The following is a 72,089-nucleotide window of genomic DNA, read 5'->3' as shown; positions in this document are numbered from 1 at the left end:
TATCATGATTCTTTGCAGTTTCTGTGAGTTTGTAACTTCTTCCTTGACAAATTATGTCCAACACAACACATTACACAGTTGTGCATATGACATTCCATGCGGAGTTGAAGGATGCAAATGGAAGTTCAGAACTTTAGGAAGTTTTACGACTCATATGTATAGATTTCATGATCAAACCAATAACGGAAAACTGCTTAGTAAATTTGAAAACATTGAAATGACAGGAGTGTATTCTGTTTTAACTTGCAAAATTGAACTACTTTTCCACAAATTATTAGCACATTTGAAATCATAAATGATTTCAAATGTGCTAATAAATAATGAAACATGCTAAAAACAGAGTTTTAGTAACTTGTCCATATGAAGGACGTAAGCAACAGTATAAAGTTAGGTCTTCCTTTACAGCACATTTATCAAGGTATCATTGGATTGATAGGCAACTGGGTTATTTTAATCAAATAATTTCAGCTTCGGAAATTATATCCAATCCAAATGATCATCCATTTAAAAATGAAAACATTGATAGAATTGAATTTCATACTAATAATGTGATTCACAACATAGCTTTGTTTTTCTTAAAATTGCAGTGTCAGTATCACATTCCTTCAACAACAGTTCAGTATATTGCAGAAGAAAATTTTAATTTAAATACAATATATGTAAGAAAAGAATACTTTAAAAAAAATTTGGATTTTGTTGAGCCATTAGAGATTTCTTTAGGAAGAAATGAACATGGTTTGGAATGTCACGCATATTATATTCCAATAAAAGAAACTTTACAAAAGTTATGTACCAATTCTGAGTTTATTTCTTTAATCAAGCAACAGCCACGTGCAACCTTAGATATGTATTCAGATTATTTTCATGGTGAAGCATTTTGTAACAATCCATTTTTTCAGAAGTATCCTAATTCTTTACATCTGTTTTTATATCAAGATACTTTTGAATTAGTCAATCCCCTGGGCTCAGCAAGAATTAGGCATCAGATTTCAGCAACTTATATGGTTGTTGGAAGTTTGCCACCTCACTTAAGAACATCCCTTAATAATATTTATCTTGTGCAGTTATGTCGTGATAAGGATTTAAAATCCTTCTCTCAAGCCACTATTTTTAAGGAATTGCTAAGAGACCTGAAAATTATGGAAGTTGATGGAATTCAAAGTGGTAATGATCAGTGGAAAACTGGTGTTGTTGCTATTCTGGGTGATAATTTGGGTAGCCATTTTTTACGTGGATATTCTTTTGGGTTTAGTTCAAAGAAAGGCCATATTTGTAGGTTTTGTCTTATAAAAGGAAATGAGCTTCAAGTTTTACCATATAAAGCTGAAATCGGCTCAGTTGAACATCATAAAAATTGTATTTTAACTTTAAAAGCAAATCCTCAAGATCGTTTTTGTTTTGGTATTGCAAGAGACTCCATATTTAATCAGTTAGAGTCTTATAACACTTGCGCTCCAGGGGTACGACCTTGTCTAGTTCATGATTTGTTTGAAGGTGTTATTCAGTATGATTTAGCTATAGCAATTAGAAAACTAGTTAATGATGGCTTCACCTATTAACATATAAATGGTGCTATCAGAACGTTTTCTTTCAAAGGTGATGACAAGGGAGATCGTCCAGCACTATTATCACCTAAAAATGAGAGATTAAAAGGAAATTGGATTTTTTTACGTTTTCTTCCTCTATTATTAATAGGTTAGATTTTTAATTATGAACACAATGTGTGGCAGCTTATACTTTTGCTACGTGAAATAACAGAACTTATTTGTGCAAGTAATATTTCTTTAGTACAAGTATTACATTTGCAGCATTTAATGAGTACCTGGAACAAAGAAATAAAATATTTCCAGATGTCCCTCTTCGTTCAAAACACTATTACATGTATCATTACCCTTTTTTAATTTTAAAATGTGGCCCTCAAGTAAGACTATGGACTCTAAGATTGGAGAGTAAACACATGTTTTTTAAAAGATCTGCCAGAAGCGCACAAAATTTTATTAATGTCATTAAGCATTTAGCTGAGTCTCATCAACTGTTTTAGTCATATGTTTTAAGAGGAAATTCATTTTCTAATGATATTGACGGAGGATCTAATGCTTTTTATTTTGACGAATTTATGTTCACAGTTGAAATAACAGAAGCAATTGCTAATATTCTACATTCTAAAAAAGTTTGTTTATTTAAGCTTACATATAAAGGGACCACCTATAAAAGAGACCAATTTGTAATAATATGTCGAAATGATTCAGTGTTTATTGTTGGAAAAATTATTGTAGTAGTTTTTTCTGAATTGAAATCTTTCCTTGTGTTAAAAAAGTATCACTCTGAATGGTTATCTGATTTTGGTTTTTTATCATTAGGAAGTGACTTTGCAAGCAGACCTATTTCTATACCAATTGACGATTTAGCAGATTATTGTCCTTTATTTTTATATAATAATAATATTTATATATTAACAATAAATATTAAATAAATCATATTTCATTTACTATCTAAGTTGAAACAAATTTATAAAATGGTAAAAATTTATTATTTAATTTTAATTAGTGATGTTAAGTAGTTGTTTTTTTATGTTTATGATTGTTTTGGTATAGGGTAAAAATATATGAAATCATCCAAAAAAAATAATTTTCAACACCTTTACGTCTCAGAATTTGTTTATTTTTACACCACTTGCAGTCCATATCAAAAAAATAATAACTGCGAAAATTTTAGTTAAAAATACCAATGGGTTCCAGAGATATCGTCACTTAAAATAATGCTGACTCAGCATTTTAGTGATTTTCTGAAGCGACTACAAAGCAACTTTGACATACAGTATCTTCATAATGGCTTGGGGAAGTTTCCTAAAATTTGGTACTCTAATAGATTTTAACTTGAGGAATCCAAAAAAAGCACCCTCAAGACTCGATTATCTCAAGAAATGCCTCATTTGTCTAATTTTGTTCAAAATTATTGACTTGTAAATTAGTGATTTTTGGAGGTAAAATGAAGACTGTGGCCCAAAATCCCGAGTAAAAAGTTTAATTGTATATCATTATTTCATCTTAGGTCTACTGAAAAAAATTAGATTCATCAATTGTCTCTCTAATACGTGATCAAAATTTGCATTTAAAAATGGTGTCTTTTTAGAAAAATTTAAATTTTGTAACATAAGCAATTAAAATATTTTGTAAAACATTTATTTGAATAAAACATCAAATAGTGTTATTTATTGACTAGTTTAGGATATTTATAGTCATGGGCCAAGGAAGACGCCCTCCCTTCCCACGGGAGGCCCCCACGCCGCCCCCTATCTCCCTAGATTTTTTTTAATTTTTTTTTTTACATAAAATGAATAAATAATAGTTGATTGTTAAAATACATTCCATGTGGATGCATGAATCTGACTTTTATATCAAGCTCAATTACATCTTCAGCAATCCCTACCTACCAAAATCCATCATAAAAACATGCAATATAATCCATTTTTTTAATATTTAATGAAATATCTACATAATGTTTGCTTTTTGGAATGATATCAAATATTTCAGTGCATGCATCAGTACTTATTTTTTTATAACTTATAGCGTGGAGCAATATATAGTATATAGTGGAGCAATTGGAATAAAATGATGATACATCCTTGTGCCAGGAACTGTTCTTCCACCTAAATATCTTTTTTCTAATTGTGCTCGTGTTTGATCAATTTCTTCTTTTGAAAATAACTTAAAATAAATTCCATTTATCTTGGCTTTACAAAAGGAGTACATTAAATTAACATCTAAAATCTGCCCAGTAGTTATTTGTTTTAGACTTTCTTGACATACTACTCTTTTAACAGTCCCACCAATACCATCACAGGGGGATTTACCATGACTGGTAGCAAAAAATACCCATTCAGCATTTAAATCAAAGTCTTTACTGTGATGACAAAGATTGATAAAATTTTTAACTTTTTAAATTGTGCTGCACAACCATCGGAAAAGTATTTCACACTTGATACATCAGGTAGATTTTCTTTGATATATCTAGTTATATCTTCCTGAGTCTTGTAAATAAATCCTGTGTCATGATCAACATCTTCTGAAAGGTAACAAAAAGATTTATGTTTGAGAAGTTTGTTCTCTATAAAATAAAGTACAATTGTATAAAGTGAGCATTGACTTTTGCTCCAGTGATAACTTTGAACCTCATCCTGAACAACATATTAATAGTTTTCAGCAAAATCTCCTAAAATTAAGCATTCGTTTTGGTTAAGATTTTCTTTACAGTTTTTTAAGTATCTACTTAGTGTTTTTGCAATATATGAATGAGTGGTAAGGTTGTCAGTGCTGTCACATAATAAATCATTAAATTCAACACTTCAATACCAGGGTATTGGTTACATCGATGCAACATACATTCTGCATTTTCAAGAGAGCAAACAATCAATGCCATGAAATCTTTATAACTTTTATTCCACCTAATGGCATCAATGAGAAATTTTGTATTTTGGTGATGTATGCAAACACATACATTGTGAATACCTGACGCATTAGTTGTAATACACCATTTAGGTTTAAGAGTACAAAATTTTGACAAACTGACTTTGACGTTAGGGTAGTCTTTTTAAAATGCAACATGTAATTCATTAAGATTGAGTAGCAATAATCTTTTTTGAACATGTTGGTTTTTCTTAATACTTGCATAATCTTTTTTTCCTGGCATCATTCTTGAAAATTCATCACTTTGATAAAAGTTAATCACTAAATTAACTGTTTCTGGTGAAAGTGGGTTTCCAGTTTTTTTTCCGGGTAATGATAGAATTCCATTCTCATTTTTAACTTTTCTTGCTGTTCAAACAAGATACTCAGACACTTCAAAGTAGCTTGATATCTTTTTACGTGTCCATGATTTTGGTGCGAGTGTTAACATTTGCACCTTATGGCAATAAGAGTCAGTTTCTGAAATTTTATTTTTTATTTCATACATTAAAATGTCTAGATCATGGTCATTGTTAATGTTGTTGTTTAAAATGGGGCTTTTTATTTCTGTTGTTAAAAAAGTTTCTTTAATATTATATGCTAATGAGACCATTTTTGCAACTCTGTCAATAGTGTTCTCAAACTTTTGTTTTGCTACAGGCAATTTGCTGTGTTTTGAAAGACTTTTTAGTTTGACTGGTGAAATTCCAAGCAATTCTATAGTGGTATCTAGCTTAATTTTTTTCTCACTTTTGGATTCCCATTCCTCCTGTGTATTTAAATTTTCATCAGTTTCTATTGCTTTTTTGTAACATTTACTGCAGAATTTCCAACCTGGGGTTACATAAACATTATTTTTTTGCAAATAGTTTGCCGTGTCTATGGAAATCTTTATATTACCTAAAAAACAAATTTAGTTTTACGTGGTTAAAATAACTGAAATTATCAAACATTTTATAAATAATAAATTGTTTTCTTTTAATTTCCATATCAATTCTGTTGTAAATAAGGTAAGATTACCTTTTATAGCAATTTTTTTACTTTCCTTGTGTGTTCCAAAAGGATTGCAACACTTTGTAATTGTTCTCTCAAAATATTTTCCATAGAATTGCTCATGATAACAACATATAATTCTTATTGAACTATATTTTTCCTTTAAATTTGCTCGCCATATTATTTCTTCTTGTTTTTCACAAGGAAGATCTTTAAATTGAACAAAACCTTGTTTTCTTAAAAATCCAGTTTTGTGGCAATGAATGTTAAGACTTTTTCCAATGTCACATTTCTCCATATTAATTATTTTTATTATTTATTACCTAACAAAATAATATAAAAACTATAAAATTAAAAGTAATTCTTTAAGGAAATACAAACAAGTAAATACCTTTAAAAAGAACAAAATAAAACTTATGTTTTTTATATAAAAGGAGGTTTTAAGTCACCAATTTGAAATAATGAAAATTTTTTTTTTTCAAAATTTAAATTAAATTGTATGTTTTTGCATTATTTATTCATTTTATGCAAAAAAAAAAAAAAAAAAACTAGGGAGATTGGGGGAGGGGCGTAGGAGCCTCCCGTGGGAGGGGAGGGTATCTCCCTTGGCCCATGACTATAAATGTCCTAAACTAGTCAATAAATGACACTATTTGATGTTTTATTCAAATAAATGTTTTACAAAATATTTTAATTGCTTTTGTTACAAAATTTAGATTTTTCTAAAAAGACACCATTTTTAAATGCAAATTTTGATCACGTATTAGAGAGACAATTGATGAATCTAATTTTTTTCAGTAGACCTAAGATGAAATAATGATATACAATTAAACTTTTTACTCGGGATTTTGGGCCAAAGTCTTCATTTTACCTCCAAAAATCACTAATTTACAAGTCAATAATTTTGAACAAAATTGGATAAATGAGGCGTTTCTTGAGATAATCGAGTCTTAAGAGTGCTATTTTTGGATTTCTCAAGTTAAAATCTATTAGAGTACCAAATTTTATGAAATTTCCCCTTGCCATTCTGAAGATACTGTATGTCAAAGTTGCTTTGTAGTCACTTCAGAAAATCACTAAAATGCTAAGTCAGCATTATTTCAAGTGACAATATCTCTGGAACCCATTAGTATTTTTAACTAAAATTTTCACAGTTATTATTTATTTGATATGGACTGCAAGTGGTGTAAAAATAAACAAATTCTGAGACGTAAGGGTGTCATGGTCTGGATGATTTCATATATTTTTACCCTATATTTATTGAGGGTATTCTTTAAATAGAAATTTTTTTTTTTTTTTTTTGTAAATTTAAAAATGTAAAGACTTCATTGTCATAAAAGTTAAAATATCTTCATTATCTTTCAGCTTTTGTTATTCAGCTATAAATAGTATTTTAATTGTATTTGCTGAAATATAAAAAATTTTATAATTTATTTTATAAGCAGAAAATCTCAGAAGTACTAATAGTTTTGACTTTTAAAATGTATTGCTTGTATTTTGTTTTTGCTTGATGTATTAAAAATATTTCAATTGTTTTTATTTTTCATTTTTAGTTGATTGTTTACAATTAAGTTGGCACTTTTCAAGTCATTTGAATGAATTTTTAGAACTTTAAATTCTATAAAAACTTAACAAAATAGATACCATTGCATTGTCTAAATTATACTCAAGTAATTTCTATACAAAATATTTTTCTTATCTGTTATAACTTTAAATATTAAATATAGATAAAAAGTAGGGCCCTGTAAATTGGCATTTTTTGTTTTGAATCTCGAATTGAAGCAGGTTTTGATATGCAAATCAAATCACGAATCGAATCATTAATATAAAGAAACCAAATTTAAGCATTTTTTCCCCAAAAAGAGGAAAAAAAATCTTTGAACAAATTATTTTTGCACGGAATAATTTATCAGCGTTATTTTAAAAGCAGTATTAAAACAATTTTCGATTACTCTTACTCCGTCCGGGATAAAAAAAAGCATTTCAAATAAATTTTAGTGTTGGAAATCTAAAAGTACGACAACACTCAAAAAGTAAAATATGATTCGAAAAACTCGAACCATTTTTTTCGAATTGAATCTCGAATCAAAGCGACACTTGATTCGCGAATTGAAGCAATTCGGAGGACCCTAATAAAAAGTTTGTTATCTTATTGGTATAAATATTTTTAAAAATATTTGTAAGGTTATAAACATTTTTAGAAAATATACAAAAAAGAAGTGTACTTCATCTATACTTTTACGAATAATACTTGTAAAACCTACATCAAGTCGACAGCAATTAACTTGCATATATATATGTGTGTGTATATATATATATATATATATATATATATATATATATATATATATATATATATATATATATATATATATATATATACAAACACATAAATTTACCATCATGAATTAGTTACTTTTTATCTTTTTTTAGAAAAAATGGATATCCCTTTAAGAGAAAAAATAACCAACGTTTTTCCAACAATGCAAGGTCTTGAACCTGGTAAGATTGTGAATGATTTGTTGCTTTTGGGGCTCGAGACAGAAAGCGATTTGAAATATCTTAAAGAAGAAGACCTAACTGCATTAATGCCTCCGATAAAGGCTAGGCGTTTTTTGTCTGCGTGTCAACCTGTCTCTGTTTATGAACTGTCATCAGTTACTCCATCTTTTCAGATTTCATCAGTTACCTCACCATATGCAGAACCTTCGACTTTATCTTCATCAGGATCTTCAAATTGGGCACAAACATATATTGTAAAATGGGATACTTTTCCTGCTGAGTTTTTAAGTGACATCAACAGTAAGCGAAAGCCCTCCGAATCAAATATAAGAAAAATGGTTGGTACATTAATGAGTGATATTTTCCATTATGATCAAAAGCCTAATCGAAATGGTTTACAAGTTATAGCTCAAAAAGTTGTTGCAAGGTTTGCTATTCTTTTTATACTATATTAAAAATATATTGAATAATATAGCATTAACAGTTAGATTGTTGTTAAATTGAAAAAAAGTTTATACACAGCTAATAATATTCAAATATGATATAAAGCTTGCATAAGTTATAAGTTTTTATAGATCTTGGAAACTATAGCATTTTCTGACATAATATGAACTTTCATGTTATAGATATCCTGATGCATTTATAGACGAAATAAACGGCAAAGTAGTCAGTAGTGGAGTTGAAACATTAATGTATAGAATGGAACAAGGAAAGAAATGCTAATCGGAAAGTTACCTTGTTAAAAAAACAATCTAAGAAAATGAAACTAAATATACACAATATACATAATTGGGATCCAAATTTTTCCAGTGAATCTGTGGACTTACCAAATGCCAAGGTAGACCAATTTTAAATTCAACACAATTTCAACACAACAAAAATTTAGTTTCTCTAAAAACTTAATTATTTATTTTCAACTTAAATATTTTTATCTTAAATATCCATTTTAAAATAGATATAAACATCTTTATTATCTATTTTTAAAAATAGATAATAAAATAACTTTTTTTTAAACTTATTTATTTTTATATTTGTATTATTTGTTTCAACATCTTTAATATTTAATTTTATATTTACTTATTAAAAATATGTATATAGTAATTAATTTAATATTCGCATGTATTTCTTTAGGAACAGCTACAACAATTGTTCAGAAATTTGCCTTGACCAAAAGATGATGTTGATAAACTTATGGCAGACACATATTCTTTGCAACGCCATACAATAAATGATGTAATTCCATTTTCTGAAGTTTTGTTCCAATGGCCATTTTTATCACAATTGGAATATCTTATGGATCATTTTTCAAATCTGATGAGTTTTTCATTAATGGACAAGTTAACAAATGCAGTAACCTGCAAATCAAATCTTATATTCTTATACTTTGAAGTCACGACTAAAAAAAATGCAGTAAAGAAAGTTTTACTCGATGCAAAAAGTACAAGTATAGACTATGGAGGCATTCAGCAAGCAATTTGTTGGGCATGGCTGCCTTTACTTATAGCTCATTTTGGGGATAAATCTGAACATATGATTTTATCAGTAAGTTTTTCATTTGAAAATTTGTAAGTTTTGTAAGTTTTTTTTTTGTAAGTTTTTCATTTGAAAAATGTTTGTTTACAATAGTTATGAAATTTGAATACCTAATTCTTTATCAGGTTTTAGCCACAATACCAGAGATGGAAGATCTTTGCCCTACTTCTCATCCAATAATTTTAGTAAAAGGTAAATTTTTTTAGCTTTATTTATATTTTAGCCTGGTAAACTTTTTTTAGTAAAGGTAAACTTCCTGTAATTATTATCCAAACCTACGCTTGTATGGTTTGGATAATAATTACATTTACTTAGAGAGGATTAAAAGAGTTAAAGGAATTATATAAAACCTTATGTCCTTTCTGGCCTGTTTCGATCAGGGCTAAGTATTTTTATTATGGTGCTAGTACTAGGAAAATCAGAGGTTTATAAGCTCCTCCTACTCTTACCACAGTTAAACTGGGTCATATCTTATCAATAGCAGGGCCATTTTTTCTGACTGATATTATTAAACATTTAACATGCAACAAAAATATATTTTATTGTTTTGTTAACAGGCACTTGGTTCGAATCAAAACATTTTTATGTATTAATTGAAAAAAAACTTTTGTATACATTCACTGATCCTTTATCAGCTGTTGGTGTATTATTTGCAATGCATTATGTGATGAACATGCAATATGATCAGAATGTCTTTGCAACATTGGATTTTATACAAAGGTAAAATTATTAATTTTCCAGTTAAGACATCATTCTAGTTTTTATTTTTGATCAAAAAACAAGAAGCAATGTTAGAAATATATAAGAACTCTTATATTTTTGCACATATAGATTTGTGTAACTAATATTAAAGCTTGTATAATATATTTTACTTGTTAGGTATATGGTGGACTATAATCCTAAAAATGTAAAAAAAAACACTAAAGAAAACAAAGCTGGAACAGTTGTTTCCCCACGAGTTCTAACTCTAATTCGAGAATTAAATAGTTATAACTCAAATTCTGTTTAACTAAAAAATATAATTATATATATATATATATATATATATATATATATATATATATATATATATATATATATATATATATATATATATATATATATATATGTCCAAAAAAGGATGCACATCTAACTTATTGGAGAGTGTCGACTACATCACGAAAGCGTTAAGTAAAAGAAATTTTGTCGATATTGCATTTTTGGACTTTGCGAAAGCGTTTGATAAAGTTTCTCACTGTAGACTACTTCATAAAGTGAAAGCATATGGGATTAATGGCAATGTTCTAAAATGGATTGAGTCATTTTTGATTAGTAGAAAACAGCGAACTGTTTTAGGTGAACACTCTAGCGACTGGACCGATGTTCTAAGCGGAGTTCCTCAAGGGGTCTGTACTTGGTCCAACATTATTTATCATTTATGTAAATGACTTAACGGATAAGTTAAAATCAGTTCATAAAATCTATGCTGACGATACTAAACTGTTACAAGAAATAAGACCTGAGTTTCACGATGCTGATTGCCTGATCCTACAAAATGATTTAAACATTGTCACAGAATGGTCAAAGGAATGGCTGATGGAGTTAAATTTTCAAAAATGTAAAGTTATGCACCTTGGTTATGGAAATAGTAATCATGAATATGTAATGAATGATGGAAATGCATCACTTACTCTTGAGGCAACGGATATTGAGAGGGACCTGGGTATCTTCATATCTAATGATCTAAAATGGAATCAACACATACAGGTTGCAACACGTAAAGCGAGTATGATACTTGGCCTATTAAAAAAGACATTTAGATCAAGAGATATGGAAGTTTGGAGTAAGTTATACACTAAGTATGTTAGGCCGCACCTGGAATTCGCCATTCCAGTATGGTGTCCTTACTTAAAAGGCGACATCAAAGAAATCGAAAAAATTCAGCGCAAAGCAACAAAAGTACCTCATGATTTAATAGGATTACCTTACGCTGAAAGGTGTCGTCGGCTCAATTTTATTACTTTGGAAACTCGCAGGAGACGTGGCGACTTAATCCAGCAGTTTAAGCTAGAAAACGGTTTTGAGAGTATCAATTGGCATAATCCACCAATTCGCAGATCATCTTTCAATGTCCTAATGCGTGAATTCACATATAATAATGCTCGTCACAATTTTTTTACAAATCGTATTGTCAATGATTGGAATAACTTGCGGTCAGCATGCAAAAAGGTTCCGTCAGTTAACGCATTTAAGAATAGAATTGACAAGTATTTTTTTTCTCCAGCTGCAAACAGTACATCTTTTACTGAAGATCAGCTACACGTTTATTAATTAATTCGTGCTTTAGCAGCTACAAATATTGGCTTTTTAGATACTAGCAGCTACAAATATTGGCTTTTTAGATACTTTTTAGATACTTTTTAGATACTTTAGATATAGATGTAAACTTGAATTAAATGAAAGCAATCTTTTTTCCCTTTTCCCAATTTTGATATCAACTTACTTGCTATGAACAACAATTGCTTTTTTTTTTACTTAAAGTTTATATTTCACAAACCATAAATTTTTGTATAATTTTGTTTGTTTGGTTTTTAATTATTTGTCATTTTATCTACGAGGACTTATTTAAATATATTACTATTACTATTACTACCTTTCATTTTTTTTTTATGAACTTTATAAACATTACAAAAATTGCCATTTTTCTTTTCAAATCTTTTTTCAAAGTAGTGAAAATGGTGATTACAAATGCTGAATAGTTCTTCACAAGCACGCAACTCAGATCTCCATAAAATGTTTTGACGAGTATCAGTGTCTAGGTCATGTAGTAAAAAAATCTCTTTATTTCTAGAATATGAGGTTTTATGGCATTCTGACTTCAAAACTTAACCAATATCACATGAAATCATTTTGATAATGAATTAAAAAATGTTGTACTTGCAAATTTAAAAATGCACAAGTATTAATTACATTATTTATGTAGAACTAATTGCAACATTTAAATTAGATGAATATGTCTGAATTCAGCAATTAAACTTATTTTCAGCAATTAAACTGATAATTGGAAAAGAAAAGGAACCAAAGAACAAAAAGGAAACAAAAAATACATTAAAAAAACTTTCATAACTTGAGAACCACTTAGATTTAGATTTAGGTAGGAATTATCATTTTTTCCTAAAGTACTTTGGCGAAAATTGAAAAAAAAATCAGAGAATTTAGGGTTGTATGGCCTGGTTGTTTTGAAATGGAATTACTCTTAGGAAAAGAAATAAAAATTGCACGTTTAATTCAGGAGCGGATCCACGATTTTATAGTGTTTGAGTTAAATAACTTCCAGGTAAGTTCTATATTCCAAACCTTTGAATGTTCATACTTATGCCATTTAAAGATGTTTTGCAAAAATTAGCGCTGCAAAGAACTTGGGAACAAAAATACCCTAAAAATTAGAAATCTAAAACGTGGGGGAAATAAATTTTTTGAAATATGAATTCTAATATCCTAAACTAGGTAGAAATTTCTTTAAGGTAATAAAATTTCATTGAAAAATAATGATTTGTTTAGAAATCATACCTAATTAAACAACCCCCCCCCCCCGTTTTGAGGGGGTTGTAAACTTTACATGGTTATACCTTCTAAATGCCAAATGATTTTTTGACAAAATTTTAAAAATATGTACAACTTTTAGTCTTATTTAAGTAAGTAATTTTTCTGTTTGGAAAAATCAATTCCCTTCACGTTTGGGCGGATGATTTCTACTTTTTAGGGTATTTTTGTTCTCAGGCTCTTCGTAGCGCAATTTTTTGCAAACATCCTTAAATGACATAAGTATGAACATTTAAAGTTTGGAGTATAGAACTTAGCTGAAAGTTATTTAACTCAAACACCAAAAAATCGTGGTCCGCCCCTGCAATTATATATACATTTTTAGTACAAAAGTAAAATATTTACAAAACTATGTATTTGGCAGAAATGATTTTTTCACACAATGTTCTTCAAACATACAATGACCTAATTTGAAATTTTAGGCTTAAAAAATGTCAAATTAGGTGTCCATTATTTAACATTTATAATTGATATTTAGGTACTTTTTAATTATAAAATGAGTTTTTTATTTATATATTTAAATTCCTCACCTTAAGATTAACTAAGTCGCTTATTTTTAGAATTCACACGTTTAAAGGCATGGTTTTATAAAGAGAAATGTAAAATTAAAAATGGCGGAAAATGACCAAAACAATAATAGTAGCCAAAATTAAAAGAACCATTACTCACGAACCGTTGGGAGTTAGACCTTGAAATTTTGGGATTTATCTTATTTTATAATGTACTAACTATGGTAAAAATATAAAAAAAATCCAAAGACATAGGGTTGCATGGCCTGGTTGTTTTGACATGGAATTACTCTACAGAAATTTCTGTTTTTATAATGATGGATATTTTCCGTATTTTAACAAATATTTTCGTTAACGTATAATGTTTTTTCCGTAAAAGAACGGAAATATTCTGGAAAAAGTGCTGCCGGAAAATTTCCGTAAAATACGCGATATTTTTTTAACAGTGTAATTGCATTCACTCAGATGAGATATGTACTGAGTTAGTATTTAATGAGTCTAAAAAAAGCTTTCAAAACACTAAAAAAATAAAGCAGTTGAACCTAAATGAAATCAATGGTAACATAGTTATAGATTGCTTTCAACAAATAAAATGTATTATTTTTTAAGTCTTAAAATCAATCAATTGGTCAAGGTGTTTTTCTTCATCAATTGAAAATTGAACGGTTATTCCAAGATGGTAACAAATCTAACAGCAGTAATTACCGCTCTGTCTCTATCTTATATATATTTAAAATATACTTGAAAGAATTATGTACAGTAGAGTATTTAATTATTTTAGTTTTAACAATCTATTATACAACAACCAGTTTGATTTAAAAAAAATAACTGAGTATGCAATTATCTAATTAGTACGTGAAATTTCCCATTTTTTTATAAATCTCAATTCACATTAGGAATCTTAATTAATCTTTTCAAAAGCATTTTATTCTGTCAATCATGATCACTGATCTCAAAATAATAAATGATCTCAAAATAATCAAAATTATTATTTTAAAATCAGTGATCATGATATTTTGCTTTATAAACTTAATTATTACGGAATAAATGAAAGTGTAATTAAATGGTTTCAAAGTTATTTATCTAACAGAAAACAATTTGTTTCTTGTAATGAACTTAATCATAAACAGTTCTTAAATTTTTCCTGTGGTGTTCCGCAAGGTTCCATGTTAGGGTCTTTTTTGTTTTTAACACATTTCAACAACTTGCATAAAGCATCAATTTTTTTAAATATTATGTTTGCTGATAACACAAACTTATTTCTCTCTAATAGCGACATCTATCTACTATTTTCTATGATGAACAACAAACTTTGAAAAGTATCTAAATGTTTAAAGTGTAACAATGTAACAAATGTAACATTAAATTAATCGGTGAATGTTAAAAGGGCGGAACTCCAACAATGTAAACTTTTGGGAAACGAAAAAAAAACAGCACTAATTCCTCAGTAAACTTTTGTAAATTTTTTTTTTTTAAAGGGGATAATGTTTTTTATCTTAAAAGCAAACATACTTTTTTTATATTTATTTTTTAAGAACCTATAAACCAATTAACACTGTGGACTTCAGCCCTTTTAACATTCAACAAATAATTACTGTTTATTTTATTATGATATTAATTTTGGGCTATAGAAAATAATGTTACAAACTACAAAAAATCTTCACAAATGTATATATATGAATTGTTTATACATTTTAACAAAAATCATAAAGAAAAAAAGGTCAATTACAGAAATTTTATCAGCTATGCTTAATCATTTTCCCCCAACATCATCTGCTTCTCCATCTTTGCTTTCTGCTCTAGGTCATTGCAGTAGTCAATATGGTCATGTTGGATATACTTAATACACTTTCTTAAATCATTCAATTTAGCAGATTTTATTGAAAACTTTCCGTTTGGGTAAAGAAGCTGTTCTGGTAGATTAACTTTGTTTTGAATATTTTTTCTCATCATAAATGTACGTTTGACAATACCATTGATAATTTCAATGGCTTTACATTGACTTATGTTGTCACAATTGTATTGAAAATTGTGAAATTTGCTTATTGCAAACAGAGTTTGTTGGTTTCTGGGTTTACCGATTGTTTCAATTGAGGTAACGTTTCTTTTATAGTGAACTGGCCACCAATATTAACATCGTAAACTAGAGATGAACTCTCCACATCAACCACTAAAAACTTTCTTTGATTACTACATTTCAATATAATTTTATTTCTTTCTTGAACGCTGTACACTCTGTCATGCCTTCTTAACTCTCTTTTTATAATCGAAAAGTCACGGTCACAAGGCAAAAAGCTGTGCCCTCTGATTGGAAAAAATTGATTAACCTTTTTTAATCCACTTATTGTCAGTGAGCGCCATAAAAAGTTTTGAAAAGCAATGGTTTTTATTTTGCCTCTCACAATTATCGGCATAAAAGTTAATTCATTATACTCTTAAGTCAGGTAGAAAGGTTGTGCAAAAGAAAGGAGCAAATTTCATTTGGAGACTTTTTAGCCTGTTCTCGTAATAAAGGTAGAGTGTTGCAACGTTTCTCTTCACATCATGAATAGAAAATACATTAACCGTCAACTGCCTTAGGTAAATAACTCTTGCACAGGTATTTTGGGCAGTGAAATGTTTTGCATATAATCTACGGTTAGGGACAAAAGATTTACATTTTTTTCTTTCCTAGCGCCCTGTACATCTTGTTTTATGGCTTGGTAAAACTTGCGCGTCTGATATGTACTGCCAACTCAGTTACTGCTGTTTGTTAGCAACTTCATTAAGGTGAGGTGATTTTATCTTTAGCTTTAACTTTTCGCATATGCAACAGGGTTTAACTTGATGTTGCCCGAAACGTAAATGAAAGTGCTCATTTAAGTAGTTATAATAGGATTTGTAACTGAACTTTACCCCTTCATTTTTTTTCATAAATAGTTCATACACTAATTTCACGTTCAAATCTTCACGCAAAAAATACCTTTCCTTTCCGCCATAGTGGATCAGTTTTTTTGGAAAGGCGTCTATGTGAGCGTATACCTTAGCTAGTATATCATGACTGGTAATGTAACTCGTATGTACTCCTCTCAAATCTTTAACTGCTTTTCTTTCCATTTTTAAACCCCTTACTCTTCTAACCTTTTTTTCTGACGCAGAAAATATTGATAAAAATGCTACAACACATACCTGTACTCGTTCATTTCCGATCAAAACATGATACTTAAATTCCTATTTGTTTCCGCCGTTACTTTTTCTTTTTCGTACGGTATCTTCATTGGCATCACGACTTTTTCCCTTGTTATCTCTTAAACCAGGCTTCTCTTCCTCATAATATACGGATATTATCATCAAGCATCAATCAAGCCGCGTAAAAATAAATACTGTTCATCTTTTGTATTGGACTGGCTGCATAAGTTTATAAATGCATAATCGAGGTTGTCTTTGCAAATAGATTCAAAACCCTTTCTTGAACAACTGTAAAAAAACACTATGTTGTAATTTTACTTCATAAAAAAATTTATAGGTAGTCTAGTCTAGGAAACAAAATAGAATTTAAGTTAAAATATGATAAGTGATTGTAGACTACCCTAAAAATGTCATTCTATTGTCTTTGGCCTACAAATATTTACAACCTAAACAAGCAATCAACAACCTAGGTCTATAAGCCAACTATAAAATACAGAGCCTAAATCTGACCAAATTTAATACAAATTATTACAATTTGGCTTAGAGCTACTGTTAAATTAAGAAATACTGTGTATTATCTTTTACCTGCATGAATCTTTGATAGACTTTGCATCAGCTTTTTGTCCCCTGTGGTTTTCATATGCCACACCAGTAAGCCTAGATTTCTTAATCTTGTTTCTTTTATAATCATCTGAGTTTCTTATCTTTTTTTTATAACTTGTATGATCAGACTCACTACCACTATCACCCATTTAAAAAGCAGTTAACCAATTTAAATCACTATTAAAATGATCAAACGTAATAAATCAACTTTATTTACCACGCTGTTGTACAATCAAAACAGCAAAGTGAGGTTACGTTTGGTCCACTGACTTCAGCGCAGTTTCTTGCTTTTTGTTAAAAGGGCTGAAGTCCGGACTTCAGCCCTTTTAAAAAAAAACCAAAACTTTTAGACACTGTACAGGCTAGAGAAAACTTTTTACAGACACCTTTTTAACACAAAATGATGGAGCTATCTTTTGAATATACAAATTTGCAAAAAAAGTCAATTTTGTAAAATATGTGACTTCCGCCCTTTTAACATCCCTTTTAACAAATAAAATGAACTCTTTCTACCTGCTCTTCAAAATACGTTTTTCTACCCCTCACACTTATCGAAAAATTTTATTGACCAAAAAAAATATCCATATATTTATATATTTTTTATATAAGGTGCGAGTTTATTTTGTTAAAAAAATTGTAACTAAACTTTATTATTCTTTTAATAATAAAGTTTAGCTACTTTTTAATAACATGAAAACCCCCAATGTATACAATTAAAATGTATCTTGTTTTTATGTGGAAGCATAATTTATCATAATTAAATAAATTATGGAGTTAAGACCTGAGAAAGCACTGATAAAAGCAAGTTAACATGTCTGAATCGTTGGCAGAAACATGCGATCCGGTAATCAGTTATGCAGATTGTTTCTCACATTTCTCAATACTTTTTAATAACATGAAAACCCTCGATGTATACAATTAAAATGTATCTTGTTTTTTATGTGGAAGCATAATTTATCTTGCTTTATTTTTAAAGATCTTTTCATTTTGAAACCAATAAGCAAGTTTAATACGAAATAATAGTTATGTAAATGAAGCATTATGTCGAACAAAATTCAATCAATTTTGTGTCACTTATAGTACGTATCTCTGGAACAACGTATTACTGGAATAAAATTGCCTAATTTTGACGTAGCCCTATATTCTCTCTATTGAAAATACTTTATTTACATTTGATTAATTTATCTTGTAACGAAATAATATTTTATTGTTTGAAACATGTATGTTCAATTTTTATTTTATACTTGAGTATCATTTATATTAATGTATTTATTTTTACGTACTCTCTTGAAAAAAGGCGTGCTTTATTGTAAGAAAGCGTGCTTTCTCTAAGAAAAAAACTCAGCCTAATACCCAAATGCTCATATTGAGTAAAGAGGTATAATAGACTAGCAGGAGAGAGAACGAAGCCAAAAATAGACTAGCTGGAGAGAGAACGAAGCCAAAAATAGACTAGCTGGAGAGAGAACGAAGCCAAAAATAGACTAGCTGAAGAGAGAACAAAGCCAAAAATTAAAATTTTTAAAACCTATTCTTTGGGGGGTTGGAAATTTTGCACGATCATAACTTTTACACTTTACAATATTTTTGCATGAAATTTAAAACCTGTAGATGAATTTAAAATTACTATAAGTTAATAAACTTGCATACGTGAGGGCATGGAGTTTTACTCCATCAGTGCCCTCACGTTTGGGCAGGGGGGGTCAAGTGTTTGGGGGGATTTTTGCTCTCAGGCCTCCATCATTGCGTTTTTGGTTAAGCATCATTATTTGGGAACAGCATAAACATACTTAAGTTTCCACAATGCGTGAAAGTGTCATATCTGAAAATCCTGCGGGCTCCCATGGCTACATACAACATTAATTCTTATATAGAGAGAAAAGAAACAAAGAACAACAACTTTGACAGACTCCTGTTAGTTTTGCACAACGTTTTATACCAGGAAAGTTATTTTTATTTAAACTAATTTGGTTATAGCTCGGCATAAAATAAAGTGCATATGCACTTTATTTTATGCAAAAATAGTTTAAATAAAAATAACTTTCCTGGTATAAAACGTTGTGCAAAACTAACAGGAGTACGTCGAGGTTGTTGTTCTTTGTATCTAAAAAAATAATAATTTTTGATGTTTTAGTCACCTAAAGCTTGGAGTGGTAAACTTTCAATGTTATATTAAAATTGTAAAATTGTTTTAAAGAGTGGGGAATATTGGAACGTCCATCGAATGTTTTAATGAAAATTTATTTTATTTTTTAATACGTCTAAACTCTCCGAAATAGTAAAGACGGTTTGAACACACCATCATACTATTTCGGAGAGTAAAAGGACAATGACAGTTAAAAATTGAGTACGAAAATATTCTGAAGACCATGGATACAGTTTTTGATTCGAAATGAGGAACTTTTTTAAGAAATATTTGTTGTGAAAAAACTGATTTCTTGTAAAGTAAGCGATCGTTAAATTCGGAACAATGAAAAATTCAAAAAAATGTAAAATAATTAAATCAATATTTATTTTAATCAAAGGAACTTGAAGATTATAAAAATGCTTTTATTTTAATATTTTTCATTATTTCGAATAAATAAGCGAACATTTAAGCGAATCGACGACATCAACTTCTGTGTCTTTGACAACTTTTATTCCTACTAATGTCCACTCTTTAATCAAATCTTCAGCTGTACTTATTGCTTTGCCAATTTAACACAATCTTTGCCAATTCCCAAAAATTTTTTGAATAGGACGGAATTATGGGCAGTTTGGTGAATTCAAGCTTTTCGATATGAATCAAAAATGGTACAATTCGAAAGAATTGTACCGTAGAATAATGATAAAAAGCAAGATCAGGCCAGAACCAACAGGGGACATCGTAACTTCGATAAAATGGCAAAAGTTTAGCTTGCATGCATTCCTTGATGTAAACATCCGAGTTTAAAGTTAAATGTGACAAAAGCTCGAGATCTTAAACTGCGTATTGCTTGCCACAAGAGAGGTTTCTTACCAAATTTATCCAATAAATTTTAATTGAACTTGTTGCTGACACGTCTACAAACAAATGAAGTGCAAAAGATTGAGCTGTTTGAAGTCACATTTGATGATTTTGCGTGAATAATTGTCGAACTAATACAAATAAAATACTAATTGCTGCTTTCTTATCCTTAAAGCCACTCTTTCTTCCAGATCCTTTAGCTCTTTCGATAGATAGAGAGCTCTTGTATCGTTTTATGATTATATAAACAGTAGTTTTGCTAGATATAGATGCTTTAGCGATTAAAAGTAATGATGTAGAAAGATTTTGTATAACAGTTGTGCAAAATTTTTTTTCGTTTTTCTAATTGTTTCGATTTCATTTTAATTAAGAGAAATATTTAGACTCGTTTGATGATTTTAATCAAGACAAATATTTAGACTCGTTTGTTGATTTTAATCAAGACAAATATTTAGACTCGTTTGTTGATTTTAATCAAGACAAATATTTAGACTCGTTTGTTGATTTTTTTTAACTAATACCACCATTACTTAATGTAATTACGCAAAAAAAAATTCACAGGTCTCGAAATTAAAGCTAAAGTTAGGACTCCATATTATACCGCAATTAAATTATATTAAATTATGTAACGTATTAAGTCTTGATTGTCATATTACATTTTAAATAAATTTTAAAAGATTGCTAATATTCCAAAGTAAGATCTTTAGTGTTTTCCAAGTAAACAATTTAATTGTTTATCTTGCAGACCAGATATTTTACGGAAATACCTTGGTTGCTTAAACTAATAACAGACTGACGGCAATTTCTTGAAAAGTACCATTACTGCGTTGAGTGTATTTCTTTCATATTTCCGTTCTTTGAACATTGTTTATTGCTTCAGTAGTATTACAGTAGTTTGAGATAAATGTCATGCTGCCTTCTTTTAAGATGATACCCAATGCAACCGTGTTTGTAGTTCCAGTTGTACCATGCTCATACTATTAACTAAAAAATAGAAAATCTCAGTTAGCATCTTTTTTATTTGCAATGTAAACCTTACAACAAAATTTGCAATGTAAACCTTACAATAAAGTTTGCGATATAAACCTTACAACAAATAGTGCGGCCGTGGCGCAGTGGTTGGAGCGCTTGCTTTACAAGCAGGATATCCAGGTTCAAAACGAGCTCTGGAATTATTTTCACGTCACGGTAAGGAAGGAGGCGTAAACTTCCTGGTTAAATGCACTTCCGCGGTGCTCTGTGACAAGACCGTTAGGACTTCTTGGGGCACCTGAAAAAAAAAAAAAAGTTTAATTTTAGAACTTATTTAGCTATAGTTTAATAAACAGATAGTGTTGCACCGTTTGTTTTACAGTTAATGTCATTCCCATTAAAATCATCAGTCTTAAGATTAGACAAGAACAAGTTTATCACTGATACTTCTGCCACCAACTCTTTACAGAAATAAAACTTTTTTCTGTATCTCAACGAATGTATATTAAAGCGACTTGTTTCATACGCTCAGGAACATCACAGCGATTATATGTAAGTATTTTAACTTAATTTAGCCTCATCACAATATTCTTCTCACTCAAAAATTTTTTGGAACAAGGCACAAAAAATATCAATGGCAACAAAATACATTAACCCAGCAAACGTGACGTGACAAGCTTCCTATTAAAAAATAAAAGCATACATTGCTGGACTACCATCAATGTACATCAATGTACATTGATTTAATACATATTAAAGTTTGGTGTAATAGCAGGATAAACAATTTAAATATAAAAACCATTTCTCTAGAAAAAAAAATCTTGACAAATATTGCAAATAATCAGCAAAAAGAATTAATAAGGAAAAAACCTTGTGATGAACCTTGTTATGGAAAAGGTCAGAAAAAAAGAGATGAGTGGAAACGAACAATAAAACTCCTAAACTTTTAGAACAAGAATAAAACTTTTGACCTCGTTAAAAATCTGCGAGGAGAGAAAAATGAACTACGAGGGAAACAAAGCGCGAGGAACGGAGAAACAAAGTGGAGAGACGACCAATAGAGAAAAACAATCGAGAATCGCAAAAATATTACGAAAAGGAATTAAAAGGCTATGTATTACGGAAAGAAACTAAAAAACTACTTTGTGAAAGTGAGAATGGTGATATTAAATATAAATTTTGGAAATAATTAAAAGCTAAACCGTTGATAACTCTAAAATACACTTGCTCTGTGACACGTTTTTGGATTTTTCAAAAGTGAAAATAAAATTAGAATTCCGTACATAATTATTCGAAGCATTATTTACATTAAGAAAAAAAATTTTTTACTTATTAAAAGAAGCAAAAAAAAAAAATCGTTTTAATGGTTTAACGTTGTGGTGAAAATTTGTTTAGACAAAACATTTAATCTTAAACAATTTAAATATTTCAAATTTTTAGACTCCTCATATTATATTAATTTCGCCAAAAAGACAAATTAAAGGGGTGGAGAAATTATTGTTTATGCAAAAGAAAATATTGAACATTAGGTTAGAAATGGAAAGATAACAGATTTTAATCTCCTTTTTTGAAAGGGGTTTAAATTTCATATGTTTATTATGTCCGTATACTGAGTGGTTTTTATAAGATCAAGTTTAAAATCAGTTGATAAATATAGATTTAGTATAGAGCTGTGTACGAAAAAATTTTTAACGCATTTTGCAAGTTTTCATAACATTTTAAAACTTTTTATAACATTACGCTAATTTACACAAATTTACTAACAAGAAAATATAGGGTATCATTTATAAGTTATGTAGCTAGTTACCTTAAATGATTGATAGTGACTTTTAATAAATCTTAGTGAAAATATTAACTTTTAATAATGTTCAGGGATCACAACAGCTTTTTTGGTGCTGTGATCCCTGAACTTTCAGACATCAAATGAGAACACTTTGTAAAAAAGTTGCTGTGATTGGTGCTTTGAAACAAAGACACCCCAAAACTTGTGCCCCAAAGAATTTTATTTTCCATGGGTTGCATACATGATGGGATGCAACAAGGCAGAGGCAATTTTTTGCGTAAGAGTGTCAATAGCTGTTATATCCAAAGTTTAAGCGATGAGTGCAGTACAAAGAAAGTGTTGAAACTTTTTTTTTAAACCAAAAAATTTTTGGCGTATGTACAATTGCTTTTGTCAATGTAAGCGAAATTTGGTTCACTCTCAAACATCTCACTAGTTATTTTAAATGTTCAACAACTTTTAAAAACATTAGAATATTCCAAACTGTAATCAGTTGCTCGCTTCTAGCAGATATTGCTTTTTATATATAAGACGTTTAGGAGTTTTTTGAAATACAATCTTATTAGCAATTTTATTTTTTAAGATTTGAGTACGTCCAACGACGTACAGACATCCCCGGTTTCGTCTTTTCAATTCTCAAAAGTCCTTTTACTTTAAAGTAAATTATTTAATAGTTAGATAATTTGTTTACTTTAAAATAATAATAACAACAATAATAAAAATGATAAGTTATATATATGTATATATATAACTTATTATTACTATTATTAATTTAGAATGAAATAAAAAAGAAAAAAAACAAACAGGAGTAAAGCTGAATGCAAAACAGAAACTTGATTGTTACCTCTCGACATTCTTGATAGACTTTTTTAATAGTCATCAAGTGCTTTTGACAAAAATCTGCGATTTTTTGTTTTTCTATTTAATGTTTGTCAACTTTCACAGGAAGAAAGCGGCATACTTAGGAACTTTCCACTTCTGAAACATTTTATTTGCTTTTGTTGGTTTTATTTGATTACTTTTCTCAAGAAAAGATTTACATTTGGCAATGCTAGATGTAGATATTATTATTTTTTATACATTGACTACACGCTTACGTAGAACATAGACTATAGAACATAGACTATCTAACAGTTATTATATATAATCATTTTATGCATATATAATTACATTTGTACAGACGTTTAAAGACATTTACATACTCGCTTTAAACAAAAAGTATAAGAAAAGTCTGAAAAAAGACTTAATAATCAAAGTATAAATATTTTACATATAAAAGAGCAGAGCATCCAGTATTTTTTAATATTTAAGTAACTTTCAAATAAGTTCTAAATTTAAGTTCTAATCCTTTGCATATTCATACCAATGCCATATAGAAGTGTTTTGGCAAATATTGCGTTAATTAGAGTCTGAAAACAAAACTTGAGTTGAGAATAGTAAAAAACATACTTTGTCAACTTGTTGCTCTAACGTTTGGGGCAGTTTATATATATATATATATATATATATATATATATATATATATATATATATATATATATATATATATATATATATATATATATATATATATAATTAATTAGTAAAAAACACTTATCTAACTTTTATCTTCGACTTGATGTTTCACCATTGCTGGATCATCAGGAAGAGTTCCTGATGATCCAGCAACTCCAGAACTCTTCCTGATGATCCAGCAATGGTGAAACATCAAGTCGAAGATAAAAGTTAGATAAGTGTTTTTTACTAATTAATTATTGCTCTTTAAGAACATTGAGCACTCTATTTGTAAAATACACTAGCATAATTTACATATATATATATATATATTATATATATATATATATATATATATATATATATATATATATATATATATATATATATATATATATATATATATATATATATATATATATAAAGGGGAAAGGCGCCTATGATGGCATACCAGTCTTATTTTTATAAATTGGTTATGGCAAAAAAGTGATTAGACCAACATGTCTATACTGACTTTACATTAATTTTTGTAAAAATACGTCCCTGATGCACAAATTTTGTTTTTATAATCAGCAAAAATCGATTTTGGGATGTGCTGTTGAATTTTTAATCCCTTTAAATATTTAAGATTGTGATTTTATTATCAACTGTGCAGAAATAAAATTTTCATGCATTTTATTTCCAAGTTTTGTGCATTTAGTAGAATACTTATTTTAATTTTATCTTTTGAACAAGGCAGACATAGCTTGTTTAAATGAAAGTGATGACTTCTTCCTATGATGGCATACTGACGAGTTAGGTGTGTTGCAATATTGACGAGTTGAGAAAACTTTTTTTCTTTCATTAAAACAACATATTTGTTAGTGAAGTAAAAAGGAACTTTTACTTCACTAAAAAAATTTTGGTTCAAAAAACACATAAAAAATAAAAATAACTAATATGAAAATAAAACTGAATAAAACTCTTGTGGTAATTATTGTTCTACATGTAACAAAGAATGTATCCATATCAAAACTTTTGTTCATGGTCTACAGGATACTGAATAATGAAGCTTCATAGTTAAGTATGCCATCATAGGTGCACCATACAAATATATATATATATATATATATATATATATATATATATATATATATATATATATATATATATATATATATATATATATATCAGGGGCGGATCCAGCTTTTTTTGGTCTTTGAAATAGTTAACTTCCAGACATGGAGCTAACTCCAAACATTTATATGTTTTACACTTATGTCAAATAAGGATGCTTTGGGAAAACCCCCTCAAATTGCGGGGGTTTTAAACTTTATATGGTCATAATTTTTGAACGATAAAATATTTTACTATGAAATTAAAATTTATCTATGAATATAAATCTAGTTGAAAATAGTACAAAAAATGTTTCATCTACATGTTGCTCTCACGTTAGAGGCATGAACGGGGCAAAAATTTAGGGACTATTTTGTTTCCAAGCTCCAATCATCACATTTTTTCCCAAAGCATCCTTATTTGACATAAGTGTAAAACATATAAATGTTTGGAGTTTGCTCTACGTCTGGAAGTTAGCTCAAAGACTAAAAAATGCTGGATCCGCTCTCTATATATATTTATATACTCAAAATCATAACTCAAAATTATTCGGCGTATGAAAGTTATAATCATATTAAGTTTTTGAACCTTTTTAAAACCAGAATTTACATGGGTATATTTCAAAACGAGGGGGTAAATTTACATGAGTATATTTTCTAAAAATGATTATATTTTTTAATGAAATTTTAAATCCTTTAATAAATTTGATTTCCCTCACATTTCCGCAGGTGGTGTCTAAATTTTATATATTTTTGTTCCTCTTTGTTAGTATTCTGAAAAGTATCACTCGCTTTGAACAAAAAGTATAGGAACAAAATAAAAACCTTAAAAAAAAACTTGAAAGTAAAGAAAACAAATTTTTTTAAGCACTTTAGTACTTTAAACATAGAAAAGAATAGTTAATAGTTATATAAATATAGAATAAATATCAAATAGAATTAGTTTAAAAGGTTTTATATCTACATTCAATAGATAATTGAATGATGCAGCATATTGCAGGAAAAAAATAATTTGTACCTTAGTGGAGTTTAGAAAGTTTTGAGATGAAAAAATGGCAATATTGATCATTACTCAGCAAAATGACTCTTCTAAAATGGGCAGTCGTCTCTTACCTTTATAAATAATTCGGCGCTATTTAAAGCTGCAGTTAAAACTTTGTTAAAAAAGATAAATGGATGCTTTTAAAACGTTTTAAAATTATTTATATTGAAACGTTATTATGTAAACATCCAGTTTAAGAGTTTAAAAGAATAGGATTAGCAGTTTGAAAATATGAGATTAGATAAAACATGTTAAATAAATAAATAAGTATTAACACAATTGTAAATAAATAAATATATTATAACATATTAAACACAAATTTAAATAATTATAACATAATAAATGTAATAAAAGTTTTGTCAGATCAAAAACTATTTTAATTAAATAATTTTCAATAACGAAGTTTACCTTTTTTTAAAAAAAAAAATACCGGCAAAAAATTTCTTTAACAAAAGCCTTATTATTTATATTTGGTTAAGTTATTAAGAATAAATTGGTCACGCCTAAATGACCTTTAAAATGCTATTCTATCTCGTCTGAAGTTCACCGCGTATGCTCTTATTCAAAACCTCAAAACTGCTAAAAAGTTGTCATTCAATGAGAAAATAATGATTTAAGTACCTTAAGAATTTTGTCTTCTTATTTGATTCTTTTTAAAAAAACGCACTTCCTCTTCCCTTTATTTGTAGCTATCATAAATTTCTGAAATGATGACTTGATAACTCAATTTTATATTTCATCAAAGTTCAGGGGTTAACCACAAAACTTTGCATTTTCTGAATTCTTTGAGCTAAAACAAGTAAACTGGGTATTCCACGATTTACTGTTAAGTAAACCATTTGAATACAATGAGGCATTTGTATGCAAAGGATTTTGTTGCAAAACAAAGCATTTAGTTTCAGTAAAGTGTTTTACTGTTTTGCGCAGTTAAACCGCTTCATAAACTAGGGTTTTAAGCAGATATAGGAGATCTTTGAGTGTCAACATTTTTTACAGCGATGGCTTCTTTTTTGAGTTATAAATTCTTTGAAAAGTTACAATTTTTTACTTTTGCGAATCAGATCTTAAAATATTGAAACAAGTTTTAAAAATCTAAACAACAAAATCTTTGTAATTAAAGCGATATCTCCTCTCCAAACAAAACGTCATTAGATACACAATAAAAAATGCTTTTAAAACAGATATCTACGCACAATTAAACGAAATATAAACGTTTGCCTAATATAAGAAATACTTAAGAATGTGAAGTGCAACCGCAAGTTTGTCTACGCAAATAAAATTGCGCGAAATCTGCAATTAAGGTGTTTTTTTTAACCACAACTTTGTTTACTTGGAATTTTAAAATAATAATTGGTCCACGTCATGAGGATATTTTTGATGTTGTTTTTATCTTTAGTTTGATTACGTTTTTTCAAAAATATTTGTTGGTTTTTAAATGAATTTTAAATTTTTATTAAAAAAAAGTTTTAAAGAACAAGACTTCATTATCTGTAGAGAGTGAAGAATAAATACTTAAAAAATGTAAAATTCGAACATGTGAGGGATAAAATTTTGATTGACGTACCTCTATTATTCTTTTAACAATTGGTTTTTGTCTCGTTTTAGGAATATGTTATAACAACGAAAAAGTACACATTTTTAAAACGATTCTAATTTTCTGAACAATATTGTTTTATTTGGATTCAAGCAGTTGTAAGAAGAGGAACATGATTAACATTTTGTAAAACACTAACAACTGAGTAAGTGTTTAAAATTGTTAAAGTATTTTTAACTGGTGTAAATATATTCGGAACAAAAACATTTTACCGGACGTCAACCGCAATATTGCACACTTGAAAAGATTATGAATTAATATATAGACATTAAAAAACACATTACTGCTTTATACTTTAAAATAGAATAAAAAAACACTAATATTTGGTTATTGAATAATTAACACTGATTAATAAAAAATAACTACAGTTGAAACTGCGAATACATTTAGTACATTGAAATCGTCTTTTCATTTAATTATATGGTGAATGCTCAATTGATAAAAGCCAAAAGAGAAACATTTCTACAAGACAAAATTTTTGCTTTAATGCGGTTTTACGAACTGACATTCGCTTGTTTGCGTAGTTAAATTGATTTTTAACAGTGTTTTAAGAACGTCTGCTTCCCGGTGTGTTTATAATAGCAGCGGTTATCTTGCAAGGAAATTCATTATTTTATAATGTCAACAATGACAATAACTCAACTGGACCCTCATGTTGGACCTATGAGAGGAATTAATCGTTTTAAACCAGATAAAGCGACTATTATAAATCCAGAGACACCACAGGAGGGCGGCGGAGAGCTTGTAAAAACAGATTCCCCAAACTTTGTTTGTAGTGCGTTGCCTTCTCATTGGAGATGCAATAAAACTTTACCAATGGCATTTAAAGTAATAGCATTGAGTGGAGATATACCTGACGGAGTTACTGTTACAATATTTGCTGGCAATGATGACAATTTCTCAGCTGAACTTAGAAATGCAACCGCCGTTATGAAGAATCAAGTTGCAAGATTTAACGATCTTCGATTTGTTGGAAGATCGGGTAGAGGTAAAATTTTTAATTATTTGTTATTTAGTAACTGAGTAATTTCTCTCGTTAACAGAGAGAGAGAGAAAAAATTGTATCAAAATAAATGAGCTAAAATTGAAAACATTTTTATCTGTGATTTTTAAAACAACTTAAAGCATTCAATATTGATTGTCGATTGTTTTTTTAAAATATTGCAACGGGAATTTATTTTATTAAAAAGAAACTAAGATAGCTAAATCATTAACATTATTGAATAATCTTGAAGTTTATTTACGCATTTAATGTTTAAAATTTTTTATAAAAGTTTATATTGAAAAATGTTTAAAAAATAATAGAAATTTTTTTTTGTAAATTTTATGTAGGAAAGACATTCACATTGACAATAACAGTCAATTCGGAACCTCCTCAAGTCGCTACATATACAAGAGCAATAAAAGTTACTGTTGACGGACCAAGAGAGCCTCGAAGTATGTTTGTTTACTTTTTTCACGTGTGAATTTCATATCTATTTATATGTATCATAATAGCTTGTTAAAAATATTCTCTTACATGCGACGCAGATCGCAAACAAACATAATAATTAGGCTTTTTTAAAGTAATGACTTAATAACTAGGTTTTTTAAATGAAAAAAAAAAGGAAGCTTTTTAAAAATAGATTAGAAAAACAAATAGAAAACACTAATAAATGTAGTTTAAAAAAATTTATTTTCAATTGGAAATTCCAAATATTAAAAAGTCAAAAAAAAAAAAGAACTTATATCTCAAGTGAAAAAAAAACGAGTTTTAATTGTAGGACAAATTATATCAATGCGCGAAAATGCGGTAGTCTTAAACTCTCGCGAATTTCGAAACAAAAATAAACTCATTGTTAAAACTTGTTAGCAAATCTTTTTGGCAAAGAAATTAAAAATTTTTCTAGATATTTCTGATCAACTTTAAAAAACTTTTCATATTGTATATAAATATATATATATATTTTTCGAAATATTTTTTTATAAAAGAAAACTTAAAAAATACAAGCAATTATAAATGTTTTTTTAAGCAAGTAGTTAAAGTTTATGTTAACAGCAATACTGGTACTAAAATTAAAAACTGTTTTTACAAATACATAACTGTTGCATCATTAGCCACAAAAAAACAGTTTTTTTAAGAATAAAATCTTTAAGCGAAACGTCAAAATATTAGTTTAACTTTTGACAAAACTTTTTTTTATGCCCTAATTGTTATAAAATTTGTTTTAGAATAAAATCAGTCTAAATTTAGGAAATGACGTTAAAAAAAATATTATTTATAAAAAACACTAGTCAAATGTATAATTAATTGAAATTAACGCATAATTAGTTTTTAAAGTTTTAAATTATACATTTGTAAAAATTCTAACGTATAATTAATTTTAAAATGTCGTATAATTGTTTATGATTACTAACTACGTTCGTACGAATCAGCTTTTTAAAGTCGTTAACATTTTTTGGAGTAGTTTATTTTGGCAAAGATATTTTTAAGTACCCCCAATTGTTTAAAGAAGTATTAAGCATAGTGTAATAAAATACTACTTTGTCTAAGTTCCTTATGCAAAGATCGAGTTTGATTTTTTTTATGAAATTACCTTTTTATTCTTTCATTTTTTGTATAATTGTATTTTGAATTTTGTTGCTCTATAATGTTCTCCTTTTTTTTTAGGACACAGAGTTAGAGATGGGGAGGGTGGGTTTCTTGATCACTACAGCTTTGTATCGCGAGTAGGAGAAATGGGAGTAGATAATTTTCGACAATTTTCATATATTCATGGATCACCAATTGCAACAAATAGTTTGTCTCATATGCAGCCTGGTAAGTAATTTGACACAAAAACAAAAATTTAAACATGTTTTTCTAAAAAAATCTCCAAAAACACAAAAATGTTATAATAGGCGATATCCTTTGTTTGATAAAACTTATTTCCTCTCGGATTTAAAACACGATAACGAAAAAAAATTGTTAAGATGGCAAGATAAAAAGCGGCTCTTTTGACATCTTTAGTTATGTTACTTTTATCTATGATTTTTTTTCTTAGAAACATTTGTTTTTATTTATAACTCTTTTACTTTTATTCTTTTTTCATAAGTTTCGTTTTCATTTCTTCGTCTTTACTTTTACTTGACCTGAACCTCATCTTTGTTAATTTTATTTTTCTGTTTTTGTTTTAATTTACTTTTACAATTTTGGGTCTATATTTTTACTTTTTTAACTCCTGTCTTTAATCACGCGTTTTAATCCTACTTTTTAAACTTTTTTCACTAATCTTTTTCAACTTTTTTTTTTTTTTTTAATCTTGCATTTCAATTTTTTTATTTTTTTATTTTATTTAAAAACCCTAAAACTTTTTTTTATTTGTTAGATGTTTTGATTCGCTCTCCGCCAGCATGGCAACATAACTTCAATGGAAACGTATACGGGCATAACATATCACCTAATAGTAACGAATCTTATTCAAACATAATGGATCATGACGGGTACCAACAGCCTAACTTAGCATTGAACTTAAAATTAGGAAATAATGACTTGTCCTTGCAGGAAAGTTTTCAAAATGATGTTAGATGTTACAATCAACTTTCTCAAAACAGATCTTCTTCAATCAACTCGAACGAGCCTAATTCGCCAAGTAGTCTCCAAAGCTTTCAATATAGTAACAATAATTCTTTACATTCGTTTCAAGGAACACATTTTCCAACACCAAACCACACTCATGATCAGGTATCAAACAGTTTTCTCAACAACGTTACAATAAACAATAACTATCTTATGAATCTTGCACCAAGTGGAGGCAGTATAAACATTCCTTTTAAATCTTATAGCAGTCAAAATATTTCAAGAGCTCAGGAAGATATAAACAATAATCAACTCGGACATTTTTATAGATCACCATTTTATGAGACGCACGGCTACGCTTTCCAAAATAATATTAAAGCCTATACTTCTCAAATAAATGGTGGAGATGACGACGGTAATTCAACTCCGAAAGTTTGGCGACCATATTAAAAGTTCTCTGTAGTCTTACTATTTTACATTTCTTTCCCTGCAAATTTTTATTTTGTGATATACTTCTTAAATTTTAATTTTTAAATTATTTCATCGGTTATTTATAAGGCATTTTTTATAAAGGTATTTATGGCATTAAAAAGTTATTTGTCTTTATTTTTATTATTGTTATTTATGTCATTAAAAACTTATCTGCTTTTATTTTTGACGAGTGTGCAAATATTTTGACTTGATGCCTGAATAATATTTTACTTAATACTTGCGACATTCAGTTCAGAATGATTTAGAATATTTAAAAAAAAAAAGCTTTTTTTTCAAGTTTTTAAAACATATGATTCAACGAAATTCTTTTTGTTTCTCTCTATGAGAAAATATTGCTTTGTTTAATATATGTGTGTATATATATATACATATACATATATATATATATATATATATATATATATATATATATATATATATATATATATATATATATATATATATATATATATATATATATATATATATTAAACAAATATATACATATACATATAATGTTATTCTTCCAATCGTTTTTTTTTTGTTTTTTTTTGCAATAGAATTTTTTATAAACAAAAAAACATCATGTTCTAACACTTAAAGTTTCTTTTTTGGTTCTGTTACAGTTTTAGATCAACATATATTACGAATTTTAGTAGCAAAAATCGTCTTAAAAAATCAAAAAAATTTAATAAAGCGTGTGTATGTGTGTATGAGTGATTAAGTTTTAGTTTCGTTATCATAGTAGTAGAATTTGGATGTTTTTTCAACTTTAAGCAACCTTTTTTAACACAACTTTTTTTAAACAACCTTTTTTAACACAACCTTTTTTAAACAACCTTTTTTAACACAACTTTTTTTAAACAACCTTTTTTAACACAACTTTTTTAAACAACCTTTTTTAGTACAGAGGATTAAATAAACTTTTTTTCCTTTATTACTACTCTTCTTCATTTGTGGTTTTTTTCGAAATGAGAGTAAGTTTTAAATATTTCACTCGTGGTTTTTTTTGTGATTTGTGCGCAAAATTGAATCGTATTATAAATATTTAAAAACAAATCTTGCATAATAAAAGTTAAACGCACTGAGTTGAATAGTTGCATACCTGAATATATAGAAAAAAAAAGATTAACACAATAAGGTAGTGCTTTTTGTTTGGGCAGGCAGTCAATTAAAATCTTCTTTAAGTTTTTAAATTTTTTTTGTTTTTTTAATTTATATTTTAATAATAATAAAACATATATTAGCTCATAACTTAGAACTCATAACTTAGAAGTTCATACATAATTTTTTCATACATAATTTTTCCTTCTTTTTTTTAATACTTTCCTTAAAGTTAAGAAATAAGTCTTTATTATTATCATTTTTTTAATTTAAGTTTTTACAAAGACGATTACAATGCATAGTCCTTAGGTAGCAAATCCAAAGCTAAGGAAGCAATTCTAAAGATAAGGATATCAAAAATTATCAGTAAAAACCAAGTATGTGGACCATGTCCACAGCAGTTTTTACACAATCTATAGGTCACTATATTAAAAGATTCGTAATTACAAACACCTGTTTTTTGGATAAGGTTTCATAATTTTTTTTTCTTATTATCCTAGCTTAACCACCAAGCTACTTAACAGAATTTGCTAGTCAGCAAAATAAACAGTTAAATTGCAACTTATTTCTTTATCCTTTGCGAAGTAAATATTACAAAGTAAAAGTTATCTGATTTTACTCCTGTCATGTTTACTCTCTTACTTTGTTTCTCAGTTATTTAAATTTAACACTAATTATTGGTATTATGTAATCTCGTGAGGTTAGAATTACTATGTTCTATCTCCACTTTTTTTTGGGTTACTGATTGTGTTATGTACCTCAAAGTAATGTTTTGCTACTGTATTAACTCTAAATTGTAATAAAAAAAAATGCGTAGAAAATATAAGAAATAAAAATCTTTTTATCGCCTCCAAAAATTTTTATTTTATGAATCGTTTTATCTCAAAACTAAAAAGAATGTTATATTTTACTAATAAGATATAAACAAATAAGAATTAGTCAATTTTATATGATCTATTATTGTCTGTAGTTTGACAACGTGTATGTAAAGAATGGGTACAGTGTGAATATTGTGGAATGGTGCATTGTAAAAATACTTATGTAGGCTTGAAGGCAAAAAAGTCACTTAGGTATGCTTTGAATTCTCGTTTTCAAAACCTTTTCCACGTAAATTGTTGCTCAACAAACAAAACAAGTAATAATCAGTTGTCGCTAAGTCAGGTGAATACGGTGGGTGAAGTAATGTCTCCCAGTTAAATTTTAACAATCTTTGCCTAGCTAATTTCGCGACATGTGATGAGATTTGTCATGTAAATAAACAAATTTTGCTTTGTTACTGACAACGGGCTGAGAGTTTTTGCTTAAATTTATAGCTGAGCACAATAGACCTTAGCAGTGACAGTTGTATTGGTTAGAAGTAACTTCCAATATGCAATACCATATACGCCCTAGCACTTGGAAGCAGTTTACTTTTGGATAAAGTTCAGTTCTTGGAGTAGGTATTTACTTTTTTTTAAAAAACCTATTTTTAAAAAACAATGGTATTACAACACCCAAGTTTACTCTCCGAGCAGAGTGCAGTTTTTCGTGGGCAAGTAGTTTTTTTAACTTTTCTTTTTATTTTATTTTATTCTGATTCATTTTCAACAAGTTGTTCTTCTTAAAAAGATAAGAAAAATGATTACGATTAGATATAACAGCCGCACAAGAATGTGAAAACTATGGAGTAGAATGAGGCTTGAATTAGAACCGACGAGAAGAATTAAAAGCACTCATTCCTGCCTGAATCCCGTAGGTTACGTAGGAAGCGCATTTATCAGCTGAGAGAGAAAAGACATCAATCGAAGGACAGTCACGAAGAAAATCACAAAAAGAATCCCTGTCAGCTTTAGAGTAGTAGTAAGTAGTGCGATGATAGAGTGAGTTCAAAAGGAAGTACGAGATGAAAGATTTAAAGAAATTTTTGCATGGTCAGAATTACCTAGGGGAGAAAAAGGAGAAACTTAACACAAGCTAGAATCAGAAGCAAGACATAAATCAAGAACTGAATGTAAATGATTAGGGTTGTCTGGAAAACAAATTACAAAGTTAACTATCTGAATAAGAGATTGAGAAATGCCGAAGTTATAGGCTTTAGTGCCAGCAGGGTCAGTGGCGTTAAAGCCAAGTTATTCAGAATGATGAGCATTAAAGTCACCAATAACAACAATATTGTCAGAGGAGTAAATGGAAAGACGTTGGTCAATTTCATCAGAAATTACATTTAAAAGAGTGCCGTCTTGAGAAGGAGAACGAAAAAGAATAAAGAGAAAGATGATAGATTGAAGAGGTGTTAAGCGGAAGCACATAAAAGAATGGTTAAAAGTTTCGAACCTGATCTAACAACAAATAGGTGAATTTATGCGTATGTATACTACCAAGCCAAGCATGTGACTATTGGAGTCTTTGCGAATCAAAGGGTAGTACCCATCAACACTGAGATCTGAAAAAGAAATAAATTAGTCTCACTAAAAGCAAGCAAGTCTGGTGAGTTTTGCATGAGGTAAGATTTAACTTATGGAAAGTTGCTTCGCAGAACACGGAAATTTTTAAAAGATGTATTGAAGCAGTTAGGAGGTCGGAACAGTTTTTTATTTTCAACATTTTGGGTTACTTTTGGCATGATTTAAGTTTAAAGAGAACTTGACTCATTCATAGATAGAGCGATCGTCTCAGTCCCGCTAATTAACTCTAAGTCGTTACATAGGGTTCCTTGTGTGACTTTGACAATGCGCACCAAAAGCATGACACCATCCAGGCGCAACATGGCACTATTAATACTCTGATACTTTGCAGAGAGATACCACAGAGTTCGAGAAATCTTACTACCAGCCGGCCTCAAAATCATTAAACTGAATTTTAGAGCTGTATCCTCATTGGAAGATAACAGGAAGAGTTGCAAAGCCACTATCAATAAGGCACAAGCAAAAACCTATGAGTAAAGTTAGGAAGATCCAGCATTTATTATCCTAGGCATAAAACAATGTAACACAGGTTTAAGTTTACGCCAGCCTAATAGGTTAAAAAGTGGTTCGAGGCTTCATAGCAAAAGTATTTTGCTTACCCCTAAAGTCTTTACCTAGAAGGCCTCCTATAAGACAGTAGCTGGATGCAGTTAACATCTGCCCAAGATGAGTATTTTTATCAGACATCATCTAGCCTTTACTCAACTAAGAGCCCAAAGGTGAGTAAACTCCGCGCCAAAGGTTTAGACAGAATCAAACATACATATAAAGTAGATTACAGGTGAGCTAAAACAGTGACTAAGGCACCTAAAAAGTTTAACAAAAAATATCAAAATGTAATTTTCACAAAATTGTGTTAAAAAAAAATTATGACCATAAAATCCTAAAAATGTAAGGTTTACCGTTAATTTAAACTAATTTCCTTTCATTTTCTCATTTTCAATCGCTAGTAATGATTATCGTAAACTAGTTGGTCCTTTGCAAATAAAAAATGTGTTTTGTTTTAATTTTTATTTTAAAAGCAATTGCTTTTTTATGGTTTACCATTTAAAAAAAAAGCTTTTTATGCACATAAGTACAAGCCAATTAAAGGTTACATATAGTTTTGTATTCAATTTTGATTTAAAAGAATCAATTTACATTCAAGATATATTCAAATTTTCTTATAAATTTAATTGTCGTTTTATGTCTTAACCTAATGAAATTTGGTTGTAAAGTGTTTTCGAAATGAGGAAATTAATTCTATTTTTAAAAAATACGCGAGTTTAAAGTAAATAATGAGCAGCTTGGTGAAATCCTTATTAAGTTTATTAAAAGTTCATATTTCTTGATGATTGTTGATGAAAGTAAAATGATAATTGTTGATGAAAGTAAAATGATGATTAAGTAAAGTAAAAAGATTATTAAAGATATTTCTAAAGTGAAAAGTTAAAAAATTACTGCAGAAACTATGACAGATTTTTAAAGTTCGAAGCTAGTTGGTTAGAGAAAAACCTCATTGATTACAATATTGTGTCTTCTCATTCCAGACGAGAAAGAATTAAGAAATAGGGAGATCTTTGTTAAAGAACCACGCGTCTGTTTCACTCAATATAAAAACGAGCTTGACGTTGAGTTAATCAAAAATATTTCCGCATAAAAAATATAAAAATTCACAAACTTTAAAATAATAGTATTTTTCTTCTATAAACGCTATCATCTTCAAATAAAAAATACATAAAAGATCTATCTTTTCTTGTTAAAAAAATATCTAAATTAAACGGAATAAAACTAAAAGTTGTGAAAATATTGCTAATAATTTAGGACCACTTTTCTGTTTTTGCGATTTCTGTCTTAGGCAAACTAAGATGTGATAACATAGATTGATGGTTAGAATTCGGAACACTTGTTAATGAATGTCTGTTCTATCTAGATTTCCACAGACGTTAGTTTTTAATGCATTTATATTTTTGTTATATTTATATTTTCCGCAGAGTTTTTAGGGGTTTATATTTTTGTTTTTATTTGTTTTTAGGGGTTTATATTTTTGTTTATTATTTGAAAAATATTTCAGATATAGTTTTGTATATCTGAAATATTTTTCAATTTTTTTTTATAAAAAGTAACAAATAATTACCTAAATTTATTTCTTCATTTGTCGCGTTTAATCTGAATTCGAAGAAAGTTTTTATTAACAAATTTATGGCATAAGGTAAAACATTTTACTGGTGTTTATATTCTTTTTTTAAAACAAAATTATCTCTAACATATTAAAAGTTTAAAAAGTTCTAGTAACACCAGTTAAGTGAATATTTGAAAAGAAAAAATGAAGTCGTAAAGCTCGCCGAGAGCAAGTGACTCACTTAGTGAGCAAAAATTTCAGATTTATTAAATGAACACTATACAGCTCTGTCCCTTACTGCTTCAAATAGTTCTAAAGTAGCAGATGAAAAACACTTTTCTTATGTTAAAAATAACTTCTAACTGTGTTGTTGTAGCTCAAATGTGATTTTTTGAATCCCACAACAATGAAATTAGAGGAGGCATTTGCTCTAAAAACTCAAACAGATTTAAATGATTTCCAATACCAAATGTTGAGAAACTCAGCTCTGTCTCACAATGTGAAAATATATCCGAGCCTTAAAAAGCTTAGAGAAAAAAAGCTGAAATGTTATTCTTAAGGTGTTCAATTTACTGATACCTTAGGAAGATGCTCTTCACAAAGCATGTTAAATCATACCACTACTAGTATAATAGGTATATTTAATTTAAGTATTTTGAGGTTGAGATGTATGGAATTTTGTATGTAAAAGTAGGGTTCGATGGAGCCTCATCTCAAAGCATTTAATTATATACAAAAATTATAAACAAAAATTTGATGCCCAAAACTGTGCAGAAGAGATAAGGCAAGAAAATAGTCTGTTTAGCACAGCAATTGTATCTCTTTTGCTTTGAAAATTGACTTTTGGAAAAATTTGAAAATATTGACTTTTGGAAAAATTTGAAAAGATTGACTTTTGGAAAAATTCGAAATGCTTTAGCTGCCACTTTTGTAGACCTATTCACTTTCAGTTTAAAAAAGAGACTTTACAATTGTGAACCTCAAACAAATACATTGAAACTATTTTTGCTGGATCTAAATATTGCTGGTAGAGTGACTAATATGAAGGTTTTATAACAGATATGACAGTTTTTGCCGGAACTCTTTAAATGATACAAAATTATCTCAGTCTTGTAATGTGTGCAGCTTTAAGCCTAATAAGATGAATAATATAAATTTAGTGTAAAAAAAACCCCGAAAATAAGAATGCTCTTAAACTTGGTATTTCAAATTTGCATTGTTGGATAAAAGCATTCGAGTTTATATTAAATTTAGGTTTTAAATTGGAAAATCATTTCAAGCTAGGACTATAAAAGAAAAGCTTTCTGTAAAGATAATTAATTTTAGAGAAAAGTTGAGTCTTTGGAAATTGTTGATCAACCCAAAATAGGTTTTAGTAACAGCAACGACGGAAATACTGCGAGAAGAGCATTTCAGAACTCGTAGATTTTTTCTGAATTACCAGGTGTTGTTTTAGAAGTTGTAAAGAGAATGCCCATTGTCCTCATTAAAATATCTTCTAGATACCATATAATACTGCTATAACCATTGTTAATAAATGTGGTTAGTATATAATACCACCAAGTGTTTACAAAAAATTGATACATAATTGCTCCATACTAAAGCAATTTGATTTACCTATAGCTCAATATTCTGAGGAATCCCTAGAAAGTCTCAATAAACTGATTCGAAACGCAAGGTTGTACCACACAGCAAAAATATCAACCTAAAATATCAACCATTTTGTTTATAAAGCAAGGAGAGTATCTTAGGAAGGTATTGCCAACATATGTACTAAACTTGTTAATATTGAATTGTTTGCTTGAAATGTGAAAAACATTCCATATTTAACTTTTTTGTTTGTTTGTTTGTTTTAAAGTTTCACGCGTGTTTGCGCGAGCAAACGCGCGCGTTTAGCTCGCAGAATTTCAAATTCGTATGTGCATTAATATAATAATAACATATTTTGGTTCATAAAACCTAAATTTTAAAATATAAATAGTGGTTACAGTTTTTTAAGTTCTCTAACGCGGGTTTAAACGCGTATATGCGTGTGTTACGGGTATTTATAGTATGTAAAAAAAAAAAGTTCCATATTTGAATTCTTTCGCCCCAAAAAACCCTTATTTAGATATAAAAAATTATGGCTATATAAAATTTATAACCCCCTCAAATTGATATGGTCATATTTTTTAAACGCTGAAATATTATGAAATCTAAAATAAATCGATGAATACAAGTCTAATTGAGAATAGCAAAAAAATTTATCAGCTTGTGCCTCTCGCGTTTGAGGCAGTTGTGGCCAAAATTTTGGGGCTTCTGTTTCCAGGCTCCAATCATCGCAATTTTTTGCAAAGCATTCTTATCTGACTTAAGTATAAATATATGAATGTTTGGAGTTTGCTCCATGTTTAAAATGTCATCTTAAAGACAAAAAAATGCTGAATCCGCCCGTGGTGTAGCATATGACAAAGAGACCTGAGCTAATGAACAACTAATATTTCGAGCGACTTCTCTACCAGAATGGTGCGTTTAGTATTCATATAGGAGAAACTGCTTAATATGTTCTTTGGATATTTTTAACAATGGTTTATAGTAGTATATAAAAACCTGAAACACACTTTTTTGAAAATTGAATACTTTTTAATTAAAATATTGTTTTAATGAAAGTAACTTCATACTTTTTCACTTTAGTGCGATAGTTAGTGCAAAGTTTTGAGAATTTAAACTATTTAGGAAAGGAAAAACTGTTTGTCATGGAACAATAATTAATTATGCGTATAAAAACACGTTAACAATAATCAGAAAAAAAAAATCATTAATAATTAGTTATAGAAAAATCTTGCCCCATCTCGTCCGAGCTATTTACTTAAATTCTTTTATCATTTTCATTGATTATTTCACCTTAAAGAAAATTAAATAATAGTTAGAGTAACAAATTAGAGTAATAAAATATTTATTATACTTTGAATAAATTCATCGGTTAACATGATTGGAGCACATAATTGATTCTACATAAAGAATAAGAACTCCTGTTGGTTACTATTTTAAGTATTTTTTTTGTCAGAAGGTTATTTTAAACACTACCCAATGTTAGCACAAAACAAGCGTAAAAAAAAGCGTTAATTGTTGTATAAATAAAAAACAAATTAAAAATATGTTTATTCAAAATTTTTTTGTATTAAACCATAATTTTACCTCGATAGCTTTTTAAGCAAGTTTATTATTTTGCGCATTGTGGAAGTTTTAGTATGTAAGTTCAATAATTAGTCTTTTACATATTATTCACAAGTTGTTATTTTTATTACATAAATTGTTATTAGAAATTTAGTTTTTTGTTACTGGCAGACAGTGAGTGATTAAGACTTCATACTGATTAATATTTTAAGTATCTTTGCGTTCAGAAGGTTCCCGGTGGGAAATCGGCATGTGAAAAGCAAACTGTAATCGTAACGATTAAGACAACGATTTGGCCACGAGGATCGCTAGTTTTTTAAGTTAGCGAAAAGCTATCGATATTTGTAAAGATAAAGACATCGATTTGGTTACGAGGACAGCTAGCTTAATAAGCTAAAACTCACTGGCTAACGTCATGTCGTAATAAAATTGTTGTCTAAAAAATTTTGATATGTAGCTATCAACCAGCTATAGGTTTGTAGATATTTTGTAGCTAGCTTCAAAGCTACGATATGTAGTTTGTGACACATTGCTACAAAATCGCAATGTTTAAAGTTCAATTATTCTCATAATTATAATAGACTAAACAATAAAAATCGAATTTTTAAAGACGTTAAAGACGTTAGGAAAAAATGAAATAAGAAAAAAAAATCGCTATAAAGCTAGCTAGTCTCTAGTTAGTCGCTTATTTCCCATCTGGTTATTATTAACACTCCATAATGTCTGCACAAAACAAAAATGTAAATATTGTATTAATAAATGACAATTTAAAATTTTGTTTATTCAAAAACTATTAAATTAAACTTTAATTATACTTAGGTAGCTTTTTGAGCAAATTTATTATTTTGTGCATTGTGCAAGTTTTAGATTGTAAATTAAAGGAAAACAGTTTTTTGGTAGATGGTTCTGGTTTTCTTTCTCGTGAAGCCTATTGTTGAAAAAAATTATTAGGTAACTTATTAGTAGAATAGACTGTTTAATCGTTTACTAAAAGCAATAACGAAATCAATATATCTTGATGTTATGCTAATTTTAAAAGTAAATTTGTTAAGCTAAATTTTTATTGTCAGCTTAATCTAAATTACTAAGTTTATATATTCACATTTATCTATATTTTCTTTTTAAAAGCAGAAGCTTTAACATGTTCAGACATAGCTTGAAACTAGTTAGTAGAAAGTAATTTTAGAATTTAGTCGCATTCCCCTTTGTATTGAGAAGCATTCCTTTTATAATTTAGTCTCATTGATCGTTTACAGGTCCTTGCGACTTATCAAAACTTAAAGTTTGCCGTTTTTATTTTTCGACGTATACGAGGCACTCTAGAGAGCCAACGGTCATCTAAAACTTTACACTCTCCGTTAGATTAAAAAAAAAGAAATTTGGGGAGGCGAAGCGATCAAGTTTGTACTTATTCTAAACTTTACCATAAAAAAAGGGATACTTTTATATTTACAAATATGGCTTGTGCTGCTTTGAAGCGTCCTTATAATTTTGATATCTTGTCTCAAAATGCGGCACAGCTTAATTCTTCATCACCAAAAAGACAAAGATGTGGAACGGTCGCTGTTGCCTCAACTTCTTCAAATGTTTCCCCTTTTTTATCAGCCACACCTAAGCTTAGTCGAGGTAAACCTTATAAAAGAATTCAAAAGATAAATATAAATACTTCTACAAATTTTTTTTTTGCATGTAGCTAAGTAAACCTTAGGTTAACGAACTATTTTGACCTAATTTAATGTATTTCTATTTAATAACTTAAACCACACATTAAAACTTTAATTACATTTAACCTGTCGCACACTATATATAAGTGAAATTCCAATGTTTAATCTTATGAATAATTTGAGTGAAGAGAAAATATAAGATATTACAAAAAAACTGCTAAATATAAGATTAGAGTTGTTTAACGATTGATACTTTGATATGGAAATCATTGGTTTTTGCATTCTAAAAACTACAGATTCTATGCTGAAAATAGGAAAATATTTTTGTGATTTTGCTTACATAATAATTTTCTAAAAAAAATTTTTTATGTAAATAATCTGATGAATTTTATTAAAGGATGCTATTTAAAATTGACTAAGTTTATTTCTAATAATAAGTATTTTTCTTAAACAATAAGCTACTGTGTATTATTTCATTAAATAATTTTGTTTGAGTTTTTTTTAATTCAATAAATTAGTTTTTTATGAATTTAAATATCCTGTTAAAAGTATTTTTCTTATTTAAATCATACTATTTAATAATATTAACACAATTATATGTTTAGAATTTTGGAGCTCACAAAAGTGCTGCGGCACAATGGTTAAGAATAATTACTATAAATTATACTCTTCTAGCTTTTTGGAGTAATTAATATTAGAACATGATACCGATTAGATTTGGTAATTTTGTGTGAGATTGCAGTGTGAATATTTACAATAAGCAGATCCTTATCACATATAACATGGAATAGTATCTGATATTACAAATATTAACTTAAAGAATATTACTACACTCTGCTACTGCAAGTGATCAGTTTATTAGTTCTGAGTCAAACCCATTAAATGGATTACCTACAGTAGTTGAGAGTAGTAGTGGTTCTTTATGTTAAGATCTGTCATCAAAACTTCTGACAATTTTTTTCCCCCAAAACAACTTTAACATCTAAAATAAAATCACTTCTAAATAGAGCTGCAAGCAACCACAATTTAAGTTGAGAATCAAAAAAGAGAGTTAAAGTAAAAGAAAACAGTTCAGATAGAAGACTTAATAAACTGTAAATTGTAAAATTGTAAAACAGGATTATGAAATTTGCTAGCATGATAAGGAGAGGCAATCTCAAGAGATGTTAAAATTGCATTCAGTTTTATATATTATTTTCTTTAGAAGTTAGTTGTGATAGATAATCGAAGAACAAGTAAAATAAAGGACTTAAAATAAGTGATGCTACTCATCAATATAAAAATATCAATAATTATTATAATCTTAAGCAGTAAATAAATAAGTTTTGTTTGAATTTAAAATTCACCAGCCACTTTGAGCCAAAACTATTACAGAAAAGAGACTGCTTTTATGATTTGTTGTCTATTTTAAGTAATTAAAAAGTGATAGCTTTATATCAAAACTTGGGTTCATTTTGTGAAAACTAGAGTTGTGGCACCAACAGATAGTTGTCATATTAGAGGTAAGATTATCAGAAAGATATTTAACAGATAAAAATCAATACATGGCTAAGGAAGAAACCTTGTGGTATTTCAGAAGTTACTGGAAATAAAAGAGAGTGCTATCCATCAAAGATGGCTTAAATACTTTAAGGAATGATTTAATGATTTTAAAAACTTTCCTAGATACACCATATGAAGAGAATTTATGGAGGAGGAGACCAGAATGCCTTTTATTTTGTAAAAGTATTTGATGTGTCAAAACAATAGCCCCTGCCTCACCACTTACTTCTATCATACAATAGAACCTTTCTGTAAATACAGTTATTAAAATTTTTTTAAAATTAGAACCACAGATGGTATTTTACAGTAGACAAGAAAATGAGGTTCAGCTAATCACTTGTTAAATAGTTTAAAGAGTGTTGAAGAGAGTTCTGGAGAATACTTTTGTAAAACTGATATAGAAATGTTGTTGGGATCACACTTTATAAACAAATTCAAGAAAGAAATGCAGCAGATATTTTAAAAAAGCATTTTAAAAAATGCGCTGAATGAAAAAGATTCTGGCGATAAAGAAATATACCTTAGAGAAATAAACAATATAGAAATTTCTTAATAATCTTCTTCATGATTTAAATAAACTTAGTGTTTTAGTTTGTTGAGTTTTATTTTAGTTTAGTTGTATTTTTGTTTTAGTAAGTTTTTTTAGCGCATTTTTAAATTTTGAAAAAAGTTGTCAAAGTGTCAAAACAAAATATTATTTGCATTATATAATATATAATGGATGCACACCTTCCTGTGAAAGCCTTCCTGTGTAATTTATTTAAATTCAGTTAAATATTTTAATGAGTATATATTTTTCAGTCAATGTATGTGCATCTTAAAAACTGTATCAAAGATTTTTTATTTAAAAAAAAAGTCTACTTATTAAAATATTTAACTTAATTTAAATAAATTTCAATGATGATGACAATAAAAACCGGTTTGTGTAGTTAAAAATTGATTTTTCAATGGCGGGTGAACTTTTTTCAAAAGATATGCAAATAATAGTTCATTTCATGCTTTTTAGGTAAAAGTTCATCTAACTATACTACAGGAGCATGGGGTTGAATAAAAGTCATAACCCTAATGACTTTTTTTCAACCCCATGAAAAAAAAAATGTTTGTTTTTTTGCTTTCACATATTTTTTTGTTATATTTTTTTATTTACATAATTAATTAATTAGCTAGAAAAAAAATTATTTTTTAATAAAATGCTAAGACACTGTTTTACAGTTAAAACAGATACTGGTGTTTCTTGCATGGAATTAAGTTCTTGGCAAATATCTGTAGCAGTTTGAGTACAATTTCTTTTACTTTGAACATGGATGAATTTGTCTTTGTGATTCAGTGTTGCTATAGGACTCTCTGAATAATGGCAACTCTGATTACATCTAGGTTCATGTTTTTTTTACAATGCTCTAATGACTGCATTTTGAAAAAAATTGGTTTTTAAAGCAATTTTTTGTGTTAAATAACCTTCCTTAAAATTAATAATAAAAATCTCCCTATTTTTTGTACACTTAGCACTGCTTTTTTACCCATTTTTCTTCAATCAAAACATAAAATATATATTTGTATTCAAATTTTAAAACTACTCTGTGTAGTTAAGGCGATTTATAAATTATTCGAATTCTTTTATTTGAAATTAGCATTATTTTATCAGTGTATTTTGTCCAAACAAGAACTTTAGATGTTATAATTTTTTTTTGCTTTTGGTTTTTTTAATGTTTAAAATATTAAGTAATTTTTCTTTTTTATATATAATTTTCAAAACCTTTTTACTACCCCTAATAGTGAATCTAAAAAACACTATTTTGGAGTCTTTAGATCAATTCCGCTCATCGCCGTTAACATGAGTTTACTTAAAATCTTTTGAAAAAGTGCTTTAATTTACTATAGATCCTAGTTCTAATCGGTTCTGACGTATATTAGCTATATATAGTTGTCAAAACACAATATTTCTATCGATTTTCACAAAAAATACTAAAATTTTGATCAAGAAAGAACTTATAATTAAGAAAATTGCCAATAAACAATCAGAACAGGTCATATTATTAAATTATGATGTTCATTTTACCTAAAAAACATATTTATTTAAAATCTTATTCAAATTTGGACAAGCAATTGTGATTTTAAGAAGATTTAAAAAAAAAAAAAAGAATCTTTTTTTGCTTTAGACATTTATATTTCATGATACCGCCATTTATCATTAATTTTTTTCGTCTTTTTCGTAATCCACTGACCTGATCATTTAACGGAAATATGTCCTAGTCAATGAAATAACATACAGACACTATAATATTTTAAAATTGCCTTAACTACACCGAGTAGGACAAAATAATTTAATTCTCATTTATAATAATTATTCTATGAACGTTACAATATTGAACAAAAACAATGTTTTAATTACCTTTCTGTATAGTTTTACACAAAATATTTCAAGTTGTTACAGCAAAATATACCCAATCATTACAGCAAAATATATCCACAGTATTCATTATTGTAATGGTGATAAACCTACACTCTATATACACAAATAGGTGTATAGTCTCTATAAACAAAATGTCAAAATAAATACTTCAAATTAATATGACACTAGTTTTGAGTGGAAGGAGCTTCAATTTTTGAAGAAAGTTATGTAGAAATGAAAAATAAAGCAACTGAACCCAAACTTTTGACCGGTAGTGTATGTATGTATGCATGTATGTATGTATGGCAGGTTTGGCCAGGAAGGCGTGTGATTTCACATCATAATAAGATGTGAAATCGCAAGTATGTATCTCTGTGCATATCGCATATATGTATCTCTGTGCAGCAGCCATGTTCGTTAAGGTTTGTGTTTCATAGTTAAAGATTCGAGAAAAGGTTGTAACCACAATAAAGAAGTTTCCTCAAATATAAAGACCCTCTCAGCTTTGGAGAATGAAATAAGATTAAAAAAATTTTTTTTTGTCTACATGAGGAAACCATATCACTTATTTGTTTAATAAGAACTTGTGATTAAATGCCATAATGAAATATATTTTATTAGGGGTCGTTTATAAATTACGTCATGCAGTTTTTGACATTTTTTGCCCTTCCCCTCGTAATGGATGAAACATTTTATTGACCCCCCCCCCCCAATAATACGCAACAATTCTGTAACTAAAAATATTTTTTTAAGCGATTTTAAATATGATAATGTCTATAATTTTCTTAGCTTCTTTGAGCTAATTAATTAGCACTTTTCAGTCTGTTTAATGTGTTTTTTTCACCTCAATAGTTCCGTGTAAAATTGTATAAATTAACATCCCAATTTTAAATAGCTATTTTAACGATATAAACATGCAAAATTATTATTTTATAAATATAATTTTCTCACTACTAGTCATGTTAGTGTGGCCTATTAAATTCCGCTTCCAGCGTTAGTAAACTGAGGGTTCCAGGTTTTGTCTCTCGGTGATGAAATTTTTTTTTTAGTGCAGAAAGGTTTGTTTTTTTTGTTGCTTCACACTTTTGTGCAAGCAAAGTTCTGTGCTTGGACCATATAAAGTCAAAGTGCAAAACATGTCCTGCACATAGACTATTACAGCTGTAACAGCTCTGTTAACTGAGTGTAAATAAGATTTAGACGCAGTTGAATTTACAATCAACATGTAGATACATCAACTGAGGGTTGTGGTTTGGTCACTCTTTTAATTAAAAGAAAGTCTTCTCTAGATTTATAACATTAAAAAAAAATGTTGTATCACAAAATCAGAGACAACCCCCTTTCCCATTCGTAACAAATTGTCACAAAATCAACTACCTTTCCCTTCCCCCCACCCCCTAAAGCGTGATGTAATTCATGAACGACCCCTTATTGCAAAGAGTACTCTTTTTTGAGGATGGACTCTTAGGTAGATATCTTTTAACTATACTTTAATTGATTATAGATTTTATACCTGCTTCCATCGTTTTAATATCTGACTAGATTTAAAAGTTTTTAGGCGGTTCGCAAACCTGATTTGAAAATAGTTTTTGCTAATACCAATATATGATCTATCTGAATGATTAACATTAAATGATGTTAGCCATTGATTTCCTGAAAGGCATGTTTTTGATTTCCTAAAAGACATGTTCTTAATGCAGTCTCATTTTATAACATTTGCTTTTTACCTGGCAAAATCGGTTTGCTATGTGAGTTAAAAAAAATAGTTATAATATTTAGCATACAGATTCATCTTATTTTGATTGTTTGTTGAAAATATTGTAAAGTTTATGATGTGATGGAAAATGGTAATTTGAAAAAAGTTGAAAAAAGATGTCCTATTCTTACTAAAATAGGAAGACATATAAAACATCATATTATGTTATTGTATGTGTCTATTAAAAAAGTTTATTGCAAAAAAAGCAAAAACAATTATCTATTCATCTTCTTTTTTTCTTTACTTGAAAAAATGTTCAAGTAAAAATTAAAGTGAGCAGTATAAATTAATGTTGTATTTATATATGTATGTATGTATGTATGTATGTATGTATGTATGTATGTATGTATGTATGTATGTATGTATGTATGCATGTATGTACAGGCTTGGCCAGGAAGGCATGTAATTTCACATCATAATATGACCACGCAAATACTATTTGATTTTAAAAACCTGACTACAGCTGTTAATATGTTTTGAAAATTTATATTTATTTTAAAAATGTGCTGAAAAAAATTTATCTTAACTATGAAAATACTTAAAAAAACTTATCTTAAAAAATAATGAAAAATAAAATAAAAATAACTCAACTAAAACTAAAATTAAAAAAACAAAATTAAAAGATAACCAAAATAAATAATAAACTATAACTATAAGATTCTTTAAACTACGTTTGGGACAAATTACTTTGAATCGTTTATTTTTACTTATGTTTTTATATTATATTATGGGAAATACTTTTTAAATAAAGTAACAACTTGAACCTAACAATTGTTTAATAAATGCTCACATTTAAAAGTTAAAAAAAAGATTCTTAACAATTCTTCGCAGTAATGTAAACAAAAGAAATAATTAAATTGTATGATAATGTAATAATTAAATTGTTTATTTAAAAAGTTGATATAATTTTTAATCTCTGTTTAAAATACTAATTAAAAAAAATTAATTTAATTTTTTTTAATTAGTATTTTAAAAAAAATTAAATTAATTTTTTTTAATTAGTATTTCAAAAAAATTTTAAAAATGTTAATTAATTTTAATTTAAAATTTTTTAAATAAATAATATTTCTGAAATTTTCAAAAAATTTAAAAAAAATTTTACTTAATATTTCTATTTAATTAAATAATCTTATATAATTATATAATATAAATAAAAGTTTATACAACTTTCAATGGTACTTTAATTAAAATCATTAGCTACATTATTTAAAAGTGTTTTGCTAATATAAAAACGTTAGTAGAGATAAACATTTCGAAGTTATTTTAAACGTAATTAAATTTATTTTCAACATAACTAGAAACCATTTTTTTCAGTGAATTTGTTAAAAACCATGGTTAAATGGTCGAAACAAAATATTATTTGCGTGGTCATATAAAGGCTTGAAATGGCACACCTTCCTGACCAAGCCTGTATGTATGTATATATCTATTTATGTATGTATATATATACATATATTTTTATTTATATATATATATAATTATATGTATATATATAATATATATATATATATTTTTATATGTAATGTTATATATATATATGCACATATATTTACAAACTGAAATACATATGTGTATATTTACATTTAGATATTTATATAAGTGCATATTTATACCGTCATATCATATGTATGAATACTAATTTGTATATATGCGCAAATTGTTTAAATTACTTCTTTCAAAATATTAAAATGTTTAGAGGATCTTGCTAAAAATGTTCAAGAAGAATGGTGTCGATATCGTTGTAGAAAAAAATGTATATCTCCTTCATCCCCACCAAATAGTATGCAATTTCAGCAGTGTACAAGTTTGTATTGGAATGGATCATCTTCTAACACGTCAAGTATATCAATGTCACCACCAAGATCACCTAATGGAAGTGATTCTCCCTCATTAAAAATAAAACAAGTAGTTTTATTATGTGAAAGATTATGGAAAGAAAGAGAGGAAAAATTAAGAGAAGAATATGACCAAGTATTAAATGAAAAGCTAGCTGGTAGTTTTTTACTTTTTTTTAAATTAGTAAAATGAATATTAAAATACATATTTTTATAAAAGCACCAAGTTAAACATGTGAAATAAATAAATGAAATACAGTAACAAATTAAGAAATAAATTTAAATGAGTGATATACATATACATCATTTATATATATATATATATATATATATGTGTGTGTGTGTGTGTGTGTGTGTGTGTGTGTGTGTGTGTGTGTGTGTGTGTGTGTGGCTATTCTAGATCGTTTTTGACAGTGCTGACTAGTGATATACATATACATACATTTTATACTAGTGATATACATATACATACAGCGCCAACTGTATTTGGGTGCTGCCCAAATTCAGAAATGGAGGGCTTTTTTGTTTTCCAGCATTTCAGCAAATATTGTTTTTTTCACACAAAAAAAACAATATTTGCATACACACACAGCAAATTTCCTTATGAAAAGGCGCCAGCACGAGGGGTACCGTTGCCTAAATTATTTTCCCAGAATAGCCCCTGTGTATATATATATATATGTATATATATATATATATATATATATATATATATATATATATATATATATATATATATATATATATATATATATATATATATATATATATATACAGGCTTTGTTAAGAAGCATTACGCAGCTCGCATTTTGCTTGCGAAAAGGCGATTTGCCTACGCGTTCAGCAGTTTTGCGCTACGCAAAAACTTATATCTTTTAGAATATTTAAATTATCTTTTGATTGTCATTAACGTGACGTAACGGTTATTTAAAGCAATTTAACCGCAATTGTAAATTAATAGATTTTTTGTTAAAGAAACAGTTTATTTCTTAATTTTTTTTGTTGTTGTTAAAAATTAGTTGAAAAAAAAAAAAAGTGTTTTAAGTTTTATCTTAAGGAATTAGATATATAAATTCCTTTTACATATAAAAATTATTTTTAGTCATAAAAGTTGAAAAAATGCACGATTTATTTTGATGTAAATATTTTATTAATAAGGTATTTTGTTTATTGTTAATTCAATAACGTAAAGTTTTAAAGGCGTTCGTTTAATTTATGAAAATAAAATATGATCGCGAATATGTTATCAGTAACCAATAAATAATAATAATAAAAAACTCTATTGTTTAAAAACATTATTAAAAAGAGTTCACAAATTAAATAAATAAAAAATTTATCAACAGTTAATAAAATAACCAAAAACTAACTGAATCGATGTATACAAAAACGTTCTAAGTCATAAAAACTATTTTTAAGTCAGACAACTTGAACTATGTATAACACATATATATATCACAAATTTTGATATATATTTTAACAAATCTAATATTTAAAGATGTCAAAAAGCATCCATTTTTTTGTTGTTGAATTTATTAAAGTAATAATTTGGATTTAATAAGTTTTTCTTGTTCCCCGAAAAAATAGTTTTTATGACTTAGAACGTTTTTGTATACATCGATTCAACTGTAAAATCATAAGAAAATAAACAAAGATTATTTTACGTTTCATGAAAAAAATATTTTTTTTCAAAATAAAATTTAGTTCATATTTAAAAAAAATAACAAAAATGATTTTTTAAATAAAAACTTAGATTTTATTTGTAACTTTTGTTATAGTGAGAAAAAAACAAACTGTTTGTATGATTTTTAACGCGTTAATAAAATAACTTTAATTACAATGCGGTACTTGAAAAGACGCTAGTGACGCAATATAACTTCTAACGATGCAAAATATATTTGCTGAGTTGGGTTACTTAAAAATGCGTTACGCGTTTTCGCTACGCAGCGAAATCTCGTAACAAGACCTGTGTATATATATATATATATATATATATATATATATATATATATATATATATATTATATATATATATATATATATAATCCTCGGAGTTGGGAAAAATGAGGTCGGCAATAATTTGCCAACCTCAATCTTTTAAAGGTTGGTATCAGGTCGGCAAAAAAAGTTTGATACAAAGGTTTTACCATAAAGCATAGAAGTTAGGCTGGAATTGCCAAATGCCGACCCTAATTCCAAGGGTTGTATATATATATATATATATATATATATATATATATATATATATATATATATATATATATATATATATATATATACATATATGTATTTATATATATATATATAGAACTCTTATATGTTGTCAGAAAGTTTTTTCCGTATTTTGTTGACAAAAAGTAAAAATTAAAATGCAAGACCGGAATTTTTTTTTTATTAATTGATAGACTGCCTGCCCCAACCAAACCCTCAGTCGATGTAGCAGCACTCCCTTGCGGGTCAGGCTAAAAGATAGTAGATGTAGCAGCACTCCGTTGCAAGTCAGGCTATTTGTCAGTCGATGTACCAGCACTCCCTTGCGAGTCAGGCTATAAGATAGTTGATGTTGCAACAATCCGCGCATGATTTACAGTAAAAAAAAATAAAAATAAAACATTTTGTTAAAGAAATTAAAAATAAAAACATTGTTTATATTGTTAAAAACATTGAGAATGTTTTTAAAAACATTCTGGTCAATTAAATTTGCGTTTGTGGTTTTTTTAAAAAACCATTAATTTGTAATTAAATTAATGGTTTTCACTTTCGTCCAACACGCAAATGTTGGACGAATGTCAAAAGTAATTAAAAGTGGCGTATGTGTTGGCGTAAGAATCATTTTTTTCCTTCCGTGCTTCCTAAATGCAACAAACTATATATATATATATATATATATATATATATATATATATATATATATATATATATATATATATATATATATATATATATATATATATATATATATATATATATATATATATATATGTATATATATATATATATATATATATATATATATATATATATATATATATATATATATATATATATATATATATATATATATATATATATATATATATATATCAACTCTGAAGGTAACTCCGACCCTAACTCTGAGGGTTGATATATATATATCAACCCTCAGAGTTAGGGTCGGCATTCGGCAATGCTGACCTAACTGCCGACCTTCAAATAATTGAGGTCGGCAAAAAATTACCAACCTCGTTTCTATATTTTATGGTAAGACCTTTGTATCAAACTTTTTTTGCCGACCTTTAAAAGATTGAGGTTGGCAAATTATTGCCTACCTCATTTTTCTAAATTCCGAAGGTTGATTTATATATATATATATATATATATATATATATATATATATATATATATATATATATATATATATATATATATATATATATATATATATATATATATATATATATATATATATATATATACACACACATACATATACATATATATATACATGTACATGAGTGAGGAAAATATAATAATATTTGGTGTCCCTGAACCAGACTATGCAACAGATGTTGCCTAAGTACCGCTAGCAACATTAAACTACATCACAGAGGTCTTAACAGTACTAGGCCTCACCAATCATGATGTTAGTTTCTCCAGGCGCCTAAACTCAAAAAAATTATCAAATAGCCGGCCTATTATGGTAGAAATTAAGGAGGTTGCCAAAAAAATATAGCCCTTGTGTACTCTTGAAAACTTGCTACACATGAAACTTTCAAGAAATACTTAGTCAGTCCTTACTTGTCACCAGCTGAAAGAGAGTTTAAGTATCAACTATGCAAAGACCACAACACTTGTAATGATAAACTTTGAATTGATAACCCTTACGCGCCCTTTCACTGGAGCATTTGCAATGCCCTCACTCCTCGCTTGTGCCCTCACTCCTCGCTTCACATCAACCAATTAGCTCAGCAGCCAACACCAATTGCTTACCAACCATCTGCACCACTAACATGTGTTCTCTCTGTAACAAAATCGAGATCTTTAATCAACTTCTCACAGATACCAACATTGATATTGCCTGCTTAGCTGAAATGTGGCTAAGCTCTGCTGATAAGCAAGTTATTCTCTCTCAAATCAATAGTAATTACATTTATATAAGTACTGTATGTGAGGATCGCATAGGTGGTGACACTATTATATTTTAAAATAAAAAATATTTAGATAAAACAGAACAAATAAAACTGACAACCGACTCCCTATCTAATTCAGTACCTAAACAAGAAATCGAACTATCACTCGAGTGTACCTCAAATACCTACCCCAAGGATACTCATGTCTAATAATATGCGCCTATATCCCGGTTTGGTCTAAAAATGCACAACATGAAGCATCATATCAACTTGCACAACTAATTGAACCAGCAATAATTCACTGCACAATTGGCAACAAACCACTTATAGTTTTCCCAGGAGATCTAAATGGTTGCCCTACTGACTTTATTTGTCGTTCTCACCAGCTCATTCACCTTAATTCACAACCTACCGGAAATCAGTAATTCTTGACATCATCTTAAGTAATGCTCCAAAATGTTACGTATCCAATACCCTTCCCAGCTTTGGAAGTTCAGACCACCTCATTGTAGTTAGTCAGCTTCCACACAATCCCTACAAAACCACTCGCTCGGCTCCCCGAAAGGTCACATATCAGTCAGGTAGAGTTGCTGATACTGATCCATTAATATAATATACCAATCTTGAAACCCTAGTTGACTTACCATATGAAATGCAAGCCGCTTGCAATAACTTTTATTCTATACTCTATACTCAAGACATGTGCCAACCATTTAGAACAACAACGCTTGTCAACCCCAAACCTTGGATGACATCGTTTATTCAGAGCATTATAAAAGAATATCAACAGCTTTATTCTTCTGGTCATTATTCTGAGTGGAAAGTACTTGCAAATCAAGTCATCAAACTAATCACCAAAAGAAAATGTATATATAACCGACGCCTCTCTTCTGGTAAAACAATTTTTTGGCTCGAAGTCGGGCTTGGCGATAAAAGACAAATCACTGATTCTATCTCTAAGATGTTAGCAAACCAATTAAATGATCATTTCCAAAATGTTTGGAGCGATAAGAAACAGCCTAACCTCTCATTCTTCATCAATTGTCAAGTAGACCTACCTATTACCCCCATTTTTACCATTAATAACATTCTCAACCAACTCATCAAACTAAAGACAGGATCATCAGGACCTGATAATCTCTCCCCACATTTACTCAAATCTGCTCGCTTAGAAATTGCCCCTTCACTCTATATCCTATTTAACTGCCTCATAGAAAACTGTTACTTCCCTGAATGGAAATCAGCAAACATAACACCAATTCCTAAAATCTCAAACCTGCTATCTTCCAACAACTATCGTCCAGTTGCTATTATGTCCGCATTATGCAAAGTTTTTGAAAGCATTGTCATCGTCCAACACACCAAGCACATCTGGGTCTCATAGTACAATAGACGCTGTTATTCAAATTATAGAGTATTGAAGTCATGCTAAAGATTTTTGCAATATTCTTCAATTTTGCAAAAGCATTTGATCTTGTTGATTATGACAAGTTGCTACTAAAGTTGGTGGATATTCTACCTAACTGGCTCACACCTTGGATCGCAGCTTACTTATCTAATCGTCGCCAAAGAGTAAAAACAAGTGATCACACCACTAATTGAAAATATATACAAGCCGGAGTACTACAAGGTAGTGTTCTCAGCCCAATCTTGTTCATTCTCCTTATTTCTGACATTAACACCTACCTCCCACCTGAAACCATTCTCCAAAAATATGCTGACCTACATTATATATGATAAGGTTCCTGCCAATTTACCTCAATCCATTGCTGATGGCGTTGCACATTGGTCTGTGGCCAGTGGAATGATACTCAACAGCTCAAAATGTAAAGTCTTAAAATCAATACCCGGTGCTCCGACACTCATGCTTTACCATCTCCCATACTCAATAATACTGAACTTAAAATTGTATACAGCTACCAATACCTTGGAATCCTGCTCAATGAGAATCTTGATTGGGATGAACAATGGATAAAAGTGCATAACACTATAAAATCAATACCATTTCTACTCAAGGGCTTTAAGCAAATCGGACACACTCAGCCCAACCATCTACAACTCTACAGGTCTTACGCTATTAGCCACATAATATATAGTGCCCCAGTTATCACCTCTTGTAGTCTTGTAACAAAAAAAGAGATACAACATTTCCACAAATATGCCTTACACATCATCAGAGTTGATGCAACCAACTCGAGCCGTTTCAATATTTGTTTTGACATTGAAGAATTACTAGACCTGTAATAATATTCTTAAAAAGATCCTTGCTGACACAAACCATCTGGTAACCACTAAATTACCTCGCACCAATAGCGGAAACCCCAACAGATTCCCATTTGCTCTAAATACCACAATCACTACTACCTACAAGCAATCCTTTATTCAAAAATACCCTCAGTATTATCTTGTTCTATCTACAAATGTAATAAATAAAATGTTCTACCTAATATGTTGTATATATATATATATATATATATATATATATATATATATATATATATATATATATATATATATATATATATATATATATATATATATATATATATATATTGTATTTATTTTATATATTAGATATAACATTTTATTTATTACATTTGTAGACAGAACAAGATAATACAGAGGGGACAATATATAGGCCTCAACAAAAGTAAATGAGTGTCAAAGCAGAAAAAAGCTCTTCTATAATGAACATGGAAAGCAGCTTCTCTAAACAGCTTATGGGAGGTTTTGGTTTTTGTGCAAGCTATCTGTTTATTCATTAACTCAATTGTTTATTAAATACAAAAATTACTTAAGTTCTAAGAATATTATAAATTTATTTTTTCATAGTGGGGTTTTTTTTTTAAGAAACTTTTTTTTTGTTTAAGAAACCGATCAGTCTAATTTATTTAAAAACATTTGCATTTTCATTTGGCGCTCTTTTATATATATATATATATATATATATATATATATATATATATATATATATATATATATATATATATATATATATATATATATATATATATATATATACATATAAACATACATGCATGTATATATATATATATATATATATATATATATATATATATATATAAATATATATATATATATATATATATACACTCTTGTTTGGTCATTTTTAATTTCTCCAATAAAATGTCAAGTTTATGTTCTTTTTAAAAAAAATTGTTTTAAAGGGATCCCAAACCGCTGAGATATGTTCAGGCTTTGTTTTAAATAAAAAATGCTTAAAGCATTAGCTTAAAATAATATTTGACGTCATAAAATTCTCTTTTTTTTTTTTTATCTTTTAAAGACATTTTTTAAAAATACAACTTTTTTTAAAATACTGCAATAGTATTAATTATCGCAAAACAATTTAAATGCTATTTAACAGCTTTTTTTATTATTACTATAAGGGAATGTTTATTTTCTTTTATTTATTTTTAATATCAACAAGGGTTGAATTAAGCAATCGTGATTTGCAAAATCTAGAAAAATATCTGATCTTCAAAATTTCAGTTTATGCAAAGCTGTGTACTTTTTTTTCAGGGAGCAAATTATCTTAAGTTTGTTATCGAAAAAGTTATAAAAAACAAAGCAGAACAATAAACTTACGACTACAAAAGTAATAACACTCTAGTAACTAACTGCATTATAATAGTAAGAAAATTATAATAGTTTTATTACTTTTATAAAGCACTTATAACTTTTAAAGTTCGTTCTTTGTTCAAACAACTTTAGTAATTACAAACTTTAATCAAAGTAGAAAAGCATCTAGAAAAAATCAAGTGAATATTCAAATATTATTAAAAATTTCAGGAACTTTTACAAATACACTTAAATAACTTTATAAAAAGTTTAGCATTATGAAAAACGTTACTAATAGTCCGTAAAAACAGGCGTTAATTTTAAAATCGACCAATAAAAAGTTATTATTTAATTTTCAAAATTAATGGGCGTATTTGCAGACCATTGGTAACGTTTTTCATAATGCTAAACTTTTTATTCAGTATGTTTTTATAAAGTTGTTTAAGTTCCTTAATAAGTTTTAAATATTATTTGAATATCCACTCTATTTTTCTAGATGCTTTTTGACTTGAATTAAAATTTGGGATTACTTTGGGATTGTTTGAACAAAGAATGAATTATAAAAGTTATAAGTGAGTTTTAAAAATATTAACACTATTATAGTGTTGTTACTTTTATAATGTAGTTAGTTACTAGAGTGTTATTACTTTTGTTGTTGTAAGTTTATTGTTTTATTTTTTATCACTTTTTTGCTAAGAAATTTAAGTTGATTCGCCTCTTGAAAACAAAGAACATGGTTTTGCATTTCGCGATTGCTTAATTTAACCCTTGATTGAATAATTAAATTTAATATTGCATTTTTTTAAATGTTTAATATTAACAAGTTTCCTTTTTTTCTCAACATTTGCATAAATGAATTAAAATATGTTAAATTAAGGAATTTTTAAAATGATTATTTCTTAAATTTCTAATTGCGGCTTTGCAACTGCAAATGATTTTTTATTTAAAAAAAATTAGCGAGTTAACAAATAAAAAAATTATGTTAATTTATTTATAGTTATAGTTTATTATTTCATTATTAAAATTATATCGCTGTTTAAAATTAGGTACTTCTTTTATCTTACCGCTTATTGAATAATTTAAAAGTTAAAAAATGATAAAATGTAGGTTAACCGAAAATGCTTACTGCTTACATAAAATTGCTTAAGGCGTACGTAAATTTTTCTACACGTGATGCTTTAAAACAAGACCTGATGTTGTGTTCATATTAAAGAGAATGATTAAAAAAAAAACGCTTGGGCTAAATTTTTTTGATTAAAAAAAACAAACAATAAATGCATATCAGTTTTGTTATAGGCCAAATAGTTGTCAGAATATGTGCTACAATCTACAGACTTGATAATTTATTTAAGCGCCTTTTATTCCTAAGAGTTTTAGTACATGACATCGTTGATTTTTTTTTGTTTGTTTGTTTAAAAAATCATTAATGCAAACAAGCAAAAAATGTTTAAATTTATAGCAATAAAACGCGCTTAATGAATTATAAAGTCTGTAGATTGTGGCGTATATTATGAAGACTATTTGGCCTTCAACAAAACAGAGAAGATGAGCTTCGACTAAAACAAAAAAGTTAGTTTTTCTTGGTATGCATTTACTCTTTTGTTTTAATCAAAGAAATAAAGTATTAGTATACTCAGAATTTTTTTATCTTAGTCAATCAGGGTTTAAAATTCCCAAAATTCAATGACTTTTTTTTTGTGTCTAAAATTTTGTGAAGTAAAAAAAAAATTTTTTAAGTTATTTTTTTATTGTTGTTATGCGTTATGTAAAAACATTTCATTAGAGAGTAAACTTTCTTTTTTTACACAATGCTAAACGCTTTTAAAATGCTATTAAATAAATTATCAAAGAATATCAAATAAAACTTTTATTTATTTCAAAAGTATTTTTGTTTTAATGATGAATGTAATTTTTCTAAAACAATTTGTATTCTTAATTTATAAGCAACGATGACTATCAATGTGTTTCAATAAACTTTTTATAAAAAACATATTAAGTTAATATCATCAAAAACATTCAAAAGTCTTTTTTTTTTTTTGCTGTTTTGTAAACTTTCTAATTAAATGTTTTTTTACTACCCTAAGCACTTCTTATAAAATTTACAAATTTTAACGATTGTTATTAATAAAAAGCATTATACATTAATAAACAAAGAATATTATTAAAAAGTTATATTTTATTTAAAAGTTTGTTTATTACTATGTTTGAATGCAATTAAATATTATCTTTGATAAGTCTTAATTGTGTAAATTAAAATACTTAAAATTTTATCGCTTTACCATTTGTTTAGTTTAGGCCTATAATTAGTACTAAAGTTTGCTTTTAATTAACAGATGTATAAAACATTAGAAAAGATTAAAGTTTTAAAGTTATTCAACCTTAACGTAAATATAAACATAATTAAAAATAACTTTCTAATAGAGTTTTAGTTTTCTTCGGGTTGGAGTATTTTTTTTCTTTTTTTTAACTTCTTTTTAAGATTTCTTTCGTTTTTTATAGTTTAGCTTGTTTATAATTTTCTTTCTTTTGTCTGGTTTTTTCAGCGCGTTTTCAAACAACTAAAAACCTGAGGTAAAGCTTTCAAAAAAAATAAGAGCAAGTGTGGTTAGGAATAGAGTGCAATCGCACGCCTTTCCTGTCCACGTCTGATATATATGTATGTATATATAGTGTTGTACATACATATATATATATATATATATATATATATATATATATATATATATATATATATATATATATATATATATATATATATATATATATATATATATATATATATATATATATATATGTATATATATATATATATATATGTATATATATATATATATGTATATATATATATGTATATATATATATATATATATATATATATATATATATATATATATATATATATATATACATACACTATAGAATTTTTTGCTCTATCATACAGTATAAAACTATTTGGTTTTTTTTTCTTCTTGTGAAGAACAATTACGAGTCAATTGTGTCAACACTACGAAGCGAAAAAAACTTTTATTAGAGTGTAGCCATATTAAAGCAATCTAATTCCACAATAAACATGCTAAACTCATTTGATCAAATCAAGATCACCTCTAATAATGCTAAACCATTATTTTACACCTATTAAAAAAAAATGTTAGAAGGATTCTAAAAAATGCATACCCCAAAAATATAGCTTGTTAACAGAAAAAATTATAAAAATTATAACTATAAATATTTGCTGATTTTTGAAACTTTTCCCTAATACTTTTAAATAAATTTTCAAAGCTATTATACTTAATTTTCTTGAAACTTCTCCCTAATATTTATAAATAAATTTTGAAATTTATTATACGAAATCTTCTTGGAACTTCTCCCTAATATTTTTTAATAAGTTTTCAAAGCTATTATACTAAATTCTTTTCTGTTTATGATTATTTCATAAAATCTAGTTTATTAAAATTATTTAAGAAATATTTCATATTTTTTAAAAAAGATTTTTTCAAAGAAAAAAAGATCTATGGATAGCATCTGTGCTATCCATAGATCTTTTTTTTTTTGAAAAATCTTTAAAAAATTTTTTGACAGTACAGTGAGAGCTAATGTCATTTTTTGTCATTTAATGTCAATTTGGCAAAAGATGGAAAGAGTTGTATTTTTAAAATAAAGTTACAAATAAAATACAGATATATATACTTTAACTTAATGTATTATTGCTATAATCTTTAGGAATCGTTTTTAACCACTTTTTATAGACTTTTCTCAGTCCACACACACACATTTAATAAATGTTATTATAAAGTTACTTGAATGAATATTTTTAGAGCAATACGAGTCATTTTTAAAGTTTACACAAGATCAAATAATGAGAAAGTATCAGCATTCATCTTATAGCTGTAAGCATTTTATTTATTATAGTTTTTACTAAATGATTGCTTAGAATTTATGTTTTTTATTTTTCGTTGGTTTATAATAATTATTGTGATGCAAAATGGTAGTATAAACATGAATTGTGATGGTCCAAAGACATTTAGCAATCTTACTGATTTATGATAACTGATTTTCTGTACGAGTTTTGATTGTAAAATTGTTCCTTTATAAATTTTTTGAATCCATTCTTTAATTCTATTATTAACTTCTTAAATTATTTTTAAAATTTCAACATAGTTTTGTCTGGATTATTATAAGGACTTTCAACCACTAGAGTCTAACCGAGTTAGCATCATTTAAAAAAAGTAGAGTCAAGGTTAAGGTTAGGTAACTCTAATTGTTGCATAACCATGGCATAGTAAAAATTTATATTGTCAAAGGGCATTCTAATTGCCAAAGTGGTTGCCAAATGGTATTCAAATCATTTTGAATTGAAAAAGTATGAAGACTTAAAAGTTAGAATAAAAATAAAAGTTTGTTTTTTATTACTTAAAGTAATCTTTAAGGGGTAAACAGATTCTATCTGTTGACCAGCCTCACACCCCTTCTTCATCTATTAGGCTGGCGCAGATGTATTTTTAATACATTGTTTAAAGCTTAGGATGTTGAATGCTGGATCTTCTTGACTCAATGCATGGGTTTTGCTTGTGTCTCTGTTTTTATGACTAGGCAACTCATTCTATTATCTCCTAATGAGGGTACACCTCTAAAACTCAGTTTTATGGTTCTTAGGCTGGCTGGTAGTCAGGTTTCCCGAACTCTGTGGTAGCTCTCAGAGAGGCTGATTCCATCAACAGCTGAAAAATATCAAAGTATTAAGAGTGCCATGTTGCGCTTGGATGGTGTCCCTGTGCATTGCCATAGCCACATTTGAAGCCCTTTGTTACGGCTTAGGGTTTATTAATAGTAATGAGGCAATTGCTTAGGCTATTTAAAGAGTTCTGAGTACTATCTATGCTTTGAGTCAAGTTCTTTGACAAATTTAAAAATGAATAAAGTACCAAAAGCTGTAAAACACAAAAACCACTCTTTTTGATGTTATTTCTGATCATATTGACCAAGTCCTCTCTCTTTATCCATCAGCCAATATTCTTGTTGTCAGTGACTTTAATACTCATCACACTGAATGGCTTGGCTATAGTGTCAGTGACTTGGCAGGCAAAAAAGCCCACAACTTTTGCCTTTTTCAATCCCTAACTCAAATAGTCAACTTTCCAACTCGCTTTCCAGACAACCCGAATCATTTACCTTTTCTATTCTACTCAACTTATGTCTTATTTCTGATCCTAGTCAGTGCTCAGTCTCTCCACATCTACCCTTAGGTGCTTCTGATCACAGTTTGATCTCTCTAAAACTAATATCTCATTCTTCTTCATCCTCTGAATCCCCCTATCATTGTACCTTTTACAACTACCTTAAAGCTGAATGGGGTTCTTTCCATGATTTTTTTGTGATGGCACTTAGGTAGAAATCTTTTGTCTTCCTGTCGACAAATGTGCTTCTTACATAACTTCGTGAATTCAGGCTGGCATGGAATCTTTTATTCCCTCTAAACGATTCCAGGTCAAGCCTCACTCTCCTCCACGGTTTTCCTCACATTGTGCTGCTGCAATTGCCAATCGAAACCGTTACGTTCATATTTATCAGCAAAACAGTTCTCCAGAAAACAGGCGTCTGTTTATTACTGCTAGAAACCATTGTAAAAAGGTTTTGTCTAATCCCAAAGCCCACTATTTTCAGGTTATGAAATCTTGTATTTCATCACAAAAATTAGGCTCTCATGCCTTCTGGAGAATCTTTGATATTATCAAAAATAAGGGCAAATCTGTAATTCCACCTCTCTTGTATGGTTCAGACTTTGTCACCTCTCCTAAAGACAAAGCTGAATTGTTTCCTAAGAACTTTTCAACAATATCATCTCTTGATTCCACTAGTTGCGTTCTACCTGATATAATCAACAACAGGTTGATCCAATGCTTGACATTCATATCACTCCAGCTTCTGTATCTAAAATGATTTTCTGGTTAGACTCTTCTACAGCTTGTGGCCCGGACAGAATACCTGTTATTGTCTTGCAGAAATGTTCTCCAGAGCTGTCATCTATACTCTCAAAACTATTTAACAAATGCTTATCAGTCTTGTTTTCCAGCCTGCTGAAAAGCGGCATCTGTTATCCCTATCTTCAAAAATTCTGGAGAGGGATCTGATTCGTCTAACTACCGTCCTATTAGTCTTCTTCCTATCATAAGCAATGTTTTTGAATCTTTAATTAACAAACACTTAATTTCTGATCTTGAATCTAATAACTTGCTTTCTGATCATAAATATGGATTTCGATCTTCTCGTTCTATAGCTGATTTGCTAACAGTGATAACCGATAGGTTTTATTGTACAATAGGTAGAGGTGGCAAGGTTCAGGCCATCGCTCTTGACATTTCTAAAGCTTTTGATAAAGTTTGGCATGCTGGTCTTCTCCATAAGCTTTCTTCTTACGGTGTATCTGGCAACATCTTTAAGTTTATTGAATCCTTTCTTTCCAATTGTAGAATAAAAGTTGACCTTGATGGACAGCACTCTTCTTATTCTGTTACTTCAGGGGTTCTTCAAGGTTCTATCCTTGGCCCTATACTCATTTTAATTTACATTAATGATCTTCCAGATATTCTGACATCCAAGGTGGCATTGTTCGCTGATGATACTACCATTTATTCTTGTCATGATAAAAAGCCAACACTCTCTGATTGCTTGGAGGAGGCATTTGAGCTTGAAAAGGATCTCACTTCTGCTACAGCATGGGGCTCACAATGGCTGATGAACTTCAATTCAGATAAAACTCAATTTTTTTCAGCCAATCCTTATCGCAATAATTTAGATCTTTCTATATTTATGAACGGTGATGTACTCGATGAGTCATCCACTCTTCATATTCTAGGATTAACTCATACTTCGGATCTTTCTTGGAAACCATATATCAAATCTGTTGCAAAGCTAGCATCTGCTAAGGTTGCATCTCTTTATCGAGTTCGACACATATTTACTTCGGATTCTATTCTCTATTTCTATAAGTCTCAAATCCGGCCTTGTATGAAATACTGTTGCCATATCTGGGGTGGATCTTCACGTCTTTGTAATGTTGCTTCTCTTTCTTTTTTCTACAAATACTATAATGGTAACCATGAGCGAGATCTCGTCTCGTTTCTCGTGAGAATTGGGACTTCTCGTGAGATACGAGAAATAGAAAGTTCTCGCAAGAAGTAGAACGGGACTTAAATATTATATTATTTTCCAAATTAAAAATTATTATAATTTACAAAATGCTTAATAATTTGTTTTTTTAATTAATTAATATTTTGACTCCGTGATTTTAATAAATCTAATTAAAAATTTAATTTGTTTATTACAAAAACAAATTAAATTTTTAAATAGATTTTTAATTAAATTTTTTTATTAGATTTTTTTTTTAAATCTAATTAAAAAATTTTAATTAGATTTTAAATATTTTTAATTAGATTTTAAATAGAAAAACTTTTTGTATAAAATGGTGCACTTTCGACTTAATTTCATTAGTTTACCAGTGGAATTCAACTTGACACATATTGTTCATATTGAAAAGAAATATGCTTGCCTCATTTCAACGATCAAAAATGTCACCAAGAAATAACAAAATCTGGAGATATTTTCAAAAAACAAGTGACGGCGCTGAATGTAAGGTGTGCAAAAAGTCTTTGAAAACAAAAGATGGAAACACTAGCGGACTTCATCGTCACCTCGAAAAAAACACAGCCCAGATTACGTTGAGTATTCTGAAAAAACTGACAACTCTCTTCTTCCTCCTCTTAAGAAGAAACAACAAACCATGGTCGAAATGCTTGAAACAAAGTAAAAATATGACAAAGACAATTCCATTCAAAAACAGTTTGACTCTGCAATGCTGGATTACTTTTGCACTGATCTGGCATCCTTTTCAGCAGTCAAAGGAAGAGGTTTCAAGAAATTGTTTGATATTGCAAACCCTAAACTGAGCCTTCATCACAGAACAACATATTCAAGAAAGCTTTCAATTCGGTCAAGAGAAGTTCAAGCTGGAATGAAGAGCATAATAACGGAGATTACGCCAAATCTAAAAAGTGTTGCATTTACTTCTGACCTTTGGACTTCTAGAGCTCAGGACAGCTACATCTCTTGGACTTTTCATGCTATTGGCGAAAATTGGAGACTACATCACTAGACAGCCTATGTCCAACAGTTCTCAGGCAGACACACAGGTATCTTAATTGAAGGAAAACTGGATTTTTTCTTAGAAGAACTAAACTTGCCTGCTGATTTGCTAATGTACTGCGCGAACGACCAGGCAAGAAACATGAAACTTGCAGTCAAATTGTCAAAGCGCCTTGACCAATACTTGTGCAACAATCATATTTTGCAATGTGCAGTTCGAGACTCATTTGGAATGACTGCTGGAATGGATGATGCGTTGCAATCATGCAAAAATTTGGCTTCTTTAACTCACCAGTCAACAGTTGCAACTGAGTTGCTTGAATCAGAATCAGATGCTCAAGGAATCAATTTTAGACAGTTACGCCTATCCGTTGACACAAGATGGAATAGTGAACTGGATTGCATGGCTTCTGTCCTACATCTAAAGAGTGCAATTATCAGCTTATGTGCAAATGAAGATATTTTTTCTTCAAAGACCATCAGTGCATCACAGTGGAAGTCAATCGAGGGAGCAGTAGAAATTTTGGCACCACTTAAAGAAGCTACAGAAACGTGGTCGGCTGAGTCTATTTCAACAATTAACACTGTCACCGATTCTCTTTATTTAATCCATGACAAAATTGATCAATTTATTGAGACGGATGGAAAAAATGGCTACAGTGTCTTGTATGCAAAAAACTTGAAAAGCTGCATTGAGAAAAGATTTCCTCTTTGTCACACTGGAAACTTATTGAGTGCTGCAGCAAACTACTTAAATCCTTCTTTAAAGGGACTTCACGTGAAGTTCTTCAAAAAATTTCAAACAACCAAAAATGGATAGCCTCACAGGTTAAGGATAATGTTGAGTGCCAACCTGTTGCCAGAGTCCTTTCAGCAGATTTGTTCCTTAATTCAAAACTGAAGCGCAAGTTAAACGTCAGACTTGAATCGCAAGAGCCAACATCTAAACTGAATCCTATTTTGAGCGAAATGTGCGCCAGTATAAATATCTCCCTGATGCCAAAAAAGACTTTCCGATTCTTGATTGGTGGAAATTGCATTCAAATACATTTTCAGAACTCTCTTCATTAGCTAGACAAATTTTAGCTATTCCAGCAAGTTCAACTAAATCAGAGAGATTTTTTAGCTCAGGTGGAAATGTCTTCCAATCATCCAAACACAACTTACACCCAGAAAAAGTAGATCAAATCATCTTAATCAGAGAAAACATTTTCTTGAAAAAATTTGGCAAAAAAATTCTGAATTAATATTTGGAAAAGTTGTTTACATTTAACAAATGTCATTTGTGTCTATTTGTCAAAAAAAATTTTTTTTTTACTTGGATTTTAATAAATTTGTTTTCAAAAATTGTTAAGTTTCTCGTCTCGTCTTGTTCTCGGTCTCACGAGAAGTACTAACTTCTCGTCTCGGTTTGAAAAAACCTAGTCTCGCTCATGGTTATATAATGGGCACTGCTCTAAAGAGCTAGCGTCTCTTGTGCGATATACTAAAATTCATTCTCGTGTTACTCGTCATTCTATTAAGTTTCATCCGTTTTCTGTGACTGTTCCTAAGTGCTTTAAAAACTTATTTGTCTAGTTTCTTTCCTCGAACATCATTTCTTTGGAATTCGCTTCCTTCATCTTGCTTTCCTGATACATATAATTTGCAATCCTTTAAGTTGTCTGTCAATCATTATCTTGCTCTACAATCTTCATCTTTTCTCTTCCAGTAACTTCCAACGTTAATTAGTGGCTGCTTGCAGCCTTGTTGGAAGGGAAGATATTTTAAAAAAAGTAAATCTAAATATTAATAAGTATGACATCTTTATTTATATCTAAATATTATTAAGTATGTCATCCTTATTTATATCTAAAGATAACAAAGTTATTTACTGTTCTAAAATAGTAAAAGAAATTAAATTGTTTGAGTATGATATTTTTTAATTTAGCACTTTTAAAAGTTTTATTTGCATGACAATGTTGTGGTTATTCGTCCAACTAGAAAAGCAAATAGCCTTAGATGCATAGATATTCTCATATATATACAGGGTGTCTGCCAGATCATGGAAAACATGGAAAAGTCAGGGAATTCAGATATTCGCAAAAAAATTAGGAGGTTTTCACGGAAATTAGGTTAAATTTTGGAAAAACCAGGGAGAAATCAGGGGAAAATGGCTCTTCGTTAAACTTACATAACTTAAATAAGTTATATATAGTACACATTTTATTTTGCAGATAGTTTTAAGAAATTCTCTTGATAAATTTAATGTGGGTTGTATTATTGTTCATATTTTTGCAGTTAAAGAGCATTTTCCTAATTTTTGTGAAGTTGAGTTTGGGTAACTTTTAATTAAATCAGGGAAAATAGGTAGAAGATCAGGGAAAAGTCAGAGAAATCCACCTTAAAATATCGTCAACACAAAGGCCATAAAAACGATCCTAAGTACCAACTACCAACAGTAAAGCACAGAGGTCGAAACGTTATGAACTGGGCTAACTTGAATAGAGATTGTATCGGTCCTATCCATTTGATTGATGGCAAAATGGACAAAAATATGTACTTTGTACATATTTTTGTATACTTAAGAATGTTATGCTACTACATGTTAAAGACAAAATGCCTCAAGGAAGGATGTTTTAGCAGGACAATGACCCATAGCACACTTCAACCCTTGTTGCTAAGGCTATTCGATTAATCGTATAGCTAAGGCTATTTGATTAATCGAATAGCCTAAGCAAAGTCCTGACCTTAATTCTATTGAATGTCTATGTAAGCACATTGATCGATAAATTTCAGGTCGAAAACCAACAAGTTAACATGATTTATTGAATACTCTTTAACAAGAATGGGGAAAAATCAAAATTATTGTGATTATGAAGCTGGTGGACTCAATGCCTTGTCACTCTCAAGCAGTAATCAATACTAAGGGCTTCCCGACGAAGTACTAAAGCAATTTACTTTAAAATAAAGCATTTTCAATTTTAAAAATGTTTAAAAAAAAATCTAATTCAAGTTTTTTTTACTGTTTGGATACTTTTGCACGCGCACATTTTAATTAAATGAATTTTTAAGATTAGATTGCTTAGATTTAGTAAAAATTCATTTGTTTTTAGATTTGTAATCAATTTTTTGACATTTCAGTGAAAATTTGAAAGAAATTGGACAATTCATTCAAAAGTTATCTCAAGTTATACTCTTGTCCGGTTACTTTTGCACGCTACTATATAACTCTGGTTGGATGAATATCATTAACCGATTTTTAAATTAGCATATATCATTTCTGCCCATTAGTATTAGTTAAGAAATAGTTGTTTTCAAAGTTCATGTGCTTGTAAATTCTTAAGTTGATGAAAGCAGTAATGTCATTTCATTTAGCTCATTTCTATTTCCTCAAATTTTTGTATATAGTAATAAGTATTTTAGTCCTGTATTTATATTACCTGGATCAACTGCTGTTCATATATGTTTTATTTTAAATATGTAAGTTTTGAGTGTTTCAGTTGAATTTATTATTTTTGTTGCAGTAAATTTGCATCTACTTTTGTTGCCTTGTATAAAATAATAATGTTTATTTTGCAGTTTATCAGATAATAATATAAAGTCCATTTGTAGTTTATCAAACAATAATATTAGGTTTATGCTGCAGTTTATCTAATAATAATATAGCATTTACGTTGCTGTTTATCAAATAATATGACTTATGTTGCAATTTATGAAATTGCCTTAATTTATGTTTAAAGTACATCTTCAATCTTTTTTGACAATTTTGCATAATAATCAAGATGATTATTTATATGGTCTGCTACTAAAATGTATGTATATATATAAAAGAAAGTTATATTTATTAAAATTGATTTCCATAAACATTGATCAAAATTAGTTAGATATATTAAAAAGAGTTAAATATATAAGAATTGACAAAAAATAAAGAAATACAATGTTTTTATGTTCAACCTCCATTATTTATAATATCATAATAAATAATTTATTGCTTAGCTGTTTTACAAAGTATTACTTGATTGTTTTCATAAAGCACATTAATAAAACATTTTTTTTAATTAGATAGGTAGTATAATTATGAACAACTTTTAATTTGTTTAGCTGCTTTTAGAACTTTTCAAATAAATTTTCAAATCAAACTCTAAATAAATATGCTTATATCTTATCTCTTGTATAAGTTAAATGATTTTTGTTCTTGATATTTACCATAATGTAGAATCCAGTATTTTGATAGAATCGGTTGCTGTTCCTGGTATCAACTTGTTTTAAAGATTATCTACATAAATATTTATTTAGGAGATATTTAGGTTTCAGCTTCCTCCCTTACTCATGCTAAAGTAGATGGGTTTAATGAAGTTTTCAATGGTGAATTGTTTTTCTGTTGCAAAAGTTATGATTAATAATTTAGAATTTATTATAAAGTTTAATATTTTAGTGAAATTTTCGATTGAGTTGAGACTATTTAACAGTTCACATTAAAATAAGAGGAAAAATAAATATTTTTATAGCTTCAAAAGTTTCCAGGATAAGGTTTAAGTGTTATACAAAACAATAAGTATTCATTAGAATAGATTTAATTATTGTATTTTATGACAAGACAAATGATTTATCTGATAATGATCTGATCCGCCAAAATAGTTTATGGTTTCCATTAAATAAATTTAACGAAGATGCAGTAAATATTATATATTCCCCCCCCCCTCCTTTCCCCTCCCCCGCCTTTGTATTAAGGACTCGAAGGTTATTTCGTATTGTCGTTGAATATTTTCGTTATTTCGTATTGTCGTTGTGTATATTCATTATGTGTTTTATATATGCCATTGAAAAGATAAAGAATTTTTTTTTGTACTTATATAATTTTTTAGATGTATCCTGAAGCAATTTGGTATTGGTTTGTAAATAGTTCGTTTGATTTGTATCATAATGTTGCACCGTATTGTTGCATCATACTGTTGCATTTCATAAAGTTTTCTTGAATAGATAATTTAATGTTTATATTTATTTTTCAAGTGTTTTTTTTTTTCGATTCGGCAAAAAATTATAACTTTACTTAATCCAATATAGCAAAATTTTTCTATATTAAAATTTTCAAAATAAATTCTGTTTGATAAAGATATAAATTGCAGCCCAAGTACTTATTTGTTTTAATTCCATTTTAAAATTTAATCAAACAGTCGATATCTAAAAGTTATCATTTTTCGTTACTTTTTATAAATAGTAAAATTTAAAGCAATATCAAACTTTTTAGTAATATAAAAAGATACTTCAAAGTTATTAGTTAAATGAATCATAACATTTTAAAATGGAGAACAAATAAGATTTCAGCGAAATTTGTGTTATAACCCTAGTTTTATGCTTTTACTTGGTTAAGGATTTTTCATTTGTGTTTGTAAAATATTTTGGCAATTTTACTTATGTAGTCCACAATTCATTGTGGGCAACTTTTTTGATGAAAGCTTATTTTTTAATCTTTTATTGAAATAGACTAAAATATTTTTGTGTATTTTTTTGGTATAAATAATAACTTACTTCGGTGTGTAAATGACTGGCATTAAAATGTATGTACCAGGTCGACCATACTTTCTCAATAATGGATTATTCAATATAGGTTATATAAAGTTATAAAAAGTTTAATATAAATTACAAGCATATAGATAACCGAGGTTCAATATTTTTATTTCTGCTAATAGAGTTATTCAAAACACCAAAGAAGGAAATCTTTTTATCGCTTATATAATCACTAAAAGCAGTCAAAATAGGTACAATTTGCAAACAGTTTTCAAGAGCAACATCTTGAACATTACTATACATCAGTTTTCAAGAGCAACATCTTGAACATTACACCAGCAATTTCTCCAATAAACTGCTGAAGATTATTATAATCCAATAAACTGCTGAAGATTATTATAATCTAATAAACTGCTGAAGATTATTATAATCCAATAATCCTCTTATTTTTCCTTCTTATTTTTCCGAAAAA

The 72,089-nt window shown here is 28.3% G+C and overlaps 3 protein-coding genes across 3 annotated transcripts; all 3 read left to right on the top strand.

The window, feature by feature from the left end:
• Positions 1–7,875: 7,875 nt before the first annotated feature.
• On the top strand, positions 7,876–12,059 carry LOC136078105 (uncharacterized). The gene is made up of 6 exons (XM_065792962.1): positions 7,876–8,367; positions 8,567–8,778; positions 9,072–9,482; positions 9,599–9,665; positions 10,031–10,193; positions 10,353–12,059. Exons 3-6 carry the CDS (start codon positions 9,132–9,134, stop codon positions 10,480–10,482), a joined length of 711 nt encoding a protein of 236 aa, XP_065649034.1. The 5' UTR covers positions 7,876–8,367; positions 8,567–8,778; positions 9,072–9,131; the 3' UTR covers positions 10,483–12,059.
• A 16,868-nt stretch (positions 12,060–28,927) lies between these two features.
• LOC100192283 (Runx) lies at positions 28,928–32,288 on the top strand. Its single transcript, NM_001280849.1, is given in 4 exon segments — positions 28,928–29,288; positions 29,633–29,737; positions 30,951–31,100; positions 31,648–32,288. Coding segments are annotated over 4 exon segments (1,257 nt in total).
• A 10,128-nt stretch (positions 32,289–42,416) lies between these two features.
• On the top strand, positions 42,417–71,608 carry LOC100197502 (akirin-2). The gene is made up of 4 exons (XM_065792961.1): positions 42,417–42,740; positions 50,162–50,458; positions 61,804–61,875; positions 70,975–71,608. The coding sequence occupies exons 1-4, from the start codon at positions 42,572–42,574 to the stop codon at positions 70,983–70,985; spliced, it is 549 nt and encodes a 182-aa protein (XP_065649033.1). The 5' UTR covers positions 42,417–42,571; the 3' UTR covers positions 70,986–71,608.
• Positions 71,609–72,089: the final 481 nt, after the last annotated feature.

This window comes from Hydra vulgaris, chromosome 03 (assembly GCF_038396675.1).
Source record: "Hydra vulgaris chromosome 03, alternate assembly HydraT2T_AEP".
NCBI lineage: Eukaryota > Metazoa > Cnidaria > Hydrozoa > Anthoathecata > Hydridae > Hydra > Hydra vulgaris.
This window is presented reverse-complemented; position numbering and strand designations above follow the sequence as displayed.

Excerpts from the sequence above, each read along its gene's own strand:
- LOC100197502 (XM_065792961.1), top strand. The coding sequence starts at position 42,572 with ATGGCTTGTGCTGCTTTGAAGCGTCCTTATAATTTTGATATCTTGTCT. Across the intron at positions 42,741-50,161 it reads CACACCTAAGCTTAGTCGAG|AGGATCTTGCTAAAAATGTT; the intron begins GTAAACCTTATA and ends TAAAATGTTTAG. Across the intron at positions 50,459-61,803 it reads ATTAAATGAAAAGCTAGCTG|AGCAATACGAGTCATTTTTA; the intron begins GTAGTTTTTTAC and ends GAATATTTTTAG.
- LOC136078105 (XM_065792962.1), top strand. The coding sequence starts at position 9,132 with ATGGCAGACACATATTCTTTGCAACGCCATACAATAAATGATGTAATT. Across the intron at positions 9,483-9,598 it reads CTGAACATATGATTTTATCA|GTTTTAGCCACAATACCAGA; the intron begins GTAAGTTTTTCA and ends ATTCTTTATCAG. Across the intron at positions 10,194-10,352 it reads ACATTGGATTTTATACAAAG|GTATATGGTGGACTATAATC; the intron begins GTAAAATTATTA and ends TTTACTTGTTAG.